The sequence below is a fragment of the Leucoraja erinacea genome, chromosome 10 (assembly GCF_028641065.1).
Source record: "Leucoraja erinacea ecotype New England chromosome 10, Leri_hhj_1, whole genome shotgun sequence".
NCBI lineage: Eukaryota > Metazoa > Chordata > Chondrichthyes > Rajiformes > Rajidae > Leucoraja > Leucoraja erinaceus.
In genome coordinates, this window is record NC_073386.1 from 16,759,511 (window position 1) to 16,824,667 (window position 65,157).

Consider the following 65,157-nt stretch of genomic DNA (forward strand, 5'->3'; position numbering starts at 1 on the left):
GTTATCTCTGCATTTTTTTTCCTCTGCAGATCTGCAGATCCTGACTGACTTGCTGAGCATTTCTGATATTATCTGTTCTGACATCAGAATTTGAACATTTGCAATTTTCTTATCTGCTTCTCAAGAAGCCGAATGAATTGCTGACAGATCACTGCAGTGCCTTCAGCTTTATTCAGGGGGAGCTGGAGAGCCAGTTGTGCTGGTCCAGACCCTAAAAATAAAGTGTTTGGTCTCCCCTATCTTGAACTCTTTTCTTTTAAACATACAAACTGGGAACAAGAACACTCATCTCCTCAAGCTCTCTGCACCATTTTATAACCATGCCTCGATCTGATTGTAAGTTATGTGTCTGTTGTGTCTTTGTGGGCAGCACAGTTGTGCAACAGTAGAGTTACTGACTTACAGCGCCAGAGACCCGGGTTCGATCCTGACTGCGAGTGCTGTCTGTGCGGAGTTTGTATGTTCTCCCTGTGACCGCGTGATCTGATTTGCTCCAGATGCTCTGGTTTCCTCACACACTCCAAAGACGTGCAGATTAGTAGGTTAACTGGCTTTTGTAAAATTGTAAAATGGACCCTAGTGTGCAGGATAGTGTCAGTGGACAGGGATCGCCAGCCCGCATGGACTCGGTGGGCTGAAGGGCCTGTTTTCTTGCTCTACCTCTAAAATTTAAAGTCTGAAGTAAAATCTACACCCTCCATTCTCAACCACCCATGGTTAGATTTCATTCTTGCTTATCAAAAATATAACTACCTCTGCATCAACAACATACATGAACTCTACTTCGACCATTCTTCGACAAAGAGTTCCAAAGACTGACAACCCACTAATGCATCTTGAAAAAACAATTTATTCCCTCTTAAATAGATGGCTTCTTATTTTCAAGCTGCTATTTCAAATCTGAACTTGGTATCTTCTCCATATTCCTTGTCAAGACCCCTCAGAATCATTAATACCTCAATCAAGTCAGGGGCGGCACGGTGGCGCTGCGGTGGAGTTGCTGCCTTACAGCACCATCAGCAACAGAGACCCTGGATCAATCTCGACTACATGTGCTGCCTGTAGGAACTCTGCAGATCAGATAGCATCTTAGAGAGAAATGGAAAGAAATTGGTTTTGCGTCGGGATAAAGGGTCTTGATGCAAAACATTATCTGTCCACTACTTTCCACAGATGCTGCCTGACACGTTGAGTTCCTCCAGCAGATTATGTTTTGCTCAAGATTCCAGCATCTGCAGCCTCTTGTATCTCCATTAATTCACTAAACCTTGCCTGAACTAGTTCAAACTCATTAATATTGTTTATTAAACACGAAAACCCAAACTATACACTGTATTCAAGATATAGTTTTACCAATGCTTCGTATAAATTTAATTCAGTTTATTGTCATGCTTACCAAGGTATAGTAAAAAGCATTTTGTAGTGAGTGAACTAGTCATCGGAAAGACTATACATGATTACAATTGAGCCATCCACGGTGTGTACAGATTCATGATGAAGGGAATAACATGTAGTGCGAGATAGAGTCCAGTAAAGTCCAATTAAAGATAGTCCGAGTGTCTCCAGTGAGTCTCAGGACTGCTCTATATTTTTTGGTAGAATGGTTCAGTTGCCTGATAACAACTGAGGCATAACCTACCTGCTTTTGTATTCAACACAATGTCCTCCCCAACATTATGTACGACCGATTTATGGACCATCCCAAAGATAAATATATTTGAGAGACCAACAGGATGGATGAACTTGTTGGCTATTGTGAGGCTGCAGGTATCTTCTGCCGGGTGGGAGCGGGGCATTTCCATGTGTCGACTCTCCCCATCATCCTCCCACCCCAAGCCACAGCAGCCATGGAGCGGGTTGAGCTAAGCAGAGCTCACTCTCACTCACCGAGTTAGTGAGGAGCTCCTCCCACGTCTGTTCACAGCTGTTTCTGTAATCCTTTCTCACAAACAGTCTTTGTTCACTTCCAACTTATGAACGGTTCAGGAATGGAACTCATGTCATGACCTGAGGATCTACACAATGATTGGTAGGGCTCTGGGTAGTGTTGAGGAGCAGAGGGATCTAGGAGTGCAGGAATATTTTGTTCCTTGAAAGTGATGTTGCAGGTATAGGGTGATCAAATGGTGGACTGGGTCCACCGAGCTGCGGGACAGAACGCCACAGGAGATCCTTCTTCCCTGTGGCTAGCAAACTGTAGAACTCCTCCCCCTTCTGTCGTGGGTAGACTGACTCCCCTCCCCCAAATCTTTGCACATCCCCAATTCTATCCACTCGTCACTTTAATTTCACGTTTCATGTATTTTGTGTTTTTATGACTGTTGGCAGATCAATTTCCTCCTGGAATAAATAAAGTCCTATCGTATCGCATCGTATCGTATTGTATTGTAAAAAGACATTTGGCACTTTGGTCTGCATCAGTCTGAGTATTGAGTATAGATGTTGGAGGGGAGGGCGGTCATGTTGCAGTTGGTGAGGCCACATTTGGAGTATCGTGTTCAGTTTTGGGTACCATGTGATAGGAAAGATGGTGTCAAGCTGGAAAAGGGTGCAGAGAGATTTACGAGGATGTTGCCAGGACTCAAGGGCCTGAGCTATAGGGAGCGGTTGAGCAGGTTAGGACTTTATTCCTTGCCCTGCTGCAATAAATTACAAGAAGACATGATTAAATTTACAGAACAGGCAAATTATTGCCAAGTGGAGCTCAACAAAATAAATGCATGGTAGTTCAGTTTGGGAAAAGTAATTTGGAAGTCAATTATTAATTGAGCAGAGGAAGAAATGCATTTTGGAGTACATCAACACCAATCACAGATTGAACAAGGCCATAAAGAAAGCAAGCCAAACACAAAGGTGTCCTTTTGGATAGAGTTAGAAAAGAAGAAAGATCTGTTAAACCAGTACTCCTCACAGTTCTGTTTTCCATAATGCAACAAGAATATAGAGGCAATAAAAAAGGTCCAAGAAAGATGTATTTCAATGATACAAGTGTAGCAGCAGATTATTATATCGTTCAAGAGATCACTCCGTTACCTCTCTCACTACTCTGGAGAGCACATGGCTTTAGGAGTTTGTCGTTTCGATACGCATGCAAGCTTCTCCACGTCCTTCAGCTCAAAGCTTCTCAAAAGATAAATCTTCATTACACAGTCTTTTGATTAATAGTTTCTTTATTGTTGAAGAAAAACAGTAAGATATTCATCCGACTGGTTTCTTTGCTCGCACATTTTAAACTTTGTCAAACTTCAGTTTATCGTTTAGAAACATTAGAAAACTTCCCATGGTCAAAAGATTATACCCTCCGCCACTGTCCTCCGAACTAAACTAACTGCCAATCAGCTTCTGCGCAAGAAGCCCAGCAGCAAACATGCAACTGTTTACGTAATAAATCCCACCCACATAATTACGGACAGATTAAAATTTAAAGACAAATACCATAATTAATGACACACAAAATAAAGCCAAATGGCCACTACATACCGGCCCCTAATTGTTCCAAGTATATAACGAGGCAATTACTAATAAACATAAAATAAGCAGCCATGAAGGCTTAACATATAACAAAAACAAAAGATAGCATGGGTTATATATCCGCATTCAGCGACTCTTCCAATTTCAAAAAGCAAGCATAACGTGGTTATTGGTCTTATTAAAACATTGTTTTTAGTTTGAAGTCGTACGGTGCGCACCAAACCCTTAATATCAGGCATGATACCCAGTATACAGTCCAAAACACAAAAGTCCAAAGTTTTGATAGCATGAAACTTCATCCTCCATGTCCGATCAACTCATGGATGGGTTCTAACAGTAATGTTGAAGTGTGAAAACCCTTCGAGAGAATAACAGGATTTTTAGCAATAACGTTCGCCGTTAGGTTTGATTTAATTTCCGGAGTAGAGATTTCAAATCCCAGCTCCAGCTTTGGCCATTCTCTGTCTGGCTTACAGAGAGACTCTAGTTCATTGATCCAACTCTTATCACTTAAAAAGCGGTCTATTGTCAGGTCTCTAGCAGCTTCACCTGCAGGATTTTCTTTTATGTTAACATATTTCAATTGTGCAACATTTGTGGCTCCCAATGCTCTTTCCATTGGCAAATTGTCTCTGTCCAAATCCAACTCTCTGGTTTCTTTGACAACATACAATAGACAATAGACAATAGACAATAGGTGCAGGAGTAGGCCAATCGGCCCTTCGAGCCAGCACCGCCATTCAATGTGATCATGGCTGATCATCCCCAATTGGCTTTATCATCCGGTGGAATGATTTCCAATGCAGCACGATTGTTGCTGATCCTCTTGGAAAGCGTGAATCCCCCCTTATTGCAGAGGGAAGTCAGATGTTTTACCATTTGAGTTGCTTCCTGCTCAGTAGACATGGATTTTAAGCATTCATCCATGTAGAAATTTTCAAAGTGATTATTACTTCATGAAATTTAGTACACTTCCCAAATGTGCTTTTCAAATCCTGGGTGTGTTGCTCCGCCTTACGATGATTATTTGGCAGACTAATACTTTCTTGTTTAAAAGGTAAGTCCAGACAATAGTGTCCGTCAATCTTTACTGAGTAGTTCAAAATATCCATGACCTTCTCTGGACGTTTCTTCAGATTCCTTATTAAAATTTTATTGAAGTCATGATTGTATTGCTTCATCACCAGCTTTTCTAAGTTACGATTTGATTAACAGGGTAGTTCTTCTGGCTCCCACTTTCGTTGTTCCAATCCAATCCAATCCAACTTTATTTGTTAAGCACTTTAAAACAGCCAATGTTGGCCAAAGTGCTGTACAGAAGAATAAACAAGACATCATAAACAGACACCATAACAGCTCACATGAGGCGCAAAAATTACATATGAAATACAACAATAAATTAAAAGACATAAAACATGAGTCAAAATAATAGCCACGGAATAAAAGCAATCAAAAAATAAGAAATTAAATCAAGTAAATAAATAAAGTCGACATCTTACTGGGTATCAAAGGCCACGGAGAAGAGATGGGTTTTAAGAAGTGATTTAAAAACAGACAGAGGAGAGGCCTGTTTAATGTGGAGAGGCAGATCGTTCCATAATTTGGGTGCCGACACAGCAAAGGTTCCTTCTCAAGGAGCTATAGATAACCCATCCAAGTCGGGTTTTCGCAGCATACGGTCCATCACAATGGCTCCTCACAATCTGTATAGGACGCAATGCCTTCAAAACATTCATTCTGATAAGTAGGTCAACACTAGAATTTATTTGAGTTATTTTGACATCATTCAGGTAAGGCCATTGTTTCAAGTCTTCACATCTGGGTATATTTTGACGACCAACAGGCATGGTTTCATGTGTAAACACTTCAGATATTGGTATAAAATTATCTTCATCCAGACTGGATATCTCCGTACTTGTAATGTTATGACTCATGCTCTCTTTATCTTCATTCATGGTACACAATCGAATCTTAGTCTCTTCTCCTGTGATGTTCAGCTTTCTCGTCAGGCTTTCTGTACAAAAGGTAGTCGGACTTCCATGATCCAAAAATGCATATGTTTGCAACACTGTATTGGTCTTGCTATTCCTTACCTGTACTGGTAAGATAGAAAAGATACAGGCTTCAACCCTGGCCCCAATATGAGCAGTTATTTGAGGCAAGGTGACAGCATCACTAGTAGCTGGCTTCTCCTTCTGTTCTGTTTGCTCTGGCTCCTTCTCCTCTATTTGCTCTGATAGCTTTTCTTCTATTTGTTCCAGTTCCTCGTCTTCTATTTGCTCCGGTGGCTTCTTTACAGTGTGAAGTGCTTCAGGATGATATTGCTTGCACTTATAACAAATTATAGGACTCCTACAGTCTCTCACCATGTGTCCTTTTTTCAAACATCCAAAACAGATTCCCTTCTCTTTCAAGAAATCCATCTTTTCTTTATATTCTTTCTTCTTGCATCTATCTTATGGTGTGACCAACTTCATCACATAACAAACAAAATCCTATTTGCTTGATAGTAGACACACCCCCTTTCATTCCATCTATTGTTTCCACAGGTATCATAGTGGTAGCAAAACTGCTTCTCTTAGGTCCTGATCTTTCTTCAGTTTTGGTAAAGGTAGAACCTTTGTTAGTTGCAATTGGTTTATGATCTTCAATAGTCCCGTGGTGTGGCTCTAACATGTACCGTACTTGCTTGTCCAAGAAATCCACCAGGTCTGGTAGCTTGACTACTCGCTTCTCTCATCCAATATTCCACCTGCTTCATCTCTCCATTTTTCTCTCAGTCTTCTGGGCAACTTACTAGTGATGACTCTAGTATTACTTGCAAAATTCATTTCCTCCATGTGGCTGAGATTTTTAATCGAGCTGCAAAAACCTCTAAGAAATATTGCTTAGATGCCTCCCCATGCCTCAATGCCTCCCCATCTTCTGGCTTGATATCTTTCCAAGCATGGGCCTTCTCCATGTATGCAATAGCAATCCCCTGTTCATTACCAAAATGTTCTTTAAGTAACCTTCTTGCCACTTTATAGTCTTGGCTGTCAGGTTCATTTTGACAACTTTCTACAAGTACCTTAACACTTCCGCTTGTGTACTTCACCAGAAATCGCAAGCGCTCCTTTTCATCAATAATTTTAGTTTCTAATACTTCTTCTAATGCCCTTATAAAAGCTTCATACTGCAGAGGTTCTCCGTCATACATAGGAATTTCTACTGGTGGTAGAATGAGAGAGGGATTTTGTCGAGCTATGAATTCAGCTTGACCATTTACCAATGCCAATAATCCATCCTGATAACCTTGGCTTGGCGCCAACGGAAAATAGACAGTCGTACTGGTAAGCTCATACTGGCTTGTTCAAGCCTCTTTCTCAAGCTTCGGAAAAGCGTAGTCCGCTGTTGCTTTGTCCCGAGCATCTCCATTGGCCGCATAAGTAGTTTGTTTCGGTCTAGCACCCATTTGCTGAGATGAAGTTTTACCCATCTTCCTCTCCTGTGGGTGTTCAAAGCCGTGAAATCCAGTGGTCCTCGATTGTGGAATTGATCCAACTGCTGACTCACTTGGATCAGTTTTTCCTCTCAAACCAGAGTTCATCGTCTTCGATGCTTTAGAGCTGCATCTTGAATTTCCTTTATTTTTTGTCATTCAGACCTTACGGTCTGAACGAAATTTCGTGCCTGCAGTCATACATACAATGATACAATAATGAACAACAATAAACACAAATTAACATCCACCACAGTGAGTCCTCCAAACACCTCCTCACTGTGGTGGAGGCAAAAATCTTAGGGCTGCAGTCTCTTCCCTCTTCTCCCTCTGCGCTGAGGCAATTCCCCACCGGGCGATGGTATAAACAGTCCCGCAGCTCACCGAACCCCGAGAACGGGCCGGTTCAAACACTGCGGCCCGGGGTGGTCGAAGCCGCCGCACCTCCAGTCCAGCACACGCAGCCGCCGGCCCGCGGCTGAACCCAGGACTCTGGACACCGCCGCCAGAACGTCGCCCCAGCCACCGGAGCACCGTCCCAGCCCCCGGACCGGATCGCCCTCACGTGAGTACCGTTCCACCCTCAGGCTGGGCCACTCCGACGGGAGTGCCATTCCTCCCTCGGGCTGGGCCACTCCGACGGGAGTGCCGTTCCTCCCTCGGGCTGGGCCACTCCGTCGGGAGTGCCGTTCCTCCCTCGGGCTGGGCCACTCCAGCGGGAGTGCAGTTCCTCCCTCGGGCTGGGCCACTCCAGCGGGAGTGCCGTTCCTCCCTCAGGCTGGGCCACTCCGACGGGAGTGCCGTTCCTCCTTCGGGCTGGGCCACTCCGACGGGAGTGCCGTTGGGCTGGGCCACTCCAGCCCCTCACCATGCCGCTCTCACGGGAGCACCGTTCCATCCCGGGCTGGGCCGGGAGCGAGCCCAGGACGAGTCCTGTCAGCTGCCTCCAGAGTCCCGAGGTCGCCGGCTCCGCTAGGCCTCAGCGTAGACGGAGGCAAAGAAGGGGGATACGACAAAAAGGTCGTATTCCCCCGAAGGGAGTGACAGCAGCCCCCGTTTCACCCCCCACCCCCCTCCCCACATAAACACAGCCTAAAAACCAAAAACATAACTAGACAAAAACGAAAAAAAACAATACAAAAAAGTAAAAACCAACGGACTGCAGGCGAGCCGCTGCTGCCAGGGCAGCGCCGCCACTTCCGGGAAACCCTCACTTTCCAATATCTCCTTCTTTGATTTGACCACCGCCATCTCTGTGTCTAGCTCCAGCTGTTCTTTTCGTCGCCTCATCTGTTCCTTCATCTGTTCCTCTTGTCGTGTCATCTCTTCCTTTTGTCGCATCATCTCTTCCTTTTATCGGGTTTACTTTCATCGGTTCTTCTTCTTGCTCAATCTAATGTTTCTTCTTCAAGGCATCCACTTCTATTGAGAGAGCAGCTAGATCAGCTTCAACTCCCAATCGAGCAGAAGCCCTTGACGCCGACTGGCTATAGAACCAGATTTATGCCCTGATCATCGTGTAGATACGTTCAAGATACTATCTCGTGGTGTAATCTCATCTTCCATTCCAGCAACTTGTTGCATCGCACTTCCAGCTGTTGAGCGCGCAAGTTGTGGTATAATTTCAGATAACCACTTCTCTGCCTCATCCATGTAATCATTAAATAATTTCACCTTTACTGTATACCACTGGGTGTGTCTTTCGCGTTCTTTCAGAGATGGCTCTGAGTCCATCAGTGCATTTTGTTTCTTTTGAACCTCCTGGTAGAGGTTAAGTAGTTGGCTCATATTAGATTCCACTTTGATTGCATTCTTATCTGATTCCATTAGTTTCTTCTGTTTCTCAATTAATTTGGTAACCTGTTTCATTAACTTGTTTCTCTCTTTTTCGGTTTCTTTCAGGTAGGCAGCTTGGGTATTATCTGCATCTTCTCAATACTTTTGCCTGGCTCTGCCACCTTGTGGTTCCTCTGACGCACTTATTTCTTTATCTTCGTTCCATGGATTTAAAACAGGTCTTGAAAAATTGCCAAATCTTGAAATTGAACGAACAAGGACTTCTTCAATTTACTTTAGTCTTGTTGATAAACATCGGGGGGCTGTATAGAAAACAATTTCCCAAGAACAATTACAAATTGGATTTTCAGACAACATCCCTTAACATCTACGAACTTAATAATGACGTTAGTTCAAAAGGAATGTGTGTTATCTTGTCTTCAAAACAACTCAAGGTCGGACATCTAGATTTCTCCAGACAGTAGAAAAACAAGTTGTTGGCTTTCTTCCAAGCTAGCAGAACTAGCATTCATTTCACCTTACAGAAGCCATTCAAAATCAAAGCTTTTCAGCTTCAAAATTCAAAAGTATAATAGTCGCTTTCTACTCATGGTTCCGTGATAATGTCTTCAATCTTCAAATAAGTCGTGTTGCTGTCGATGAACCTCAAAGCCAATACCTGGCTGAGATATATTGTCTTTAGTTCTTCTTCTGGAACCGGTCTTCTAGCCAAAACCTCTATTGAGATTCTAGCCAAAACCTCTATCGAGATTCTAGCCAACTCTTCTGTCCCTCCTCTTTAGAACCTGGCACACCTACTGTTAGAGGTTCCCTTCAACTCGATGTAGCTCACGCCTCCTATCAGAGGAAGCTTTTTGACTCTTATGCAGCGGCAGATTATTATATTGCTCAAGAGATCGCTCCGTTATCATTCTAGCCACTCTAGAGAGCACATGGCTTTAGGAGTATGTTGTTTCGATACGCATGCAAGCTTCTCCACGTTTTTCAGCTCAAAGCTTCTCAAAAGATAAATCTTCATAACACAGTCTTTTGATTAATAGTTTATTCATTGTTGAAGAAAAAACAGTAAGATATTCATCCGACCGGCTTCCTTGCTCGTACATTTAAACTTCGTCAAACTTCAGCTTATTGCTTAGAAATGGTAGAAAACTTCCCATGGTCAAAAAGTTAGACCCTCCGCCACGGTCCTCCGAACTAAACTAACTGCCAAACAGCTTCTGCGCAAGAAGCCCAGCAGCAAACACACCATTGATTACGCAATAAATCCCACCCACATAATCATGGACACATTAAAATTTAAAGACAAATGCCATAATTAATGACACACTAAATAAAGCCAAATGGCCACTACACAAAGCATGCGAGATCAAACTTATCAGGAAAGGATTAACTGACTGTGTCTTTTCTTGAGAAAAGGCTGGGCTAGTAGTTGCCTTTGAAATAATGAAACACATTGATAGGGTGGATACAGAAAGGATAAAGCTGAGAATAAAGGAAAATCACCAAGAAATCCAGAGAGAATTCAGCAGAAGACACTTTATGCACAAAAGATGGTGGACAATTTGGGAATGGTTGAAGTGAATAATGCAGATTCATTAGGGTAGCTAGACCAGGTAGGAAGAGCAAAACATTATGTCGATAAATTTAGAAGATGCAAGTCAGGATACAGCTTGAATAGAATGTAAATGTTGGCATGTACTTTTTGTGCCAAATAGCTTACTTTTATGTCCTATATTCTATAGAATCCCATGTACAGTATATTGCTCTAATGTATTTGGTACTCATTCAAATATGATTTTTCTATGTGGAAATAATGTTCTAAAGCAAAAGATAAAAAGTTATAAAGAATATAAAATATACCAAGAACAAATTTCAAGACATTATTATCAATTTTAACATGTTATCAAGTTTATATTAATTCAGACAATCCAGATAATATACAAAAAGTAAGGTGACCAACTCTCCTGTGAGGCTGCAAATGACCAGAATGTGTATATGTTTGGGACATTAACTAGTGTGTATCCATTACTAAAACATCCTGCTGCTAACATGTTCATTCATGACTTGGAAGAGTCTGAGCTTAGCATGACTGTACCATTGGTTGATGGCACTTCTTGTATCTCCGAGTAAAACTGAGAGAGAGATGAGTAATGTGTAAGAAAGAACTGCAGATGCTGGTTTTAAACTAGAGATAGACACAAAAAGCTGGAGTAACTCAGTGGTCCAGGCAGCATCTCTGGAGAGTTGGAATGGGTGACGTTTTGGGTCGAGACCCTTCTTCACTGAAATGTCACCTATTCCTTCCCTCCAGAGATACTGCCAGCTGAGATACTCCAGCTTTTTGTGTCTATCTTCAGTGAGATGAGTAACATGCATGATTTTAAATTAAATTGAGGTCTTGAACAATTAGCCCTACAATGAAATACCTGATTCTGATGAAGCCTCTTCAAAATGCAACATTAAGTTTCTATCTCCACATGTACTGTCTGACCTGCTGAGTGTTTCCATAATTATTTGTTTTGTTTCGGATTTCCAGCATCTGGAATTTTTTCGTTTGATTTTCATTTTCTTATAACAATGAAGAAACCTGAAAAGAATGAAACCATAATTTTAATAATTAGATATCATGGTGCTTTTTGGAGATTTTAAATTGAAATCAAATCAATTCTTTTGACTCAAGGATAAATAACTTGACAGGCAGCATTCAGAAAACAGTGCATAATTCAGGGCACCCCCTCCAACATGACATTGATGTTTTGTATATGCCCTTGAGGAGAACAGCACTGTTGATTCCAAGAGAAGAAACTGTTCTGGAGAGAAACAAATAAGCAAACCTTGTTCTATATGATGAGAGAATGGGTTGACTGGACTTGTATTCACTGGAATTTAGAAGGATGAGAGGGGATCTTATAGAAACATATAGAATTCTTAAGTGATTGGACAGGGAAGATGCAGGAAAAATGGTTCCCATGTTGGGGGAGTCCAGAACCAGGGGTTAGTTTAAGAATAAAGGGTTGGCCAATTAGGACTGAGATGAGGAAAAAACTTTTCACCCAGAGAGTTGTTAATCTGTGGAATTATCTGACATAGAAGACAGTAAAGGCCAATTCACTGGATGTTTTCCAGAGAGAGTTAGATATAGCTCTTAGGGCTAATGGACTCAAGGAATATGGGGATAAAGCAGGAACGTTGGTTCTAATTTTGGATGATCAGCCATGATCATATTGAATGGCGGTGCTGGCTCGAAGGGCCGGATGGCCTACTCTTGCACCTATTTTCTATGTTTCTATGTTACTATAAACAAAAGAAAGTTAAGAGAGAGACAATTCAGGTATTTTAAACCACCAACAGTTACAGCTACTGCAAACCGAACCACCGCGTTTAACTGCGAGCTTAACTTGAGAAATACAAGAACAAGATTAAGAAACCTCAAACAAGTCTTTCCCCACCCCCGCCACCCCTCTCTATCCCCCATCACAGGGTGACAGGTATGTGGAACAAATGACCAGCAAAAGCATTTAATCCGTACACTGCTGGGGAGATTCCAATCGCCCTGAGCCAGCCCATTTTTTTAAGCTTTCACGTGAAGCATTGCAATAAAAGAAATTCAGGCATTTACTTTCATCAGGTTTCAGGCACCTTTGTTATCGGCACATTAATCCCTTACAATAAAAACACACGAATAAGACTGGAGATAATTTAGTGGGAGTGAGCAACTTCTATTGAAAACTTACCTTTGATCTTCTTACATAGATGGACAAATTATCAACTAAAAAGAGACCCACAGTACTGCTCCATTCAGTTAATGGTGGTGAGTGCCTCCCCTAAAGGTGATTGTGGTCACCTCAAATGTGCCTGAGAACTTATTAAGCTGGTTGTTGTATTGAAATCAAGTTAATGAATGGCGACACATTAGTGGTGGACCACACACAAATTAAATATGGAATCACTTTTTCACAGAGAGCCCAATCGAAATCTGGAAATGTCACTATTTTCCAAAATAAATGTTTGGTTTCTGAGATTAACAGACTTTAGTTTGGAGGGGTCGTGAGTGGTATGTGGCTAAATAAAGGTTTAAATGAGTTACTACGCAGTTCAGCAAGAATCCAAGTAAAAATGGTACAGTAACCTTGAGTTAATAAGCAAAATCATCCTGGATTTTAATATGAAGGCTGTTCAGTCAACCTGAAGACAACACAGTTGCTGAACACCAGGGATCCTTATGAAGTAACTCCTAACAACCACCGTCACTGAAAATATCTCCCATAGAGACTGGTAAACATTTGCATGGACGATTCTTGATGTCAGTGAGTACCATTGATTCACTGGAAGTCTTGAGGCATATTTACATTTTAAAAATAACTTGTGCATTTAGGGTGGAAAGACATCTTTATGAACAGGTTATTATCTGGTGGTCTTGTGGAGTTGTAATGGATTTGAAGCCACTTACCAAGGGTCAGTAGAAGCGATGAACTCAACCATGACCTCATCAATGGAGCTGCAATGGAGATGGTCGATAACTTCAAGTTCATATCAGCAGCAACCTCACCCTTATTCCATTCACACTTATTCCATGTGGTGATCAAGAAAGCACAACAGTGTAAAACAAAGAACTGCAGCTGCTGGTTAATACACAAAAGGACACAGAGTGCTGGAGAAAGGCAGCAACTCTTACGAACATGGGTATACAATGTTTCAGATCTATACCCTTCTTCAGACTGATTGTAGGGGTGTGGGGTGGGGGGTTGAGCTGGAAAAGGGGAGAGGCAGAGCAAGGCGTGGCACGGAATAGGTTGACTTGGCCAGCAAGGTTTTTTTAGACTTTGGAGGTACAGCGTAAGAACAGGCCCTTCGGCCCACCGTGTCCGTGTCGACCTGCAATCCTCGTACACTCACACTATCCGGCACCCTAGGGCCAATTTACAATTTTACCCCAGCCAATTAACGTACAAACCTGTACGTCTTTGGATTGTGTGAGGAAACCTGGAGCACCCGGAGAAAACCCGCATGGTCGCAGGGAGATATTGCAAACCCTGTACAACCAACACCCGTAATCAGGATAGAACCAACCACCCCTCCCCTCCCGAGTCTCTGGTGCTGTAAGGCAGCAACTCTACCACTCCGCGCTGTGCCTTTGAAAGTCAGATGGTTGAAAGAAAGGCCAGAGATAAGAACAGCAGTGATGCCACTCTGACCCCTATCACAGGCTGATAGGCAAATCTTCATCAGCATTGGTAACACTTTCTTTATTACCACTGTACATAGAATACACAAGAGAATTCACCCTACGGCGAGTGTCGGTGTGATCACTGGTGAGCCTGGTGTCATCCCTGACGCCACAGCATATTTTACCTCTAAGTTTTCACAGTTGAGATGAAACATCTATGACTTGAAACATTGTCCGTTTATCTCTTTGCCTATGCTGAGTGACCTACTAAATAGTTAGCTCTTAGGGCTAATGGAGTCAAGGAATATGGGCAAAAAGCCGGAGCAATGTACTGATTTTGGATGATCAGCCATGATCATATTGAAGCTGGTTCGAAGGGCTGAATGGCCTACTCCTGCACCTATTTTCCAAGCTTCTATTTCCAACATTCTCTATTCATATTTCCGATTACCAGAATCTGAAGTAATTTATTTTGGAACTCCAAACTAATTTTGTTCACCCAAAATTAAATACATTTGAGGATTGGGGAGATGGGTTCCTATATCTTCAATAAATAAGATGGCATATAAATTCAAATAGGAGCAGATGTAGGCCATCTGGCCCTTCCAGATCGCTCCACCGTTTGGTAAACATAGCTGATTCAATCTCATCCTTAACAACATTAAAAAGCTCCCCCTCCCCAGAATCAATATCTCTATAATACTAAAACTCTTCATCTTGTTTGTGACTGTGTGTGTGTGTGTCTCAATCTGGTTAATTTTCCGCTATTTTCTTCCAAACGCTAGGCCACAGCTTCCCCATTTTCATAAATCCTACTCACATTGTTCTCGTCGTCGCAATAAACATCTTCCCGTCGCATTCCCATCTATATTTCCGGACTTTTAAAAATTGTTTAAAGTTTTAAAAACAGACCAAAAACCAAAAACTCACCCATTTCGGAAAAAAAAACCGAGTGACACGCAAGGCAGGACGGGACACTCTGGGAGGGAGCGGCAGTCCAGCGCTCGTGTGGCGGCGGCTTCGTCAGACTTTTAAACATTTCTTTAGGCGTCTGCTCTCTGCCCGGGAGAGGTCAGCTTGCCAGACTACAAAGGCATGCTTTTTAAAAATTCTTTAGGCAGTCTGAAGAAGGGTTCTCAGTCTGAAGAAGGGTTCCAACCCTAAGCGTCACCTATTCCTTTTCTCCAGAGATGCTGCCTGACCCGATGAGTTACTCGAGAAGATAGGCACAAAATGCTGGAGTAACTCAATGGGACAGGCAACTTCGCTGGAGCGAGGGAATGGATGACGTTTCGGGATGAGACCCTTCTTTTCAGTTAAGGAAGGGACTTATAATATCATGTTTGATAGAGAAACGGTGCCTATCGGAGATAACGCTGAGAAGATCATCGAATGTGGCCTGCACCCAAGGATATTTTAAAAGCAGCAATAAACATTCTGCTGGAAGAACAGAGCAGTCTGGGCAGCATCTGTGGAGGGAAACAAATTGTCGACGAAAGAAATGTTTTTGCATCGGTGGGTATTATAAGTCCCTTCCCTCACTTTTGGCAATGCTTTTTCTAATATCATTGGGATGCTTTAAGCTTCTTCTACCACAAACAACATATCTGATTAGAATGCTTGTCATTTTCCTATTCACCTTTATTAATTCTCCAGTCTGGAAGTGGCCTAGGTTTTATTCTTCTCTTTCTTTCTATGTCTAGAGTTTATGAAAGACTTATTTGCAATTAATTACAGGGAAATGGCAAATATAGAATCCTAATTCTAATAATTAGATTATTCAGTTGCTGCTCTTCCATGAGAGATATTTTCAGAAGATTGATTGATTCCTGATTTATTTAGATCACAAATAATGGGTTTTACTCAATTTGGGACTATGTGGTAATGGGCAACTTCATTTCCACTAAAGCATCGCAATGAACTGAATTGAACAAAATGGAAATTAACCTTCAGTCCATTTAATCACAGGGCTCCCCAGGAGTTCATTCTAAATACATGACACCTCTATCATCATTACTCTCTGGGATTAAACCCAGGCCAAAGATAAACATCTTCACAAGTGTTTAAACGTGAACACACTCCAGACTATATATTTAACTGCTCCTGTCGAAAAACATCTGATCAGCCACCCTTACAAATTAGGATTGGTTTAAGATGTTGAAGGAAGGTGGCTAGCGCCCCCTTGTGTCCAGCACGAGCTCACAATGAGGAGACACAAGAAACATCAAATGCTGGAATCTGGAGCAAAACTCATAGTGCTGGAAGAACTCAATGGGTCAGGTTGCATCTGTGGAGGAAACGGACAGGTGACGTTTTGGGTCGAGACGCCTTTGTTATCATGTTTATCTGGACTCTTCTGAAGATCGCACCTGATCGCTGATCCAAACTTAGAGCCTTACTGCACAACCATTGTCTCTCGCTTTTCCCCTCACCGTCCTCACCTCCCTTCCTCACAGACATTTGCAACAATGGACTCACAAAGGGTAGTGGGTGTATGGAACGAGCTGCCAGAGGTAGTTGAGGCAGGGTCTATCACAACGTTCAAGAAACAATTAGACAATAAAAGGCTATCTATCTATATCTATATCTATCTATCAGGTACAGTACATGGATAGGACCGGTTTAGAGTGATATGGAGCAAATACAGACAGGTGGGACTAGTGTGGCTGGAACATGCTTGCAAGTTAGGCTGAAGGGCCTGTTTCCACGCTGTATGACTCAAACAGGTACACTGTATTGTTATATGGTTAGAAACAGGTTCACTGCTTCTTTGACTATCTAGCTTACCCAACATGCCATAACAGACCAGAGTTTGGTCTTTATGCTCAGGAAGTTTTAAGAGTAATAATGATAACTAACCATGCCAACAAAAATGTGCTCTGGGCTGTTTGTTGTTACTTCCTTTCCTGGCAGCTTAGTGTGGTCGGCAAGAACAGCATAATATCTGACTGCACTCGGGAAGATGGTGGTGAGCCACCTTTTTGTACCACTGCAGTCCTTTTTTTGTTTTTTTTTTTGTTTATTTTATTAGAAGTTAATACAGCACAAAACAGTACAGTGGAACCTAATTTTAGGTGCCAACTATGTAATACCGTAATCCATTCTATGTACAACCTCTAGTTTTATGTTATAAGAAGGAAGTAAGCAGGACAAGAAAAACAAAACAATAGAAAGGGGAAAAAGTGGAAAAACGTGAAGTGTGTATATAAAAAATAAAAAAAGGAAGAGAGAAAGTGGAAAGTAGAAATAGAAGAGAAGGCCCCTTAAAAGAGAATTTTTCAAATCTGTATTCGGAGATGTAGATCTGTCCGCGTCATGAACTGAAATCAGCAATCCTTACGGTACCGCCGCATCACATGATTCCAAAAAGTCGATGAAAGGAGACCAACTCCTTAAGAATTGGTCATATTTATCTATTAGTCGGAGTCTCATTTCTTCAAGGCGTGCTATGTCCATCATATTCCCACTGCAGTCCTTCTGTTGAACATACTCCCAAAGTGCTGTTGGGTGGGGAGATCCTGGATTCAGCCAACGTGGCGATGAAGCATTGGCATTATATTTTCACAATAACAAAGTGTAACAGATTAGGGCAATTTAACAGATTAGGGCAATTCACAGCAAGATTGAATGACAATTCAAGTGCTGATTTTTGATTCTGGTGGGGAATGGAACATGGCTAATGGAAAAAGATTCTTCAGATCTTCTGCATTAAACTGGACTCATGTGGAAATCCCATTGTAGACGTTATTTTAACAGTGTAACAATGATGGTCGCCAATAACCTTTCTGTCAATATTACCACACATTTTGGGACAATCATTTTTTTTTTAATCACACAAAAAAACAGATTAATAATTTTTCTTTTAACTAATCCACAAGTGACATTTCCTTGCGCTTAATAGGGCTTTAGAACAATACCGCTTCCTTTTCTAAAAAAAACACTTGCAGATTTCACTCTCCTATCCCAAAATAAGGACTGAAAAGCATTCAAGGATCTGAACTGCTGAAAAAAAATAGTAAATGCCAAATTAAATTAGACTTCATTCCTTGAAAACTGAAAAACAGTGAGGCAAAAAATCTCTCCTGCCTGTTGGAACGGTGACGGGAGGGAACACATGTACAAAATGTTATTGATACCAGGACTCATCAACAATCAGCTCCTTTGTCAAGATAGACTTGATTTGATTTGAATTTATGGTATCAGACTCATCAGCGGACTTGCAATTTGCCAACCGTCAGTCTTCCCATCACTTAGTTTGTAATTGTTAATACAGAATTCATGCAATCTGTTTGTATCAACACTAGCTAAGGGAAGGTAATGGAGAAGATAGACATAAAATGCTGGAGTAACTCAATGGGTCAGGCAGCATCTCTGGAGAAAAGGCTCTTTTTTTATTCTTTAGGCATCTAGCTGCAGCTCACCAGTTGCTTTAAAAGGACACCCTGTTTTATTCTGAATAGAATAGTTTCTTTATTGTCATTGTAACATGAACCATGTACAACGAAATTTAAAAATGTCAGCCAGTCATTGCACCATTCAAACATTTCTAAAAGCTAACGATACATACAAGATAAAATATTAAAAGATAAACAACTAAAATAAATATCACGAAAATAGCACGCATAAACACCCAACCCTCCATCCTTCTGTCGATTTCACAGTGTACCACATTCCCTAAGTATGTCTCGCCCCTGCGTTCCTTGGCGGCTACATTTAGTGCTTTTATAGCAGTGGGGTAAAAACTGTTTTTTAGTCTGTTCGTCCTTGTCCTTGTAGATCTGTACCGTCTGCCTGACGGCAACAGTTCAAACAGGGAGTGTCCGGGGTGGGAAATGTCCTTTATGATACTCTGGGATTTTTTGGTGCAGCGGGAACTGTGTAAGTCCTCCAAGGTAAGGAGAGGGCAGCCGACAATCCTCTGGGCGTTGTCAATGGCCCTCTGGAGCGCTTTCCTCTGAGCCGCTGTGCAGCTGGTGTACCACACGCATACACAGTATGTTAGTATGCTCTCAATGGAGCTTCTCTATCTTTAAGTCTGAAGAAGGGTCTCGACCCAAAAACGCCATCACTTCCTTTTTTCCACAGATGCTGCCGAGGCCCGCTGAATTATATCGGCATTTTGTGTCTATCTTCGGTTTAAACAAGTTCCTTCCCACATGACGGATAATATGGAACGGGTAATGACTGAGTCCCCAAGTATGATGAACCAGGTATCATTAGAAAATAAATATCATTCAATGCAGAAATTATTCACTCACGATTAAAGTGAAGTACCTTGTTTATTATATGGATAATATTCCAAGGATGTTCCTGCTTAGATGGGGATGCTCCAAAATAAAACAGGGATGAAGCGTGGCCCATATTCGATCGCTTTCATGTCTGACCTTTCACTTCTAACTGCAACTATATAATAATGAAATAATAAATTACAATCGTGCTAAACCTTCACTGTCTGCCATGAGCGTGGGGATGAATGCTTACTATCTTTTAATATGAAATTAGAAGTGCATCGTCAAACTATTTATCCTTAAGAGAGAAAGGAATAAGAAAAGGCATTGGACATATCAAGTCTATTCCTTCCATTCAATATATACCTTTCTTTTCATGGTCTCAATTTACTTTTCCAAGGTAATGCTTGCTATAAGTGCTCCACAAATGTATTTCGGAAAGGCTCGAAAATGTGTCCATTTCTTTTTTCGCCTCACTATTTCCAGCTCTGAAATTATCACCACCTTTCTTCATTATCTGACCACTTCCTTACTTTGGGGATTGATGCAGGACAAGAGAATGTTATTGTTTAAATTACCATAAGTTGTTTTTTTTTATTTCTTTCCCCCTAAAGTACAGGTTAAAATGATAAGGAGAACGCTGGTGTTAAATGCATATAATATGAAAAAAAAAATCAAGAATATTTACACATTTCAATCCAGCCATCTCAGCGTAGTAAAAACCCAAATAGTTTCATGTGTCATTAATTCTTCAGAGGTCCATACCACAGTCTATTACTATAATAGGTACAGTAATCATTCACATACATTAATATAATTATATTCACTGAGCCACAGCAGACCGTACCAAGGCTAGGTTACACATTTTATATTGTATGTTTTATCAAGTGCTGACAAAGTGGGAATCTACTCATAAGGAATGAATGGTGTCACTGACATTTCTCCTAATTCTCTGACCATGACTATCATGTCAGAAAGGTATCCAGTTCCTTTTTCAATTCACTGATTAGGTTGACGCCAGGTCCTAACTAAAATAAAATGTTACAGTTACTTCTGCAATCAATCATGTCGGCAAAATTGTTTTCCCCCTAGCATAGTCTGGGTCTTAGGTGCATAAAAAAATAGAAGCAAGAATATGACACTTTTTAAGATTGATAAGTTCTTGATTTGTTACGGCATCAAAGGTTACAGGGAGAAGGCGGGAGAATTGGGTTGAGAGGGGAAAGTAGATCAGCCATGATCAGATGGCAGAGCAGATATGATGGGACGAATGATCTAATTCTGCTCCTCCATCTTATGGACTTATGGATACTCAACCCCTCAACCCTACCCGACCATCCTGGCCGATCTGCTTCTGGCTTCACTTACTTTTCTGTGCCAATTCCACATAGTCCTCCATGTCCTGATCTTTCAAAAATGTATCGACTGATAATTACACTCAGCGCTGAAAGAAACATGAAGGGTGGTGAAGTTGTGAGATTGCTCTGTATTTGGAAAGAAAAGGTGAATTATTTTGGGGCAGCATCTAAAGCCCCTGTCCCACTTAGGAAACCTGAACGGAAACCTTTGGAGACTTTGCGCCCCACCCAAGGTTTCCGTGCGATTCCCGGAGGTTGCAGGTGGTTGCAGGTAGTGGAAGCAGGTAGGGAGACTGACAAAAACCTCCGGGAACTGCACGGAAACCTTGGGTGGGGCGCAAAGTCTCCAGAGGTTTCCGTTCAGGTTTTCTAAGTGGGACAGGGGCATAAGAAACAATTGCTGTGACTTCCCAAGGGCTGAGGCTTTCCTGTGAAACACTGCAGTTCCTTGTATAACTCCTATTAATTTCCCTATATAAATGTGAGAACCAATCAGGCTCCTGCAAGCCACCCTGAGCCCACAAGTCTCAAAGTTCCCAAGACTCCACCTCGTTGCCATTGTGACACTAGAGTTGGGAAGAGTGGCTGCTTCCAGCACTTTTCAAGCAGTTCCACGGGTTTCAGGATGGAGAGAAAATGGGATTAGGAGGCAGAGATCAGCCATGATTGAATGACGGAGTAGACTTGATGGGCCGAATGGCCTAATTCTACTCCTATAACGTAAACGTGTGAAAAAATAAATAAATAACATTTCAGATTTGGGACCCTTCATCAAACCTGAAACATTAACTGTTTCTCTTTCAATCAGTGCTGCCTGACCTGAATCAATGCTGATCAGCATTGTCTGATTTTATGTCCCATCACTTACTTTCTTCCTTTACACCTCTCCATTCTCCCAACTCTAGGATGGGCCAACTATCTTTTCCCCTATTCCCCTCCGATTCCACAGTCATTAGCGTGATACCTTCACAAGCTATCATTGTCGAGCAACCTACCTCAATGCCCCAGACTCGGCTGCTGATCAGCTCCTTGATACCAGTTCCTCACTTCCATCTGAATTCCCTCCAACTCCAGAACATTAACCAGATGCCATATTCATGCTCAGCAAGGAACGTTGGTTTAAGCTTAGTTTGGAGACACAGCATGGAAACATGTCCTCCCGCCCACCTAACCCATGCTGATCATCGATCACCCATTCACATAGTTCTATGTTATCCTGCTTTCTCATCCATTCGGGGCAGTGTAAAGAGGCTAATTAACCTACAGACCTGCGTATCTTTGGGAAGTTGGAGGGAACCAGGGCACTCAAAAGAAACCAATGCAGTTACTGGGAGAACTTGCAAATTCCATGGGGTCAACAGGAGAATCAAACCCAGTTTTTGCAAACTTTAATCCATGTGGTCAACAACACATTTCAGATATCTTCAATACATAAAATACTAAATAAACATACACTACACACAGCTGCACGCGACAGGCTGCCGTCTCACCGGCGCCATTTTCTTGACTGTGTAAGTCAAGACTGTGTAAGACTGAATGTGAGGCAGCAACTCCTGTAAAGTGTGTTCAATACTGATGGAAGGCCATGTCTTAGGCGCAGCTGGAGTGTGTAGCAGTGGCTGCACAACTAAAATGGCCACATGCACTATTCCTAATGTTCCTGTGATGTACTGTGCACCAATATAATCTGGGTCTGATCATTTACACCTTTTAAATTTAAATTAATTAATTTAAAAGCAGTTCTTTGTTTCTTGGTATTTTCTGGTGATAATTCAGTGTTTTGTTTATTCGTGTAATGAAAATGTAGTATTCTGTTTAATTTTGAATGGCTTTTGAATGTTTGTGAATTTAAGTGGTGAGTTTGCATTGCTGAGTGTTCATCACTCTTTGACTCATCACCAGGGTGTTCAGGGAGCTGCAGCAAGGTGGCGCCCTCAAGAGGATTTCTGTGGCATCACTGAACACAACACCAAAATTAATTGTGTAGGGAGGAACTGGAGATGCTGGTTTAAACCGAAGACAGATATAGACAGTACCTAGCACAAATGAATGGAAGAAATGCAGAATGCAACGATAATCAAGGAAATGTGGAGTCCACAATGGTCCATTGTTGGCTGTGGGATAGGTGTTAACGAGTTAATACAGCGGAACTCAACGGGATGACTGTAAAACTAGTCGGACGACTAGGGTGGAGGAGAGACACAGAGATAGAGAGGGGGGATGCAATAGTTACTTGAAGTTAGAAAAATCAGTAGTTATACCGCTGAGTTTTAATTTAGGTTTAATCTCACTCTGATAATGGAGGAGGCCCTGGACAGAGAGGTCAGTATGGGAATGAGAAGGAGAGTTAATGGGTTTGGTAACTGGGAGCTCAATTCATTACCCATCAGTTTATTCCTATTGAAATTCAATCGAGTTATTCCTATTGAAATTCAATGGAGTTTAACCCTAAAATATCAATCAGAATGCTTTTGGAAAATCTCCAATGATTGTTTGTGAAATTTAATTTTCAGTGATAGAGGTATTATTATGTTTAGTTTAGTTTTGTTTTGTTTTTGTTTATTTTATTTCAGTTTATTGTTGCGTGTTCCGAGACACCATGAAAAGCTTTTTTGTTGCACGCTATCCAGTCAGTGGAAAGACTATACAAGATTATAATGAAGCTGCCCAGTGTACTGATACAGGATAATGGGAATAGAAAATAGGTGCAGGAGTAGGCCATTCGGCCCTTCGATATGATCATGGCTGATCATCCAACTCAGTTCAGTGCAAGATAAAGTCCAATTAAAGATAGTCTGAGGATCTTCAATGAGGTAGATGGTAGGTCAGAACTGCTCTCTACTTGGTGAAAGGATGGTGCAGTTGCCTGATAACAGCTGGGAAGAAACTGCTCCTGAATATGGAGGCATGCGTTCTCAAACTTCTTTCCTTCTGGCCTGAATGGAGAGGGACGAAAAGAGTGACCAGGTTGAGACTCATCCTTGATTATGCTGGTGGTCTTGCCAAGGGAGCGTGAAGTGTAGATATTGTCAATGGAAGAGAGGTCGGTTTGCATGATGATCTGCGCTGCGTCCACAACTCTCTGAAATTTCTTGTGGTCTTGAATGGAGTTGTTCCCAAGCCATGCTGCGATGCATCTCGAGAAAATGCTGTCTATGAAGTTGGTGAGTTGTTGGGGACATGCTGAACTTCCTAAGCCTTCTAAGGAAATAGAGGGGTTAGTAAGCTTACTTGGCCATAGCTTCACTATGGCTCGTCTAGGATGTTGCTAGTGATATTTACTAGCATTTCTTCCCTGTCTTCTAATCGTAAACATTAACTGTTTCGTTTTCCAAAGATGCTCCCTTACCTCCTGACTAATTCCAGCTTTTTCTGTTTTCATTTAAATTTTTGCAGCATTTTGAATTAAATTTAATCATTTTCTGTTGGGTTTATAATGGGTGTGTAGCAACTTTCTGCCCTGAATGTGGATTTCATTGCTGAGTTTAACAGTGAAGTAAAAGAGCTTGCAGAGAGAGGGTGCCAGGGACATCAAAGTTATTGAATCGTGCATTTTCATTGTCGGATGTTGCCAGCCATTTTATTTCCCAATATCTGTGAGGGCTGATTAGTTTGTTGGTTGTTTCATAAGTTTTGGGGTGACTAAAGAGACCAGAGTGGAAAATGCCAAATCTCTTAGATGGGCCAGGGGGAACCTACTATACTTGTGTATGGCTATTTCTGAGGTGGTGTGTACCTTCCACTATGTAAGCAGGGTCTGGGTACTCCCATTGCATAGACTCAAGATTTGTGATATCATACCATATGCTCCTCCGCTTTCATGGCCCAGGCTAAGAGTAAGAAGGGATATTGACATTATTTTTTCATCTATGAAAGGAAGTAGACCATTTGGCCCATTGAGTCTACTCCACCATTCCATCATGGCTGATCTATCTTTCCCTCTCAGCTCCATTCTCCTGCCTTCTCCCTTTTACACTCGACATCCCAAGAGGCTTTGAGCACATCCTTGCATCTTTTCTTCAGCCTGCTTATTAATCTCTTCCCCTGACAGAGCTCAAAAGAATGTGTCTGTTTTTCTGGTATCAAACATGCAAATACCACTGCATGTCCACTCAGGCTGACTGAGTGTACTGGGGATCTTGTACTGGGGATCTTGCCCTGGGAGAACACTCTGATTTGGTTCACATCCATCTACTAAATTGATGTGATATTGCAGAGGCACCACTAGTAGGATCTTTCCTCTTATAAGACCAAAGTTAGTTTGGAAGCAAGGTACAGGGGTTCCCAGGTTACGGAAGATGTGGCTAATGGAAATCCGACCACGCAAATTTAATGAAGTCACTCTACACACGAGGCCCTCACACGAGCCTCCTCGATACCCCGCAGCTCTGCCCTTGCTCCCCCTCCCCCGAGTCACAACAGGAACAGAGTCCCCCTGGTCCTTACCTTTCACCCCATCAGAATTCGCATACATCCCATAATCCTCCGACATTTTTGCCACCTCCAGCGGGATCCCACCACGAGTCACATCTTCCCATCTCCACCCCTTTCCGCCTTCCGCAGAGACTGTTCCCTCCGAAACTCCGTGGTTAAATCCCTTCCCTCTGCAACCGCAGGAGATGCAACACCTGTCACTATACCTCCTGCCTCGATTGTCCAGGGGCCCGAACAGTCCTTTCAGGTTAGGCAGAGGTTGACTTGCACCTTCTCCAACCTCATGTACTGTATCCATTGTTCAAGATGTGGACTCTTATACATCGGCGAGACCAAAACGTAGACTGGGCGATCGTTTCGCTGAACACCTTGGTTCAGTTTGCCTGGACCTACCTGATCTCCCCATTGCAATACATTTTAATTCCCCTTCCCACACTGACCTTTCTGTCCTAGGCCTCCTCCATTCTCAAAAAGTGAGGCTAATCATAAATTGGAGAAACAGCATCTCATATTTTGCTTGGGCAGCTTACAATCCATTGGTATGAATATTGATTTATGTAACTTCAAGTAACCCCTGCACTATCTCCATCCCTCCCCCACCCAAGACACACCAGGTTCCCGGTCTCACATAGCAAACAGCTAACAATGGCCTGTTTCCTTTCTCATCATTACATTTTTTGCATACAGGATATCTTTCATCCATTTGTTCTATATATCTCTACATCAGATGAAAGTAAGCATGCAGGTACAGCAGGCAGTTAAGAAAGCAAATTACATGTTGGCCTTTATAACAAGAGGAGTTGAGTATTGGAGCAAAGAGGTCCTTCTGCAGTTGTACATGGCCCTAGTGAGACCACACCTGGAGTATTGTGTGCAATTTTGGTCCCTTAATTTGAGGAAGGACATTCTCGCTATTGAGGGAATGCAGCGTAGGTTCACAAGATTAATTCCCGGGATGGCGGGACTGTCATATGCTGAGCGGCTGGGCTTGTATACTCTGGAGTTTAGAAGGATGACAGGATATCTTATTGAAACATATATGATTATTAAGGGTTTGGACAAGCTAGAGGCAGGAAACATGTTCCCGACATAGGGGAAGTCCAGAACCAGAGGCCACAGTTTAAGAATAAGGGGTAAGCCATTTAGAATGGTGACGAGGAAACACTTTTTCTCACAGAGGGTTGTGACTCTGTGGAATTCTGTGGCTCAGAGGGCGGTGGAGGCCGGTTCTCTGGATACTTTCAAGAGAGAGCTAGATATGGCTCTTAAAGATAGCAGAGTCAGGGGATATGGGGAGAAGGCAGGAACAGGGTACTGATTGGGGATGATCAGCCATGATCATATTGAATGGCAGTGCTGGCTCGAAGGGCCGAATGGCCTACTCCTGCACCTATTGTCTATTATCACTTTCTAGATCTATCGTTTCCTTTCCCCCTGACTAATCTAAAGAAGAGCCTCAAAACATCACCCATTTCTTTTCTCCAGAGATGCTGCCTGTCCCACTGAATTTCTCCAGCATTTTGTGTTTATCTCAAGGCAAAAGCATTGTGCATATGAATTATGTCATTACATCACTTACAATATTCTATAACATTTGAGGGAGAAAAATTAATAAAAAATCACACTTGGAAGTGTCTGGTCCAAATCCCTGATGGAAAGCCTTTCAACAGGGATGATCTTGGCACTAAACAACGCATAAACACAGTTTACATGCAATTTGACGTCCAATATCTCGGCTTTAACATTACAGTAGCTTTTGAGACCCATACTATGGAACGGTACATTAATACAAGTTGGCATCAAATAAGCATGAAGACCATAAACAGGGATTTAAAGATGAGGTGATTGTTGTAGAAGTTAATCCCAGGGTCTAAAGTCACAACACTGAATTTAACAGTGACACCATGGTAAATCGCATATCACTGTACCTTAATTGGTACATGTGACAATAAAAGACCTTTGAAACCTTTGATATATATACTTTGCATTGCTACATGTTGTCAGTTACTATCATCCTCCAATAAAATTTGCAAGTGAAAATTCTGTGCTTATAATTTTATTTCCTGATCCCAAAGACCATAGTTCTAAACCTAAAGCTTTTGATGCAATAGTGTTCAAAGTGGAGACTATCTTCACTCTTTTAAGGACTGATTAGAAAAAAGGCAGCAACCAGAGGTAAAGCCAATTGTTTTATTTGATGAAGGCAAACATTACAATAAAGTTTCTCCAGACTTGTTGGAAAGAAAATGTTAGACGGAGCAAAACAGGATTAATGATCAATAATAATTTACCTTAAGCAAATAAATTAAAAACATAATGCAGGTTGTGTACATTATCAATCAAAAAGGAGGAAGGGGAGAGGAAATAATGCCCATTTTATGTCAACTATAGAATAACCAATTATTGCAGCAAACTTCATTAAAATGATATAATCAAATATCCTTATGAACCGTAAACAAATGTCCATCATTTTGAAAACATGCCAGATGTTACACAGATGCTCAGGATGACTTTGTGCCACAAATATCATTTCTTGCTGTAGGATTCGAACCTTCGTTGACTGTGAAGGAGCACCAATAATTTCCAGTTTCAGAAATGTGTGTGACCTAGGGAGCATCTTTGGGAGATGATTCTCCCATGCATCCGATGCCTTTATCCATCTTGAGGTTTAATGGTTACAAGTTGTGGCAGTGCATCTTGTAAATGTTTCATGCCCGTAGCCATGTTACAAAGAAGAGCGAGATGCGAGTTGAGATGGTGTTTTGTCCTGGGTGGTGTCAAGCTGCATCTCATCCAGGCAAATAAAGATTATTCCATTGGAGATGGTGGATAAACTTTTGATGAACTCAGGTAGAGATTCAGTCACCAAGGTAAGCTCAATCCCTGACCTGTTCTTCAGCTGCCGTCTGCGTGTATTTGGTGCAGTTAGGTTGCAGCAAGTTGCGGCAAATGATTTGCCAATTGTATTACTGTTAATTCTTTCATGAAGTAACAGAGAAGAACATTTGTCGCGAAGATAGACACAAAATGTTGGAATAACTCAGCGGGACAGGCAGCATCTCCTGCAAGAAGGAATGGGTGACATTCCCGGTTGAGACCCTTCTTCAATCTCAACCCGAAGCGTCACTCTTTCCTTCACTCCAGAGATGCTGCCTGCCTCGTCGAGTTATTCCAGCATTTTGTGTCTATCTTCGGTTTAAAGCAGCATCTGCAGTTCCATCCAGGATATTTGTACAGCAAGTTGTGGTTGTACAACAAACTATTGGTCTCCTGCTGCTGAATTTATATTCTGGATTAATTTCCATGGATCATAACATCATCAAAATGTAAGCTGGTAACATAACTACCGTGCTGCATAACCACCAATGCTAATAAGATCATAGCTTACAATAGGGATGGGGCATTGAACATTTGTTGTTGCCAATTGAAAGATAAAGTGCAACTAGAAAAGGCAAACAATGTCTGACATTATTGTTTCTTAAAGCTTGCTTGCTTATTACACTACACTTGTCTGCAATATTTTTCTTCATATGTCCAACCTTATCGTTTGATGGACCACCTGATGGACTTTCTAAACTGTTAATAAACAAAAGATAGACACAAATTGCTGGAGTAACCCAGCAGTAATTCAGGCAGCATCTCTGGAGAGAAGGAATGGGTGGTGTTTCGGGTCGAGACCCTTCTAGCATGGTTTACTGTGGAAAAATGTATCCAGGAGGAAGAACAGAGATATTTATGTACCTGTCCTGATAATACTGCCATTTTCCAGGTTCTTAATCCAAATTATTCATCAGGTAGCTCAATTATGTGCCATAGGATAGCAAAAATAGTTGCTAAATTCTGAGACAAGCACCATCTGTATGGAAAACCCACCTGACAACACCGACTTAAAAGGACATTCCACTCTAATGTAGTTAAATGGCCCTGTTCTTTTGGGTAACTCTTTCCACCTCTTTCATAAAACGTAGGCAAAGTTCATCCTGCCAAGGTAACGCCACACATTGCACAGCTATTGGGAGACCAATCGCATCAGACACATTCTGAAACAGGAGGAAAAAAAAAACAAATGGCAAAATAAGCTCTTGCGCAAATGTGATGGCAAATGTTAAAATTTGTTATTAGGTTTCATTGGTTACATTGTCAATGCATTACAATCACTAGCTCAGATACGGCCCTTCCCCACAGATTAGAGCAGAGTTTAAATATAGATCAGCATGTCGTGTCACCGCTGGAGAGAATAGCTTCCAGCCAACGGAAGACAAATTCAACTCCCATATCCTTGGAGAGTTCATACTCAGGTTTTGCTGATGGGCCAGTCTATAGAAGGAGGCTCAGTGGTGTGGCCAATGCAGTTTACAGGGAAGTCTGCATTTAATGCTGAGGATTATTGCAAAGTACAGCACCAGCCTGATGCTGGACAATACATAGAGCAGTCCTCCTCCTTTCCTGTGTGAAAGAAGTGACAACTCATTTCCGATACCTGAGGACCCAGATCTGACGTGGTGTTTGATCAGTGTATCGCAGTGCATGCAGTGTCCATGCAATGTCTCCATGCCACAATGGAAATTCACTCCGTTGCCACCATGGACTAGCGTGATCATGTGATCAGGCACTAAGAGATAATGAGGGAAAAGTACAAGAAATGTCCAGGATTGCTCCACTGCAAGCTAATATAGATTTGAAGACCCGAATGGCCTCTTTTGTGCCATGGTAATTCAACGATTTTATGATCCATTACAAGGCTGGATCTGGATTTCATTTCAATTGCGAGCCATCTCGTCACAGATGGCAGTTTTCAAGTAACCACCCTTTACTTAAGCCTTGGTCTCTAAAATGGTGTTAACCACTAAACCACTAGCCCTCTGTTACATAAAAATAAGTGCTCATGACTCCTGACAGAAGCCAGCAGAATCAAATTTCAAAAGCAAAGTATGGATTTGCTACTGTATTGTGCATCGAACACATGTGGCACCCCAGCATTTCTAAAGATGCATTACTTCCTTGATCCTAAACATTTGAACACGTTCGTGGATAGGGTAGCTATAGAGGGATATGGGCCAAGCACGGGCAGGCGGGACTAATGTAGATGGAGCACATTGTTCGCCGTGGGCAAGTTGGGGGCCGAAGGGCCTATTTCCACGCTGTATGATTCTATGACTCCATGACTCTAATCCGGAGTGCCATTCTGGGTATGTGCGCAGCCTGATTCTTGCAGTAACTGAAGTCACAGCCTTCTAACTCAGGTGCACGTGTGTTGATGCTAATGTCCTAGCACAAGAGAGGACAAGTGACAGCCAAAGTGGTTTCCCTATTAAAATGCACATGCGGACGTACAAAAAGATGTATTGTGCTGACTCCCTGCCAACTGGGCTACAGGTCGGAAGAGAGAAGGAAGCAGATGCTTCAGGATGAATAACACTTGCACTGTGCAACAGCACAGACCCAAAGACCAAGTGGCTAAGACCAAACACATCTTTAATTCCCCCACTCTGTAGCAGACAGCACCTAAAATGTCAGCACCTGGGGGTCCTATTTCACTCCTAGAAACAAACAAAAGTTTTGTTTGAGCCTCACTGAGGTTCTCCAGGACAAGGGGTCACAGCTTAAGGATAAGGGGGAAATCCTTTAAAACCGAGATGAGAAGAACTTTTTTCACACAGAGAGTGGTGAATCTCTGGAACTCTCTGCCACAGAGGGTAGTTGAGGCCAGTTCATTGGCTATATTTAAGAGGGAGTTAGATGTGGCCCTTGTGCTAAGGGGATCAGGGGGTATGGAGAGAAGGCAGGTACGGGATACTGAGTTGGATGATCAGCCATGATCATATTGAATGGCGGTGCAGGCTCGAAGGGCCGAATGGCCTACTCCTGCACCTAATTTCTATGTTTCTATGTAAATATTGTATTGTAAATTAAAAACAGTTGTAATTAAAAACTAGCACCAGAGATTTCAAACCATAATATTAAAATCATGCTCTTTGAAAATTATGTTATAAATGAGTAGCATGTGATTTCCAAATAGTAAGGAGAGGATAAAAATAAACGTGAACGAGCTGATTCGAGCACTCAATTGATCTCACATCCTTAATGGTATTGAAATCAATCTTTCCACGCAAAAATGTCTGCATTTTTCAATTAGATGCGCCTACCTTTTTGAAAGTCTTCTCCCAAAAATCATTGTAGTAACCTACATAGTCCTTCAGCTCGTCTTCGTCCTTCTCAATCACTTTACCAACTGGCACTACACCAGCTGGGAAATTTAACAAGTTAAAAATCAGCTTGTAACTGGCGGTAACTGTAAAGGAAAAGCAGGCTTTCTTAAATCCGCAAAAAAACGTGGTATTAAGTATCAGTACTGATTGCAATATTTTTTAATATTGTAACATTTACGAGGAAATACGAGAGGACAAGGACTGTAATGAGGATCAGTCCTCCAGCGCACTGCCATGGTGGACCAAGACCATCAGGGTTACTGGTCCCATGTTGACTGGTTAGCAGAACAGGTTTGCATTTGAATAGTACTGCGAAACCGCGGTCACAGTGCATGATCTACCTCAGATCTATAGTGCCCTATCATTCATTTCTGATTTGACCATTCAATTGCAAATATCTTCCGCAGTCAAAGGAATGATTCAAAATTTCTAGGTAAAAAGCCTGGAAGGTAGAGATTGTGGGCAAATTGGGAAAACAACAGCTTGGGGCAATGAGGAAGTCAACAGAAGACTAGCAAGAGGCAGTGTTTAGGCAGCAATGGAGTTGCCATTTGGTTCATTATCAGAATTCAATCTAATATGTAAAATGGAGAAGTTATTAACTTTAACAAATTGAAAATAACATCAAACTTTACCAAGGAATGCTATTTGTTTCTTCGCGCATGTAACTAAAACATTATTACTACGATGCATGGTTAAAATAAAACAGATTTTCATGGGAAAGCCTGCAGGAATATTACAGATTGTCAGTCAAGTCCAGGCTGCCAAACCAACTGCATTTCAATTTCCATATCTGTTTACACTATTATATCGGAAATAATCTACATCCACAAAACTGTACATCACCACAACAGGCCATGAACTGTGGGGAGCACTCTATCCACTGCATCATGTGCTATTTTTAATGAATGAAATAACTGTATGGTAAATCACTTGAAATGGTAAGCTCTTTCCACAAATGCTGCCTGACCTGTTCAGTGTTCTTAGCTTTCTCTTTTTTTCTGTCCATGTGAAACTCAGTTTTTGTTGGGTAAACTTTGGCATTCAGTGTCACTTGAGCACCATGTTTAAAAGAAACCCAAGGTTTCCACTACCAATGAAAGTCAAGAAATCTTTGATGGAACCAAAGGGCGGCACGGTGGCGCAGCGGTAGAGTTATTGCCTTGCAGCGCCAAAGACCTGGGTTCGATCCTGACCATGGGTGCTATCTGTATGGAGTTAGTACATTCTCCCCGTGACGGCGTGGGTTTTCCGCAGGTCCTCCCACATTCCAAAGACGTACAGATTTGTGGGGTTAATTGGTTTCTGGAAATTGTAAATTGTCACTAGTGTGTAGGATACTGCTAGTGTACGGGGTGATCACAGGTCTGCGTGGGCTCGGTGGGCCAAAGGGCCTGTTTCCACATTGTATCTCTAGATCCTAAAGTCTAAATAGGAAGTGGGTAGAGATCAGTACCAAGTGGGATATCTCACAATGGTTAAATGAGACAATGACATGCAATATGAAATTACAGTGACACATTTCATAATTGAGAGTTTACCCTACGTTTTGCCTACCTGTTAGCTTTCCAGCAATTCCAGCAAGGAAAGCAGGACCCAGTGCTGGGCAGAGCAGGACATCAAGGTTCTGGCTTTTCCACAGGCTGATGTACTCCTCACAGTAAGCCTAAGCAAAATACATATACTCAATTTCTTTACTGGTGACAGGGTTAGTGTTGCTGGTGCTTTATGCTTCCGCATGCAGTCAAAATGGTTGACTGTTCAATCCTCTCTGAAATGACCTGGAAAATTTCTCAGTTGCTAAAACCAACACACTAATACAAAATAAGAACATTACTAGTCCTGTAAAGTCCAGACAGGGTTAAAAAAAATAAAAAAATTCCCTTGACAACATAAATGAGCAAATGGGCTATTACGATTAAGTAATTCATTATTACTGCAACCTACTTTTCAAACCATTCAATTCAGTTAATTTAAATTCCCCCATTCACCAATGACATGTATTGAACCGGAATCTCATGTCCATTACTTCAGTTCTCTGGCTTATTATGGAGCGGGATAACCATGTTAATCACACCACAGAACAGATTATATTTACAGAACCACATGTAGTGGTGTGCATGTAGTGGTGTGCATCGCTACATCAAGTCGCCGAGCTTTGTGAGTTTCTTACTGTTTTTGATTTTTTTTTAACACAATGGAATGGAGATTGGCCTCTTTCCAAAAGATTCAATAATTATCTCACCTCTCTAGCGGTATGTTGCTTCCATAGATCACTTATGGATCTGTAAGGACATAAATGGAAAACCTTAGCCACTGTAGAAAAATAAGTGGCTTAGATTAACTGCATTCATTTCAATTTTGAAACAGTCCAACAGCACAAACATGTGAACAAAATTGAACTTCAAATTTTAAATGAGGCGAACCAACAATTTTCCACATTATAACTCAATAGCTCTTGTAACTAAATGTTTTGGATATCCACAGTGCCGTTAGTAAAAATCTCTTTAAAATTAGACAGAAGAACTAATAATCTGCTAGCGGAGGCTACCTGTATTATCAGACAAGGAGAACCCAGACCAGTACTCCATGATGTATCCAAAAATGGATCAGTTCCTTGGACACACAGATTCTGACCTGCATAATAAAGGGCTGCAAATCATTTAAAGCGGAATTGCTGTCCCAACTGCCACCCTGATAACTTCTGAGTATGGTTCGTCACCTCATCTTGGAAAACCCTGATGCACTTTATAGAAACATAGAAACATAGAAATTAGGTGCAGGAGTAGGCCATTCGGCCCTTCGAGCCTGCACCGCCATTCAATATGATCATGGCTGATCATCCAACTCAGTATCCCGTACCTGCCTTCTCTTCATACCCCCTGATCCCCTTTGCCACAAGGGCCACATCTAACTCCCTCTTAAATATAGCCAATGAACTGGCCTCAACTACCCTCTGTGGCAGAGATTTCCAGAGATTCACCACTCTCTGTGTGAAAAAAGTTCTTCTCATCTCGGTTTTAAAGGATTTCCCCCTTATCCTCAAGCTGTGACCCCTTGTCCTGGACTTCCCCAACATCGGGAACAACCTTCCTGCATCTAGCCTGTCCAACCCCTTTATGGAAATCCAACACTTTCACGTTGACAAAAGCCAAAATGTCATTCATCCATATTTTGTTTGCATACCATTTAAACATCCAGCCATTTAGCTTTTCTCCTGGTCCATCAATAAACTCTACAATCTATCACTCTTGGTTGATTAAGGAATATGCATTTTTAGAGTTCCATCCACTCTGTTTGTTCTGCCCCAGAAACAGTGAGAATGTCATTCATTTAACTGTCCTTGCTTATAAACATGCCCCTATTTCCCCAATGCCCAGACAACCAATTTATTTTCTGATTCTTTTCCCGCCAAAGAGACGATCCCTCTTGAGGGCAGTGCAGCTCGCCCCTGAAGTTTAGAACACTGCGAGTTAATACTGTACTACAGCATCAGCTTGCAGGAAGATGGTGTTTACCAGTTTAATTATTGATTATTAATTATTATTCTTTTTAAAAAGCACATTCTAAACATATTCAGGAGGAAATAAATCAAAGTAGTAAATGACTTGCCCTACTCCACAAAGGCACCTGAGGATATCTGCCATTCTTGGATTCTAAAACAGGGAAGGGAAAGGAAAATAGCAGGAAAGATTATTTTTCGAAAAGTAACAACAGGAATTAAGCATGGTAACTGGCAGTACCTATTCACACAAACATCACTACCAACTAATATTTGTTAGGCAGACTGGCATCGAGATACAAGTCAGGCAGCATCTCTGGAGAACATGGATAGGTGATGTTTCAGGTCAGGATCCTTCTCCAGACTGATGGCCTTGAGTTGACCAGGTAGAGGCCACATTCAGATCCAGACAATATTATTTTATTGTCTTATGTATCAGACTGCAATTAAATTCCGTCTTCCCATGAAGCTTGTAGGGTGAACAGTGTACGGTAATGATAGATACAACAAATGCACCAACAAACACAAAATTGCAGAATGGTGCAAAGATTGTTATGAAATCTGAAGTAATGCAAAGAAAAAAACTAAAGTGCATTGTCGGAATAACTGAATGAGATCGAACTAAGAGTGAGAGTACAGGGAGGCACTTCGGGGAAGGGGTTGTGGAAGAGGTGCTTGGTTCAGGAGTCAGATAGCCGTGGGGAAGAAGCTGCTCTTAAAGTCTTGTTGCACGGACTTTTGAGTTTCTATATCTTCTCCCGGAAGGTCAGAGAGAGGAAAGGTAATGGCCGAGGTGGCAGGCATTCTTGATGATACTTCCAGCTTCCTGACCCAACTCAGTGTGAAGGTGGATTGGATGGAAGGAAGTAATGAGGTGGACTATATTCACCACTCACTTCAGGTTCAGGAGTTATCATCCATTTTATATCGACCGATAAGCTGGCAAAGAAAGAATTTTATGCAAATACAATGCAATCATTTTTAATGTTCCCAAAAATGTGATCTCAATTGTTCTTTTTTAAATGCCGGAGGGGATTTGTATTTACATTTTGTGTCAGGCTTTATTTTATATCTAAAAAACCTATTCGTATATTTGAATGGCTTTTAACTTACAAAAGGCTTCATGAGGAAGTACAAGATCTTTTTTAGTATTACAGGAATCCTGTGTACATAAAAGAGGTCTTTCAGGCGAGGATCAATGATGTCTCCTTTTCTAGAATATGCAAAAAAAATAATAGTTAGCTGCATTCTTCTGTTTATGAGGGCAGTAAACACATCCAATGTTAAAAACAGAAATCCTAGTTTTGTTGACGTCAGATATTTGAAGCTCTAGTTTTGTTCGCAACATCAGATATTTCAAACAATGTACAAGCAAAAGCAGCCTCAAGTAAAAACAAGCAATTTAATTCTGAAAGTTAAATATAACTAGTTTCTCTTGAGTTATTTAGTTTTAGTTTAGGGATACAGCGCGGAAACAGACCCTTCAGCCCACGTGTCCATACCGACCAGCGATCCTACACACCCTATACACAATAAGGACAATTTACACCTATACCAAGCCAATTTACCTACACTCCTGTATGTCTTTGCAGTGTGGGAGGAAACCGAAGATCTCGGAGAAATGTTATAGAAAAGACGTTGAGGGCATGAACTATCAGGAGAGGTTGAGCAGGCTAGGACTTTATTCCTAGGAGCGTTAGGAAGGTGAGAGGTCATCTTACAGAGGTGTACAAGGTCATGAGAGGAATAGATTGGGTAATACACAGTCTTTTACCCAAAGAATTGGAAGCAAGATCCAGACGACATATGATTAAGGTAAGGGGAGGGGAAGATTTAACAAGAACCCGAGGGGCAACTTTTTTTACACAAAGGGTGGTAGGTATATGGAACGAGCTTCCGGAGGAGGCAGTTGAGGCAGGTACAACACAGTATTTAAAGGGCACATAACAGATACATGGATAAGATAGGTTTAAAGGGATATAGGCAGGTGGGACTAGTGTAGATGGGGCACGTTGGTTGGCGTGGGCAAGTTGCCCCGAAGGGCCTACAGTATTTCTATGCTGCATGACTCTATTCATAATTTGCCACCTAATCCCTGTATGTTTTTTTCAAGTCTACACTGCACCAATGATTTATAAAACCCCAACAATGTGTTCAGGTGGCCAAACACAGGTGGCAGTGGATGCTGACAGGTAAGCGGAGCTCTGACATCCAACTGGTCTCAGATGAATATATCTTGGGAGGTAAAAACAAACAGCTGGAGAAACTCACTAGATCAGGCAGCATCCGTGAAAGCAGAAGAATGGTTTAAGATTTTTAGGTCAAGACCCTACAATAGGTCTGAGAAAAGATACCTCCTATAAAGAGCTTCCTTCCTTACTTACTTAGTTCTTAAGGATACAGCATGAAAGAAGACCCTTCGACCCACCGAGTCCACAATGGTCACCCATTTACACTAGTTCTATGTTAGTTCACCTTTTCATCTGCTCCTTGCACACGAGAGGGCAATTTATAGAAGACAATTGACCTACAATCCCTCACGTCTTTGGAAACACCTAAAAGCTGCTTGGAGCTCAACCTGTGAGGAGGCCCTAGGGAGAAGGACCCAAAAGCACAAAGAGTGGATAACTCCAGAAACCCTCAACACAATCCAACAGAGGAGAAAGCTAAAGGAGATAGTGAACAACTCAAGAACAGGAGCTGAAAAGGCATTAGCCCAAAAGTAGTACAACAGATGCAACAAAAAAGTGCGAAAGAACATCAGGAGGGACAAGAGATGTTGCCTGTCCTGCTGAGTTATCCCAGCATTATGAGTCTACCTTCCATATTTAACTCTCTTTAGACATGGTGACTATGAAGGGACAACAGTACATTTCCAATCCTAAATTGTGGAATGTTACATATTTATAATAAATGAACAGGTAGTTTAGCAACAACTCAAATTATGCCAAAACTAACACCTTATTTTAATAATAATAATAATAATAATAATAATAATAATAATAATAATAATATTTTATTGCCATTGCACATATGTGCAACGAGATTTGGTATGCAGCTTCCATCCGGTCATAACTTAAACAACTAATAAAATTGAGATTTAGATACCCCGAGAACATTTATCAAGGACAGTAGGGTGCTCTGAATTCATAGCTACTTGGAATGTTAATGGAAAAATACAATCTAGATTAGCAGCAAAATCAAATTTCTTAAAATTTAGAGTACTACTAACCACGTTAATATATTTAAAATGGCAAAAAACATAATGAATTGTCTGAAAACCATTCACTAAAATTAGGCTTACATTCTTTCTAGGATTGTATTGGCTTGATCCGCTGAAATGCCCTTTAAACCAAGTTCGTTCATTGCATATGATATTTTCAAAGGAGCAAAAGGAATCAGCTGGAGAGAAAAAATAAATCAAAAATTTAGTGTGTGGTCAATCGAACTCGAGAGTAATAGAGTCAAGAGTCAACAATGTTTTATTATCATATGTCCCAAACAGAACAATGACATTCTTACTTGCAGCAGAATATGTGAACACAGTACTCTGTAAACAACATAATAAACGAAAAAAAGTTCACACTTTTCACAAAAAGTTCACAAAAGTACACATACACACACACATATATAAGACAGCCAAACGAATAATAATAGTGTAAAAAGACAAATGGCCCCAAATCAATGTGGCAATGTGACAAGGGGGGGGAAAAAAGAAAAAAAAAAAAATTTGTTCGGCATGGACTTGTAGGGCCGAGAGGGCCTGTTTCCGTGCTGTAATTGTTATATGGTTATATGGTTATATAGCGTTTATTTAATAATCCAATCCATTGGGGTGCAAGTCCACTCACCAGCCCAAATTATTCAATAAAAGTCCATCAATTGGGAATTCTTGAAATGAGCTCCATAGTCTCTTGGGAAGTAAACTCCATTATTAGAGACATATTTATTAAGTGAACTAATTGTACATAAACAATTAGTCCTAACCTGACATGTACAATAAAAGGACTCTTATTTGATCTGCAAGGCAGTTCTTAAAGAAATCTGAATCGCACTTGTACACCGATCCTGCTTCACTCTCAGTCAGACAGGAGGCAATCATGAGTTTTCCCTCATTGCTGTTGCTACAACTCTTTTTCCCATCCCAAGCTGTGTTATGAAATGCTATAACTATACAGCTTGAAGCAAATACAAAGAAACAATGCAACACATTTCAAAATACAAGACTGATATTCTTGGCTCTTGAAAGCATTTACCCTTTACTCAGATCAAAAAGATACTAGTTCAGTTTAGTTTAGTTTAGTTTAGTTTAGTTCAGTTTAGTTTAGTTTAGAGAAATAGGCCCTCTGACCCACTGAGGCCACCAATCACCCATTCGCACTAGATCTATGTTATCACACTTTGTCATCCACTCCGATATACACTAGAGGCAAATTTTACAAAGGCAAATTAATCTTTGGGGTTTGAGAGGAAACCAGAGCATCCAAGGAAAATCAACGCAGTCACAGGAAGAATGTGCAAACTCCACATAGAAGCTTCTGAGGTCAGGGTCGATCCTAGGTCTCTGGTGCTGTGAGGCAGTGGCTCTACTAACTGTGCCACCCTCATGGGAGGTTTCCTTCAAGAACCAAATCTCATGAGGTAGAATTGTCTTTGATTGATTTTTAAACCATTAGGTAAACGATTGTGCTTAGAGTGTTTCTCTCCACCATAAGCCTGTACACCCACCTTGTGGCCGGCTTGCTCCAGCAGCTGTTTGGTTTCCATCACTGCTCGCTTCATACTGGCTGAGGGGAGCCAGTACCCATCACTCTCATAATAGCCTATCCTCAGCGGCTTAGAGCTGGAATACACCTGCAGAGCAACAAACAGGATAAGATTGAAATTCATATGATGAGTGGAATTACCCCGGGATGGGCAGGGTTTTAAAAATCCCCTTGTGAAATAACTTTTGCTGGAATAGGAATCAAGAAATGCGAATCCCGAGGAAGGCATTGATAGCGAGAAAATTAGGAAACGGCAGCTGGCCGTTTCAAAGTTAACATTTTAGATCAGTTTCGCTGCAGTTTAATAATGTACAATATTTATCAGCTTTCGCCCCAAACTTGCCTCTTGGGTTAACAGCCCACAGGTTATGTGTAATCATTTCTGTTGATGTAAATTAAACTGCAGCCAACTGGCTCCTGGATTAACCTCCAGGCAATTGCACAGTTGCATTTCACTGCAGCTGATGACACATCACCTCATCCCCAAATGTTCATCAATTCTTGGTTAGCCACCCAACATAATAAAACAGGAAATGTCCTCCTCCTGCTCCAACTTCACCCCGTGTACTGCGGTTATGCTGGCTTAAAATCTTGTCTTAAAACTGGCTTCTCTCCAGTCTTGTCTTAAAACTAGCTTCTCTCCAGTCTTGTCTTAAAACTGACACTGCAAGTTACTGAGCAACATTCCACCTGCTGTTAAATGCCTAGCTGACTGATACATGCCTCATGGATGGCTGTATGGCAAAAACAAATTTCAGACTTGCTCTGAAAATAAAGAAATATCATATCGTATCGTATAATTATCTAACCCATTTCCACAAAGCACCTAAACTCAAAGGCGGGTGTGTGAAAACAGTCTAATAGACAAATTTACCTTACTGCTGATAGAAGATACAAATGCTAAAGGGTATTTTGGTCCACGTGTCAGTGTAAGTTTGGGCAGAAATAAGAATCAATTTGATTTCTAAATGTTTTCCATAAATCTTTCCTCTCCCGAATCAATTTTTAATGACCCTGAGTTTGTACATCATTGCGAACATATGTAGGTGACTCAAAAGCTTTTCTCTAGGTGACCAATGAGGTTGGTTACAGCAAGGCAAATCCAATTTGCAAAACTTTCTGACTCTTAAAAGAATTGACCATAAACTGCTGGGATGATTTTGACAGTCAGCAAGACAAGAGCAAAAAACAGCTGGAAATCCGACATAAAATGCCAGAAACACTCAACAAATCATCTGTCTAAATAAAAAGTTAACATTTCAGGTCAATGGCTTTTCATCAGATTGAGGAAAGTTAGCTTAAAATTGCAGAGAAGGGGGAAGAATTGGGGAGACCAAAGAGATGATCTAGCCATTCAATCACAGACATTGTGATCTCCAGTTCACTTGAAAATTTAGGGATTGAAGAATTTATTTTCAGTGAATCACAACTGCAAAATAGAGCTGGAACTCAACGCAAATTCATTGTCCAGCCAATTGGTTGATGTAGATGCAAACTCCTTTCAGCTCTGAAATCCAACAAAATCAATGTAATGAAAATCCTTTTTGCCCCCTTTCACACATCATCACCCTTTACAAATACGCTTCCTGCATTCATTGACAAAAAAATCGAAAGGAGGTTGGGTTTGTATCCAATCAATTCCTTTTAACTGCACTTACATGACAGCACTAAACAATCTGTACTTGGCTCCAGTTGATAAACACACTCACTATAATTTAGAGATAGAACGCGGAAACAGGCCCTTCGGCCCACCGACTCCACGCCGACCAGCAATCCCTGTACACTACACTATCCTACACACTAAAGGCAATTTGCAATCTTTACTGAAGCCACTTAACCTACAAACCTGTATGTGTTTGGAGTGTCGGAGCACCCGGGGTAAACCCACGCAGTCACGGGGAGAACATACAAACTCCGTACAGACAGCACCCGTAGTCAGGACCGAACCTGGGTCTCTGGCGCTGTAAGACAACAGCTCTAACGCAATGCCACTGTGCTGCCCCTCTGGATGCACAAGGAAGTCCAAGAGTGAGAAACAATTGGAGATACACCACAAAGCACTTTGGCTAAGTGTGTGAAGAAAATGTAATATGCGAGGAAAATTTAAAAGGAAAGTTTAAATTGCAAAAAAAAATTGGAGTGGAAACATATATACGGTATTAAGAAAGCATTCTTGACTTTCTACGCAGGAAAGCTGGAAGCAATGGAGCACAGTAGTTATGTTACTGGATTCGAATCAAGACAGAAGCTTGGTCTGTTTAGTTTGAATCCCATCATTTAAAAAAAGTAATGAGAAGTACTAGTCTAAGCTCCAAATAAATATCACCAAGTGCATAATGTTCCTGTTTGGGACCACAAATGCCTTGTATCCAAGTTTGATTTTATGGAATAAATGGCAGAAGACATTTCAAATATGGTACTTCTCAAGGTAAACAACTTTATATAATTACTGAGGATGAAGAGACTTTGGAAATCAAATAGGAGAAAAAAGACAACCGCACTTTACCTCATCATTGAAGGGAATTGGTGGCACTGTGGGATCCAAACGAAATAAGTCTTCACATAACAAGGCTTTCATGCAAAAGGCCAAGCTGTCCACATCTCTGGCCAGTGGGCCAATGCCTGCTGTGACTAGGAGAAATAAAGATTGCTTCACTCAAAACATCTCCTGCAAATGTTGCATATAGGTGGACCTAAACTGTAGGGCCAGCTAATCATTCCCTGGAGCAGATTGTAAAACTGCATAGGATAAGTGTTTTAGAACAAGTTCTGTCATTCAACTTCTAAGAAGAACAACCTCCTCCACTTTTCTCTGTGAGCCAACACTCCCCTCCCACTCCATTCCCGTATAGTGTACATGTCTTCCATGGCCCTGCCGCTCCCCGTGTCTCTCCAAAGATGCCCATTCAGCTTATTGTGTCTGAGCTGCCTCCATACTAAGCAAATTCCAAACCCAGTGTCCATTCCTGCCCCAGGCCTTGTACCGATCCCAAAATATGTTCACTGGTCTGCTTTTACCAATAGCCTTGAATCCCAGACTAATTCAATTTTACGTCTGTGCTAACCTTGCCCTTATACTTTTTTTAAAAGCATTTTGGCAATTGTGTGCTTTGGGGCGGGGGGGGGGGGGGGGGGGGGGGGGGGGGGGGGGGGGGGGGGGGGGGGGGGGTTACTCGAGAGGTTTTGAAGCCACTGAGGCTTATGTAGATGATTATAGAAATGGCATTGCAAGTGTGCATGTGGTAGAAGTCAACAGTCCCAATGTTAAGTAGCATCAATATTTTAAATCAACAGTATAACGGCCAATTGGGAAGATTACATTCTTTTGGAAACTGTGTGTGTTTGCATATTTGTGTGTTTACAGGTTTGCATGTTTGTGTGTGTTTGTTGCTGGGCAAGTGGGAATTGCAATGTCATGCTCAAATCATTGATCATACTCATTCTTATGGCTGTATGGCAACCCAGACTTTACTGTACCAATTCGTGCAGTGACAATAAATGTAAACTTGAACTTGAACTTAAATTAGTATTCTTGCTTAGGGGAAAAAAATTGCTGATACTCACTTGCTTTCTGTCCAGGCACTGATGCTCTGAATCCAATAGTGCTGTATAACATATTGACCAAAATGTTATCAAAATAACCACATTCTGCTTCACAATTACAGTCTTCCTTTCAGTTGGATTGTAACAAGTTGCAAATTAATTTCAAAGCAAATGTGTTTTGTAAAAATCTTATATTATCCGAAATAGTAAATCTAAATAATCATTAGCAGATATCTGCATTCCACTGAGTGAAGAAAACTCCATAAATCTCATGTATATAAGTAACAATTTGGCCAGCTGCATTGCAAGAATGCTGTGTTTGAAAAATAATCTGTAAAATGTATAAAGTTCCCATTCTTACACATTGGAAAAACAATTCCTACATTACCACCTCAGATTTCTTTTTTTAAATGATAGATCTGAAGACAACACTTCTTTTAAAACAGTGAATGCAGCAAATATAAAAACAGGCAAGCAAATTTTAAAAATAGGTCACAAATTGCTGAAGTAACTCAGGGGGTCAGGCAGCATCTCTAGAACATGAATAGGTGACATTTCGGGTCAGGACCTGTCTGATCATTTGCGTCCCTTTTTGTAAGCCAGCATCTGCAGCTCCTTGCTTCTACTTTCTAAATTAAAATAGAGCCTCTCTCCACCTATAGCCACATAGAATAGATGGAAAGAAGCGCAAAAGACCATGCATTGCCATTCCAATACATTCCACACTAGACTGATGACTGTGCGATCTTACACTCGTAAAAAGTACCATGTGTATAGCGGTACTTCCTATTGGGGAGAAAAATATCATGCAGTATCAACTCATACTGTTCTTGCACTTCTCGGTATTTGCCTGCAGATCAGAACAGATAATTCATAAGTTCATAAGATAGAGCTGAACACTGGCATTAAGTCAAGGAACAAAATAGCAGATAACTGCATTTCACTGAGTGAAGAAAACTCCATAAACTCCAGATTCGAAGGGATAAAAATGCGTAGCAAACTTCTTATTCACCATTACTTTTATCAGAGTAACATAATGGCTGAAGTTAAATAACTATGCCCCCACTTGTAATAGAGAACCGTCACAGCATGTCTTCTTAATCCATTTTAAGTTCTATGTTGTTTTACCTTAGTCGTTTGCCAGTTGCTTTGAATCCACAGATTCCACAGAATGAAGCTGGTACCCGGATGCTGCCGCCAATATCACTTCCAATGCCAAGGATGGAACCGCCTGCTGCAATCAGGGATGCCTCACCACCAGATGACCCTCCGGATGTCCGCTTGGTGTTGTGTGGGTTGACTGTCTGCCCAAAAATGGGATTACTGCACTCATAGCTTTGAGAAAGAACAAATCATTATCACAAGGTGTTCGATATTTGCCTGAACTTGCCCCACTTTGCTCTTTTATATCAATCCTCCACAAATGGTCCTTGCTAGGTTGCACTAAAGTTATTTAATGAACAGAAGCAGAAAGAGGACAGACAGAGAATGGGGTGGCACAGTGGCACAGCGGTAGAGTTGCTGCCTTAAGAGTCTGTCCCACTTGGGCGTTATTTGGGCGTCATTTACGCAACATCATTTACGCGTCACGACGCACGCGCGCATGGTGTGCATTACATGCGCATGGCGCGTGGTGAGACGTGGTAGCGTAGCCAGTAACGTGCGGTAGCGTGCGGCGCCCCAGGATTTTGGGATTCTCAAAATCCTCGCGTACCACTTGCGTGACGCGCAAATGACGCCCAAGTGTGACAGGCCCTTTACAGCACCAGAGACCCAGGTTCGATCCTGACTACGGGTGCTGTCTGTACGGAGTTTGTATGTTCTCTCCGTGGCCGCGTGGGTTTTCTCGCACACTCCAAAGACATACAGGTTAAAAGGTTAATTGGCTTCGGTAAAATATTGTAAATTGAGCCTAGTGTGTGTAGGATAGTACTAGTGTACAGGGATCGCTGGTCAGCGCAGACTCAATAGGCTTTGCCAGGAGTGGTGGTGGAAGCAAATATGATAGCGGCTTTTAAGAAGCTTTCAGATAGGCACATGGAAGTGCAGGAAATAGGGGATATGGATCATGTACAGGCAGATGAGATCAGTTTAACTGGGCATGATGTTCAGCACAACAACTGTGGGCCAAAGGGCCTATTCCTGCGCTGTACTGTTCTATGTTAAGATAGGTCTGAATAGGAATCATTACTCCATTGGATCCTATTATCCAGAATATTCCATCCAAGTATTCAGCTGTATGAATATATATAATCAGGTGAACTGAGAGAGAAAAAATATTAATGCAGTTCATTCAGAGCATCCTTTGAATTACATCAAAAACAATTGTTAAAATACCTTCATCTATTAGCCATCATCTATTAGATGTAGCTCAGCAGTAAACTTATTACCTTAGCAAGGACTGAGGGACATTAGTTTTCACAAAAGGAATAGCTCCTTGTTTCTTCAGCACTTGGACGATGACACTGTCTTTAGTAGCCGGTTGGTTCAAAAATGTTCTAAGTCCACAAGTTGAATCATGGCCCTGTGTTTAAACAAAAAAAACATATTTTCCTATTGTACTTGCACCACAGTAGAAAACGGAAGTTTGTAGGTGAGAAGGGATGTGAAGCTGCCGAGGATAATCTCAGTCAACGAGAGAAGATAAAAATTAAAACTACAGGGACTCGGCACATCATGCAATCAAAAGGAAAAATCTCTGCAATGCTGTCCCCAAAAATCCGCAAGAAACCTTTCTACATTTTCTATAATTAAAAGAAGAAAATGCCCAAAAAAATGATGTTTACCAGGTTGGACAGAATTTGTGTCGGGTGAAAGAGAGGCAACTTTTTAGATAATTTACCTGAAATGTGAACTTTGTTTCGCTTTTCAAATATTGCAACTAGCAATCACTATTTGTGGCCCCAGACCTATCACTGTATTACTTATATACAATGTCTGAATGCTCTTCAATGTGGCAACATCATGTCCACAAGAATTATGCAACATCATGTCCACAAGAATTATGCAACTGGAAGTGGCGGCGCTGTGAAACGGCTGCGGCTCGCCTGCAGTCTGTCTGTTTTTACTTTTTTTGTGTTGTTTTTTTTTGTCTTGTTCAGTTAAACTTTTGGTTATTAGGTTGTGTTATGTGTGGGGGGGGGGGGGGCTGAAACAGGGCTTTCTGTCTCTCCCTACGGGGGAATGCGACTTTCTTGTTGTATCCCCCTTCTCTTCCCCCGTCTGAGCTGAGGCCTAATGGCGGAGCTGGCGGCCTCCAACCTGCGACCGACCTCGAGGCTCCGGAGGTAGAGCCAGCCAGGACTTACCAACGCGAGGCTGGCCGTCTTCGAGCTGTGGCGGCGTTCGGGGCAGTGGCACGACTCGGCGCTCCGGTGAGGGCGGATGGCGCGGGGCTGAGACACTCCTGTGAGGGCGGCCCGGCTCCCGGCTGGAAGGCGCTCCCGTGAGGGCGGCCCGGCTCTCGGCTGGAAGGCGCTCCCGTGTGGGCAGCCCGGTGCGGGGCTGGAAGGCGCTCCCGTGTGGGCGGCCCGGTGCAGAGCGGAGACGGTGCTCCGGTGGCTGAGGCGGCGTTCTGGCGGCGGCGACCTGAATCCGGGGCTCGGCCGCGGGCCAGTGGACGACATCGTCGGGAGCTCGCAGGTCACAGGCTGGTGCCTGTTTTCCGGAGCTCCCGTGGCAACAGCTGCGTCCGCTGGACTGGAGGGCGGCAGCTTCGACCACCCCCGGGCCGCGGAGCTTGAACCGCGGGACTGACTTACCATCGCCCGGTGGGGTATCGTCTCAGCGCAGAGGGAGAAGAGGAGGGAAGAGACAGTAACCCTAAGACTTTTTGCCTCCATCACAGTGAGGAGGTGCTTGGTGAACTCACTGTGGTGGATGTTAATTTGTGTTTATTGTGTGTTGTTTATTATTACATGTATGGCTGCAGGCAGCGACATTTCGTTCAGACCGAAAGGTCTGAATGACAAATAAAGGATTCAATTCAATTCAATTCAGTTATGAATTAGTGGTAGAGGCAAGCTAATTTCCCCATAAGAAACAAATGCCTAATTTCAATAGCCATCGATATTTCACTGCTCTACATACTGTACACTTGCTTTAATTCTTTAATTTAATCAAATATTCACCCTAACACTATCCACAATTAAACTAACAGAATATATATTTATATATAATCCAGTCGGTAATAAACACAAAATATGTTGTTATTATTACTATGAAAATTGCTTTAAAAATGTATGGTGAGACTTTGCTTACAGACCATCTGTAACCCAGGCAACCTGGTTAGGCACAACTGTTGGAATATAGGTTATAAAACAATGCTTGCCTCAATCCATTGCGCAACCTGTATATTGCATTTTGAGCTTTGCTGTGTTCTCACAGTGCACAGAGCATGGTCACTTCATTTAATTGACGTTTTGGTAGATGATCACCAATTTCTCCAAGCCTCACAGTCATGCAAGTATTTTTCACAAACATATCCTTTTGCTGGCAGTATGCAGCTACACATTTTGAAGGCTACTAGATACATTCAAATGAGTATTAAAAAAAACCTCCATGAACTTGCAGCCATTAACTTTTCTATATATGATATGCCAGTTTTAATTTTTCAAATTTCCCTATTTTCAAGGAAGGTTTGGTTATATTGTAAAATAGCAATGTATATCCTTTACTCCACGTGAGTGAGACTCAAAATAGGAAACTACAGGCCATATTTAACATTTACAATTACACATTTAACATGGAGAAGATGCTTGAATTATTATTAAAGAAAATAGGACATTTAAAAATATTCTAAATAATCAGGAATATCAATGTGGTTTGTGAAAGATATGTTAAGGTATTGAGCAAACTTCTGGTGAATGAAATAGAACATAGGAAAATGTAAACCTATCCACGCGGGCAGGAACAATAATCCAATAATGTGTTGTGAGATATTACAGAAATACAGAGGGGCCACAGAATAGTGTACAATTCTCAAAAGACTAGCACACATGTCCAGCAAGCAATTTATTGCTGGAGAAATAGAAATATAGAAAATAGGTGCAGGAGGAGGCCATTCGGCCCTTCGAGCCAGCACCGCCATTCATTGTGATCATGGTTGTTCATCCACAATCAGTAACCCGTGCCTGCCTTCTCCCCATACCCCGTGATTTCACTAGCCCCAAGAGCTCTATATAACTATCTTTTAAATTCATCTAGTGAATTGGCCTCCACTGCCTTCTGTGGCAGAGAATTCCACAAATTCACAACTCTCTGGGTGAATTTTATTTTCTCATCTCAGTTTTAAATGGCCTCCCCTTTATTCTTAGACTGTGGCCCCTGATTCTGGACTCCCCCGATATTAGGAACATTTTTCAAGCACCTAGCTTGTCCAGTCCTTTTATAATTTTATATGTTTCTGTAAGATACCCTCTCATCCTTCTAAATTCAAGTGAATACAAGCCAGTCTTTCCAATCTTTCATCATATGACAGTGCCGCCATCCCGGGGATTAACCTCGTGAACTAACGCTGCACTCCCTCAATAGCAAGTATGTCCTTCCTCAAATTAGGAGACCAAAACTGCACACAATACTCCAGATGTGGTCTCACCAGGGCACTATACAACTGCAGAAGGAACTCTTTGCTTCTATACTCAAATCCTCTCGTTATGAAGGCCAACGTGCCATTAGCTTTCGTCGCTGCCTTCTGTACCTTCATGTTTAATTTCAGTGACTGGCGTACAAGGACACCCAGGTCTCGTTGCACTTCCCTTTTTCCTAATTGACACCATTGAGATAATAATATGCCTCCTTGTTCTAGCTGCCAAAGTGGATAACCTCACATTTATCCACATTATACTGCATCTGCCATGCATCTGCCCACTCACTCAACTGTCCAAATCACCCTGCAACCCCCTAGCATCCTCTTCGCAATTCACACTGCTACCCAGCTTTGTATCTGCAAATTTGCTAACGTTACTTTTAATTTCATCATCTAAATCATTATTATATATTGTAAATAGTTGCGGCCCCAGCACCGAGCCTTGCGGCACTGCACTCGCCACTGCCTGCCATTCTGATAGGGACCCGTTTATTCCTACTCTTTGTTTCCTGTCCGCCGACCAATTCTCTATCCATGTCAATACCCTACCCCCAATACCATGTGCTCTAATTTTGCCCACAAATCTCCTGTGTGGGACTTTATCAAAGGCTTCCTGTAAGTCCAGATACACTACATCCACTGGCTCTCCTTCATCCATTTCACTTGTCACGTCCTCAAAAAATTCCAGAAGATTAGTCAACCATGATTTCCCCTTCATAAATCCATGCTCACTCGGACCAATCCTTTTGCTGTTATCCAAATGCGCCATTATTACTTCTTTAATAATTGACTCCAGCATTTTCCCCACCGCCGATGTCAGGCTAACTGCTCTATAATTCCCTGTTTTCTCTCTCTCGCTCCTTTCTTGAAAAATGGGATAACATTAGCTACCCTCCAAGGTCTTCTTACCTTTAAAATTCCTCAATTCTATCCACAGCGACTGTACAACCTCAGTCCCTATGTCATCCCTCGCAAGGGACTGAATTTCATCCCTCACCAACAGAGCTACCCCACCTTCTCTGCCCTTCGGCCCAACTTGCCCATAGCTAAACCAACATGTCCCATCTACACTAGTCCCACCTGCCTGTGTTTGGCCCATATCCTTCTAAACCTATTCTATCCATCCACCTGTCTAAATATTTCTTAGACGTTGCAGTAGTGCCTGCCTCAACTACTGCCTCCAGCAGCTTGTTCCATATGCCCACCACCTGTTGTGTAAAAAGGTTACCCCTCAGGTTCCTATTAAATCCTCCTTCCCTCAATTTAAGTACAAGTCCACTGGTTCTCGATCCCCCTACCCTGGGCAGGAGACGCTCAAACCCGATTTATCCCTCGTGATTTTGTACACCTCTATAAAATCACCCCTCATGACCTACCAACCTTTGTACTCAATGACATAGTTCCAGAAGAATCGAGCTTGGGCAACTGTGTACGGCAAAGATCATTGAACCAGGGGGAAAAAAAGTATACGCCAGATACGGCCTACAGTTACTACAACTAACCTAATTTCTTGAGGAATATTGTGGGTGAATACTTAAGAAAGACGTTAGGAGGGAAAAAGGACATCCTGAAATATCCTTTGCAGGCAAGATTTTTTTAACAATCCTAAACCATTCATATAATTAGCTATCCTTCAATCTGTTGGAAATAATGTTTGAAAATGATCACCAATGCATCGACTATTTCTAGACCATTTCCTTTAGGACTCTGGAATGCAGACTATCAAGCCCATCAGTCTCTGGGAGGCTAAATCCTCCATAGTGAGGACAGACACAAAGAATTTGTTCAATTGATGTGCCAATCCCCACTTTTTCTCTATTATAAAAGTTTCCCTGAATCTGACTAAGAGACTGAAATAGGTCTTCATTAATCTTTTTCTCTTTGGTAATCTAAAGAAGCGTTTTTTAACTCTCTATTCATGTCACTTGCAAGTTAAATCTCATTTTCCATTCTCCCTCCCCCTCCCCCATCACCTTTCATTTTAAGGCTAGGTGTTTAATTGTTACATTCTAAACTACTTAATACAATGTATGGTGTTTCCCTTCATTGTGTCTAATGTACAGGGATAAAAACAAATATAAAGGCCACATTACTCTCAGCATGACATGCAAGTGAGGTGAAAGATAAGAGAATAGTGTGGCTGGTCAGATAATGCAGAAGGAAAAGCTTTACATTCATAGAGCTGAGTGACCTGTTTCGGGGAAGGCGGGACCCATGTCAACTGATATTGAAGAGCCATGAGCTACAGACTTAATGCAGAAGATGGGTTTAGACCGGATAACTACACAGGCAATGGACTCAATGGAAGATAGACACAAAATGCTGGAGTAACTAAGTGGGACAAGCAGCATCTCTGGAGAGAAGAATGGGTGACGTTTCGGCTCGACACCCTTCTTCAGACTCGATTTGTCATAAATTTACTGTGATTCATTCGCCAACATTATCTTATCATTCTTGCAGTAAACATTCGTTGTCAGGTATCTCTGCTCGCTGGTGAATATATACCTTGCAGTCAATGTTGTCCTTAATGCTGATGGGGATCCCATAAAGAAGTCCCTTCTTTTCCTCCTTGAAACTCTGAAGTTGGTTTTGACAATCAGGAAGAAAATCCGTGAGGCAGTTCAGCTCTTTGTTTACTTCCAAGGCCTTAATAGAAGAAATGTAGAAATCTAGTGAAGAACTTACTAGAACATAGGGGTTTTTTTTAAATATAAGCAAAACGATTAGATTTTATCATGAGATTCAAACTTTGAAATAAACAGTTTTCAAGGATTACAAAAGGTTCTATGGAGCGGTTGTTGGCACTGGGCTTATATTCGCTGGAGTTTAGAAGAATGAGGCGGGAACCTCATTGAAATGTACAGAATAGTGAATTGGATGGAGTGCATGTGGAGAGGATGGTTCCACTAGCGGAAGAGTCTAGGACTAAAGGTCATAGCCTCAGAATCAAAGGCCGTTCTTCTGAGGAGTAATTTCTTTAGGCAGAGGGTAGTGAATCTGTGGAATTCTTTGCCACAGAAGGCTGTGGTGGCAAAGTTAGTGGATATATTGAAGGTAGAGATAGATAGATTCATAGAAACATAGAAATCAGGTGCAGGAGTAGGCCATTCGGCCCTTCGAGCCTGCACCGCTATTCAATATGATCATGGCTGATCATCAACTCAGTATCCCGTACCTGCCTTCTCTCCATACCCTCTGATCCCCTTGGCCACAAGGGCCACATCTAACTCCCTCTTAAATATAGCCAATGAACTTGCCTCAACTACCCTCTGTGGCAGAGAGTTCCAGAGATTCACCACTCTCTGTGTGAAAAAAGTTCTCCTCATCTCGTTTTTAAAGGATTTCCCCCTTATCCTTAAGCTGTGACCCCTTGTCCTGGACTTCCCCAACATCGGGAACAATCTTCCTGCATCTAGCCTGTCGAACCCCTTAAGAATTTTGTAAGTTTCTATAAGATCCCCTCTCAATCTCCTAAATTCTAGAGAGTATAAACCAAATCTATCCTGTCTTTCTTCATAAGACAGTCCTGACATCCCAGGAATCAGTCTGGTGAACCTTCTCTGCACTCCCTCTATGGCAATAATGTCCTTCCTCAGATTTGATCCTTCCACATTCTTGATTAGCACAGGTGTCAAAGGTTATGGAGAGAAGGCAGGAGAATGGGGTTAGGAGGGAGAGATAGATCAGCCATGATTGAATGGCGGAGTAGACTTGAGGGGCCGAATAGCCTAATTCTACACCTTTCTCTTATGATCTTATGACTATATCACAGTAGTAAGATCAATGGCTACAATTCTCAATGAAGCAACATTGTATGTAGGATTTGTAAATCTGTTACCTTATCAAAAATAACTTGAATAAAGCGACCCTCCCAATTGTACCTGGGATTTTCAACAATTAACCTACACTGCAAAATAACCTTCTACACAGCACGTAGGTGGGTGGGTGAAAGATTGTGCACTTTATCTTATAATCATATTCATTCCCTCCACCAGAGGAAAGCAACCAGTATCCCCACCATGATCCCACCACTCTCTTTCAAGCACAACACAACCTTACCTCATACCTTATTCATGTAGGCATGCAGTACACTATCAGGAGTGAGAAATCCACTCTGCAACTTTTCATGAAGTTCATGAAGTGACAGGGACAGAATCGATTCACTGTCTCCAGACCGCTTCTGAAAAAAAGAGGAACTTTTGGTTACTTTTTAAAGAAAAACATCAAAAAACAACGAGATTGGAGATTCTAAAAAAACTTTCTTGGATAGTGCACTAGGATCTGAACTGTAATGTACAGCTCGGTACAACGGATAGGTATTTGGAAAGGGAGTGAGTTGGCACGTGTAATGGAAGATGCATTGTGTATTTGGCGTTAAACTGCAAAAAATATTCAGACTGATGTCAGGGGAGTGGGCGGGAAAGAGATAGAATGTAGTGGGAGACAGTAACGCTGGTGGGAGAACTGGAGAGGGGTGCGGATGGAGAGAGAGGGAAAGCAAGGGCTATTTGAAGTTAGAGAAGTCAATGTTCATACCACTGGCGTGTAAGGTAATATAATATGAGGTGCTGTTCCTCCAATTTGCGCTGGGCCTCATTCAGACAATGGAGGATGCCCACGACAGAAAGATCAGATTGGGAATGGAAGAGGGAGTTGAGTAACCAGGAGATCAGGTAGATTAAGGCGGACTGCGCGTTTAGTGAAACAATCGCCATGCCTGCGCTTGGTCTCGCCGATGTAACGGAGTTGACACCTGGAAAAGCAGGATTACAGTAGATGAGGTTAGAGGAGGTGCAAGTTCACTGCAAAGGCTGTCAAGGTCCTTGGATGGAGTCGAGGGGGGAGGTAAAGGGATAGGTGTTGCATCTCCTGCGGTTGCATGGGAAAGTACCTGGGGAGGGGGTGGTTTGGGTGGGGATGGGGTGGTTTGGGTGGGAAGGGACGAGTTGACCAGGGAGTTGCGGAGGGAACGGTCTTGGCGGAAAGCAGAAAGGGGTGGAGATGGGAGGATGTGGCCAGTACTGGGATCCCGTTGGAGGTGGCGAAAATGTTGGAGGATCATATGCTGTATGCGACGGCTGATGGAGTGGAAGGCGAGGACAAGCGGGACTCTGTCCTTGTTACGAATGGAGGGAGGGGACGCAAGAGCGAAGCTGCGGGATATCGGGGAGAACCTAGTGAGAGCCTCATCTATAATGGAAGATGAGAACCCCCTTTTCCTAAACAATGAGGACATCTCTGATTTCCTACACATTGTTCAAATAGTGCCAGGATACTGAGGGTTCAGTTCATTTCACTTTTGTTTATTGTCGCATATACAAAGTACAGTAAAGAGCTTTTGTTGCGTGCTAACTAGGCAGCAGAAAGACAATACATGATTGCAATCAATCCATTTACAGTGTATAGATAAATGATAAGGGAATAACGTTTAGTGCAAGGTAAAGCTAGCAAAGTCTGATCAAGGATAGTCCGAGGATCATCAAAGAGGTAGATAGTGGCTCAGCACTGCTCTCTGGTTGTGGTAAGATGATTCAGTTGCCTGATTATAGCTGGGAAGAAACTGTCCCTGAATCGGGCGGTGTGCGTTTTCACACTTCTTTACCTTTTGCCTGATGGGAGAGGGGAGAGGAGGGAGTGGCCAGGGTGCGATTCGGCCAGGGGCTGTAGAAAGCATCTTGTTTGGCAACATCACAAACTGGTTTGGGAACAGCTCTGCACAGGACAGGAATCTCTGCAGAGAGTAGCAAAGATCCTATAGCAGAGCAAAATGGGTACCTCAAGATGGGTACGCTCATGGGCGGATTCATGGGCGATTTTATGACTCATTTTAGCAACCTGCCTCCGCCATCTTGTTCTGCCATCTTGCTCAGCCATCTCGCTTCCGGCCAAAGATTGGATCCGCAGCGGGGAGGGGAGAGGGAGTGCGCGGCCCGGGGCAGCGGGAGAGGGAGTGCGCGGCCCGGGGCAGCGGGAGAGGGATGCACGGCCCGGGGCAGCGGGAGAGGGAGTGTGGGGCCCGGGGCAGCGGGAGAGGGAGTGTGGGCCTAGTGTGTGTGAAGTTGCGGGGAGGTTTACAATGTTTCTTATTTAATGTCCCTTGTCTAGTCTGAAATAAAGTTCATTATTGGATCACAAGAAATATAATTGTGTGTGTTATATGATTATATACATTTATATAATTTTCATGTATGTGTGTTTATAAACATTTTATTCTTTAACAAGAATTAACAGAATTATGAACTATCAGAATTATGAATCTAACCCTATATCACACACAAAAAGTTCCCCCGCAATGTCAATTACCCTGCGAGTCGGGTTGGTTCCGGTTACTACAAAATCAACTCAAACACTGCTTGTGAGCCATTTAAAAAGAAATGATTTAAAAAACATTAAAAAAGACAATTACCAGAGTCAAATTTTATTCTTGACAAGAAGTATGAACTGACAGATTTATGAATCTAACCCACACAAACTGTTCCCCCGCAACATTGATTACACTGCGAGTCGGGTCGGATCAGGTAGGCTCAGGTTGCTAAAATGGGCGTGGAAAAATGCCCAGGATCCCCTCCATAGCGCACTACACGTCAGCCCATTGCATTTAGCAGGAGTAGCCTATCTTGCTCTGCTATAAGATCTTTGGAGAGTAGTGTGTTCGGCCGAATGCACTATGGGAACTACACTCACCTCCCTGCAGGACCTATACACCAGGAGGTGCAGATCCAGAGCCAGCAACATTATGGGGGACACCTACCACCCCAGCCATGGACTGTTCCAGCTGCTACGGTCAGGCAAACGCCTCCGCTGGCATGCTGTGAAAACAGAGAGGATGAGACGGAGTTTCTTCTCACGGCCATCAGGACTGTAAACTGTTATCTCACCAGGGACTAATTTACTGCAGTAATTTACTGTTGTGTTGTATCTTTTGTAAAAATATATTTTCTAACATGTGGCCCTTGTGGCTAATGATTTCAGGGGTTATGGAGAGAAGGCAGATACAGGATACTGAGTTGGATGATCAGCCATGATCATATTGAATGGCGCTGCAGGCTCAAAGGGCCGAATGGCCTACTCCTGCACCTATTTTCTATGTTTCTATGTAACATGTAAATACTGATTCGGTTCTATTCTGTTCTGTAGTTTTTTGCACAATCTGCAGGCATTGCCACTTTCATTTCACTGGATATCTTGTATGTGTATGTGACAAATAAAGTTGACTTGACTAAGTCACGGCCCGAATTGTCACCTATCCATGTTCTCCAGAGATGTTGCCTGACCCGCTAAGTTACTCCTGCACTTATTGTCTTTTTTGTGGAAACCATTATTTGCAGTACCCTTGTTTCGATTAAAAGTGACACGTGGCAGGAATGTTGTTAATTGGTAAATTTAGTCAGCTGAGTATTTGTACACATTTTTCACTACTTCTGCAATTCACTAGCTTAAGTAAAATGAAGTTACATTAATTACAATTTGGGGTGGAATAAAATCCTTAGCGTATGTAGTATTCTTTAATTAAGGGGAGTATCCGAGAAGCATAATTTAAGGGTAATTTACGACAGGAGAGCATGGACGTGGACTGTTCATCCTTTATAACATGGGAAGTAATGGATAGTCCAGTGTCCACAGTGGCCATAAATGCAGGAACTATATCCAACTGCAGCCGGTAGCTAGCACTCTATGGAGAGGAAACTACAGGTGGATTCAATGTGTGGCATATGTGATGCTGAGATTGTACATGGATAATATGTATAGTGAGATGGTGACACTGCAGGTAAAGGCCATGCAAGCAGGAAGGAAAATAATTTGTGACTGCCTGGCAGATAGAGGAAGGCAAGCGGTGCAAGAATCCTCTCTGGTCATCCCACCTCTCCTACAAATGTATTGCTTTGGATACTATTGAAATGACTCGTACAACCTTACTCTGAGAGGCCAGGTTTGTGGCACCACGCAGAAGGAGAGGAAAAAGGAAGGCTATGGAGATACAGGATTCCATGGCAAGAGGAACAGAGACGCATTTCTATCACTAGACACATGTGTCCACGATGCTATCTTGCATCCTTGGCACTAGAGTCACACATGCCATAGAATGGCTGTAGAAAATGCTGAAAGTGGACCCCAAAAAGCCAATGCTCTTGGTACATATTGGTACCAGCAACACGTAAAACGAAAATCACAAGTTCTTGTGTGATGAATTCAAGGAGATAGACTGAAAAACCAGGGGCCACAGTTTAAGAATAAGGAGTAAGCCATTTAGAACGGAGACGAGGAAACACTTTTTCTCACAGAGAGTGGCGAGTCTGTGGAATTCTCTGCCTCTGGAGGCAGGTTCTCTGGATGCTTTCAAGAGAGAGAGCTAGATAGGGCAGGGAAGCCTACTCCTGCACCTATTGTCTATTGTCTATAAAAGCAGAATGCCAGCTCCGGTAGTGAGGATGGTTACAGAGCTGGTCGAGGAGGCAGAGGAGTGACTATGCGATTGCTTTTAATTGGAAGACTGCTAATGTTCAGGCACTCGGCAATGTACCTGAACTGATATATCGTGTTTGTTTAGCTTAGTTTAGAGATACATTGCAGAAGCAGGCCCTTCGTCCCACCGAGTCCGTGCCGACCAGCAGCCCCCGCATACTAACACTATCCTACTCTCACTAGGGACAATCTACAACTTTACCAAACCCAATTAACGTACAAAAAGTACATCTTTGGAATGAGGGAGTAAACCTGAGCACCCGGAGAAAACCCATCCAGGTCACAGGGAGAATTTACAAACTCCGTACAGACAGCAGCTGTAGTCTGGATGGAACCCGGGCCTCTGGCACTGTAAGGCAGCAGCCCCACTGTTGTGCCTCAGTGTCGACCCACTTCATAAGTTACCGACTTAATGAAATATGTGGAGTGTGTTCCTAGCAAGACCATCTGTGTCTCTAAGAAGGGTGTTGACCCTAGACGTCACACATTTCTTCTCTCCAGAGATGCTGCCTGTCCCGCTGAGTTACTCCAGCAGTTTGCATCTATTTCCGAAGTAAACCAGCCTCTGCAGTTCCTTCCTACACAAAACCATCTGAGTGGTCCCTATCCAGAAGCTCTTGGATGAACTAGGACAGAAATGAAAGGTAGACACAAAATGCTGGAGTAACTGAGCGGGACAGGCAGGATCTCTGGAGAGAAGGAATGGGACAAAATAGGGCAGAAATGACCTGAAATGATCTGCTTCAATTTGCCTATCGCCATGATAGATCAACAGCAGACACTATCTCACTGGCTCTCCACTCTGCTCTGGACCCTCTGGACATGAGGGTCACATACACAGGCTGCTGTTCAGTGACTACAGTTATTATACCTCCCAAACCTATCACCAAGCTCCAAGACCTGGGCCTCTATCACCCTTTTTGACTACAATCTTGACTTCCTCAATGGCAGACCTCAAATATCTCCTCCTCACTGACCATCAATGCAAGTGCACCTCAAGGCTGCGTGCTTAGCCCCCTGCGCTACTCTCTTTACGCCTAAGACGGTGCGGCCAAGCACAGCTCCAATGCCATTTATAAACTAGCTGACACCACTGTGGTTGACGCAATGACGGGTGCTAATGGGTTAGCACACAGGAGAGAGATAGAACTCCTGGTTGAGTGGTGTCGCAAGAACGACCTCTCGCTCAATGTCAAGAGACCAAAGAACGAATCATTAACTCAAAAAGGGATGGTTTGGAGACCACGTGCCAGTTTACATTTGCGGGTTGGTGGTAGCAAGAGTTGGCAGCTGCAAATACCTGGGATTAACAGACAGATGTTTGCATAACATTCAAAACAAAACTTTTTATTGAACCTTGGTACATGTGACAATAATAAACCTAAACCTAAACGTGAGTAAATCCTATCTCAAAGAATCTTCTCAACTAGTTTCCTGAACAATTGACAATGGGCTCACCAGTCTGCAAATTCCAAGATTATCACTACTCTCCTCCTTAAATAAAGGAACAATATTGACTACTCTCCAGCGCCCCCACCCGAGGCCTCACCTGTAGCTAGAGTGGATACCAAGATCTTTGTCAAGGCCCCTGCGCTCTCTATTCTCAGGATAGTCTGGATAGATCCCATCAAACCCTGGGGATGTATCTACCTTAATAGAATCTTATAGAAACTTACAAAATTCTTAAGGGGTTGAACAGGCTAGATGCAGGAAGATTGTTCCCGATGTTAGGGAAGTCCAGGACAAGGGGTCACAGCTTAAGGATAAGGGGGAAATCCTTTAAAACCGAGATGAGAAGAACTTTTTTCACACAGAGAGTGGTGAATCTCTGGAACTCTCTGCCACAGAGGGTAGTTGAGGCCAGTTCATTGGCTATATTTAAGAGGGAGTTAGATGTGGCCCTTGTGGCTAAGGGATCAGGGGGTATGGAGAGAAGGCAGGTACGGGATACTGAGTTGGATGATCAGCCATGATCATATTGAATGGCGGTGCAGGCTCGAAGGGCCGAATGGCCTACTCCTGCACCTAATTTCTATGTTTCTATGTTTCTATGTTAATGCTTTGCAAGAAACACCTCTTGATCTTAAATTGCCCTTGGATATTGTTATACCCAACACTTATCTCATTAGTTAGATCCGAGATTACACCAAAACTATGGTCTGAACAACACTCCGAAAATCATAAGCTTCTTAATAATCCAGGCATGGTGATATTGATCGGACCTAGTAATTTCAAACTGTGTAGGAAAGAACTGCAGATGCTGGATTTGGCAAGTATGTTTTTCAACATACGAGGAATTTCATTTGCCAAGTGAGTCATACAAATAAAAAGCAACAGAACACCCAAAACACATTTGAAACATGAACACAAATGATAGACACAAAATGCTGGAGTAACTCAGCGGGACGGGCAGACAGACAGGGAATGGGTGACATTTCGGGTCGAGACCCTTCTTCAAACTCACTCCAGTCTGAAGAAGAGTCTCGACCCGAAACGTCACCCATTCCTTCTCTCCAGAGATGCTGCCTGGCCCGCTGAGTTACTCCAGTTTTTTGTGTCTGTCTCCGGTTTAAAGCAGCAATCTGCAGTTCCTCTCTGCACAATGAAGCAGCCTAACTCTGGGTCATCCCGTGTGACAGCCGCAGGGCTAACCCAGGGCCGCAATGGTGAGTAGATCTCAAGGGGAAAAATGGAGGTGCTGTGGACTCGGGGAAGAGTCATCCAGCACGGTAATGGACCTTTCACCAAAGATGCAGCATCTGTACCAGTCCCACTTGCCCGCGTTTGGCGCATGTCCCTCCAAACTTATCCCCGCTGCCATTTTTGTTCAGTGACTGGATGCTGATAACTGGAGTTTGCCACCTGTCCCATTGCAAACCCAACACTCTACGCGTTGAATCTCGCCGCCCACTCATTCCCCCCGGTTGTTCCAACACTTACTGACTCCTCTAACTGGGACACCGCCCTCTCCATCTCTCCCAGGGCTGTCTCCCTGCATGATCGCGCTTTCCTGAAGTCCGCCAGGCACCTCCTTCTCTCCAGCCATCTCAGCGTCAGCAGCAACGCGGCCGCGGTACACACTGACCCAACGATCGCCTCGTAAAGCCAGGGCATCTGGAAAAACTCATCCCGCATCCAAGCCATTGCAAGCGTACGCTCCCTCTGGCTAAACACTGGCGTCAATGCCCGCTCAACTCACGCCCTTCAGCAGTGCTGACACACAACTCCCAGCGCGGCTGAGCCCAAAACCTGGAGTGGATACCCACGACAATTGGATTGGATTGCAATGTGAATCAGATTCAGATTCAGATTCAGATTCAGATTCAATTTAATTGTCATTGTCAGTGTACAGTACAGAGACAACGAAATGCATTTAGCATCTCCCTTGAAGAGCGACATAGCAAACGATTTGAATAAAAAAAAATAAGTGTGGGGGGGGGTGGTGATTGGCAGTCACCGAGGTACGTTGTTGAGTAGAGTGACAGCCGCCGGAAAGAAGCTGTTCCTCGACCTGCTGGTTCGGCAACGGAGAGACCTGTAGCTCCTCCCGGATGGTAGGAGGGTAAACAGTCCATGGTTGGGGTGAGAGCAGTCCTTGGCGATGCTGAGCGCCCTCCGCAGACAGCGCTTGCTTTGGACAGACTCAATGGAGGGGAGCGTGGAACCGGTGATGCGTTGGGCAATTTTCACCACCCTCTGCAATGCCTTCCGGTCGGAGACAGAGCAGTTGCCATACCATACTGTGATGCAGTTGGTAAGGATGCTCTCGATGGTGCAGCGGTAGAAGTTCACCAGGATCTGAGGAGACAGATGGACCTTCTTCAGTCTCCTCAGGAAGAAGAGACGCTGATGAGCCTTCTTGATCAGAGTAGAGGTATTGTGGGTCCAAGAGAGGTCATCGGAGATGTTGACTCCCAGGAACCTGAAGCTAGAAACACGTTCCACCTCCGTCCCGTTAATGTGGATGGGGGTGTGCGTGCCGCCTCTGGACTTCCTGAAGTCTACAATGAGCTCCTTGGTCTTCTTGGAGTTAAGGGCCAGGTTGTTGTCAGCGCACCATGCTGCTAAGTGCTGGACCTCCTCAAGAATCAAGAGTGTTTTATTGTCATATATCCCAGACAGAACAATGAAATTCTTACTTGCAGCAGCACAACAAAACATGGAAACATAGTACTCTATAAACAATATAATAAGCGTGAATAATGTGTGCGTATATAATAATAATAATAATAATAATAATATTTATTTATATAGCACTTTTCAACAAAACCAGTATTTGAACCAAAGTGCTTTACAGAGATTGATTAAATTAATTGAACAGATCAATGCAATAAATCCATACAAATCAAAAAAAGAGAAAAAAGAGAAAAAGAAAAAAGACACAGAAACAGTACACTATAGAAATCAACATGAAACGTCCCCCCACAGCAGAATTCACTGTGAGGGAAGGCACCAAAAATATGTTTGAAGAAGATAGACACAAAATGCTGGAGTAACTCAGCGGGCCAGGCAGCATCTCTGGAGAGAAGAAATGGGTGATGTTTCGGGTCGAGACCCTTCTTCAAACTGTCGACCAGAAACATCACTCATTCCTTCCCTCCAGAGATGCTGCCTGCCCCGCTGTGTTACTCCAGCTTTTGTGTCTATTTTATACATACATACATAAAAACAAACAAACAATAATAGTGCAAATAGACAATCATCTTAGTATATTTTGGACAGTCAGATAAAGGGTATTGACCCTAAACCTCACCCATTCCTTTTCCCCAGAGATGCTGTCAATTATATGTATATTGCACATAACATTTTATAAGGGTATGCAAAAAGTTTTATTAAACTAAAACACGACTTTCTGACATACTCAATGCCTTGGCTGATGAAGGCTAACATACAAAATGCCTTTTTTTACTGTTCTATGTTGCTACTTTCAAGGAGCTATGGACTTGGACAATGTACATTATTTGGTGATCCATGTATCCATTAGCTTGCCACCCTTATCCTTCATCCTTGCTGGAATATGCCAGTCCTGAACTTTGATCAGCTGGCAAAAAACAAACGACTCTCTTGTCAGATGTGAATTTACCAAATACCAACTGATCTCAATTTACTCTCCCTGGCTCCTCCCTAATCATGGTATAATCAGCCTTACCTTAATTTAGCACCTCCATCCATCAGACGTATCCATATTGATATCTATCTCAAAACTTATGGAGTTGTGATCATTGTTCCCAAAAAGCTCTACCACTGAAACATTTGTCACCTGGCTAGCCTCATTTCCCAATACAATGTCCATTATGGTCCCTCCTCAAGTTGACACTGTGACAGAAAACCCACTTGAATGCACCTAACAAATCTGTCCCATCTAAGCCTTTTGTACTGAATAATTAGAGAGTTATTATTATAATTAAACTCTCTAATCAATATTAGAGAGTTTAAAGTCTCACACTACTGCAACCCTAATGCTTTTGCATATTTCCGCAATCTGTCCACATATCTGTTCCTCTATCTCCCGCTGGCTATTAGGTCCATTAGACTGAACCTTTCTGATGTTTGTGCTCTACCCATATTGCCTCTGTAGATTATCCTTCCAGTAGGTCCTATCCGAGGGCCACTGTGACATTCTCCCTGATTAGTAAAGCATAGAAACATAGAAACATAGAAATTAGGTGCAGGAGTAGGCCATTCGGCCCTTCGAGCCTGCACCGCCATTCAATATGATCATGGCTGATCATCCAACTCAGTATCCCGTACCTGCCTTCTCTCCATACCCCCTGATCCCCTTAGCCACAAGGGCCACATCTAACTCCCTCTTAAATATAGCCAATGAAGTGGCCTCAACTACCCTCTGTGGCAGAGAGTTCCAGAGATTCACCACTCTCTGTGTGAAAAAAGTTCTTCTTATCTCAGTTTTAAAGGATTTCCCCTTTATCCTTAAGCTGTGACCCCTTGTCCTGGACTTCCCTAACATCGGGAACAATCTTCCTGCATCTAGCCTGTCCAACCCCTTAAGAATTTTGTAAGTTTCTATAAGATCCCCTCTCAATCTTCTAAATTCTAGAGAGTATAAACCAAGTCTATCCAGTCTTTCTTCATAAGACAGTCCTGACATCCCAGGAATCAGTCTGGTGAACCGTCTCTGCACTCCCTCTATGGCAATAATGTCCTTCCTCAGATTTGGAGACCAAAACTGTACGCAATACTCCAGGTGTGGTCTCACCAAGACCCTGTACAACTGCAGTAGAACCTCTCTGCTCCTATACTCAAATCCTTTTGCAATGAAAGCTAACATACCATTCGCTTTCTTTACTGCCTGCTGCACCTGCATGCCTACCTTCAATGACTGGTGTACCATGACACCCAGGTCTCGCTGCATCTCCCCCTTTCCCAATCGGCCACCATTTAGATAATAGTCTGCTTTCCTGTTTTTGCCACCAAAATGGATAACCTCACATTTATCCACATTATACTGCATCTGCCAAACATTTGCCCACTCACCCAGCCTATCCAAGTCACCCTGCAGTCTCCTAGCATCCTCCTCACAGCTAACACTGCCCCCCAGCTTAGTGTCATCCGCAAACTTGGAGATATTGCCTTCAATTCCCTCATCCAGATCATTAATATATATTGTAAATAGCTGGGGTCCCAGTACTGAGCCTTGGGGTACCCCACTAGTCACTGCCTGCCATTGTGAAAAGGACCCGTTTACTCCTACTCTTTGCTTCCTGTTTGCCAGCCAGTTCTCTATCCACATCAATACTGAACCCCCAATGCCTTGTGCTTTAAGTTTGTATACTAATCTCTTATGTGGGACCTTGTCGAAAGCCTTCTGGAAGTCCAGATACACCACATCCACTGGTTCTCCCCTATCCACGCTACTAGTTACATCCTCGAAAAATTCTATAAGATTCGTCAGACATGATTTACCTTTCGTAAATCCATGCTGACTTTGTCCAATGATTTCACCACTTTCCAAATGTGCTGCTATCCCATCTTTAATAACTGACTCTAGCAGTTTCCCCACTACCGATGTTAGACTAACTGGTCTGTAATCCCCCATTTCTCTCTCCCTCCCTCCCTTCTTAAAAAGTGGGGTTACGTTTGCTACCCGCCAATCTTCAGTAACTACTCCAGAATCTAAAGAGTTTTGAAAGATTATTACTAATGCATCCACTATTTCTGGAGCTACTTCCTTAAGTACTCTGGGATGCAGCCTATCTGGCCCTGGGGATTTATCGGCCTTTAATCCATTCAATTTACCCAACACCACTTCCCGGCTAACCTGGATTTCACTCAATTCCTCCAACTCCTTTGACCCGCGGTCCCCTGCTATTTCCGGCAAATTATTTATGTCTTCCTTAGTGAAGACGGAACCAAAGTAGTTATTCAATTGGTCCGCCATATCCTTGTTCCCCATGATCAACTCCCCTGTTTCTGACTGCAAGGGACCTACATTTGTTTTAACTAATCTCTTTCTTTTCACATATCTATAAAAACTTTTGCAGTCAGTTTTTATGTTCCCTGCCAGTTTTCTTCCATCTCTTCCACCTATTTTACCTCCCTTTCTATCTTGTTTGAAACATTGAAACCCAAGAACATTAAGCTGCCAGTCCTGTCGTTCTTGCAACCAAATCTATGCAATCCTTGATTGGACCCTTGATAGAACTACTTATACCATCTTCTTAAGGCAGTGCATCATGTAGATGCTTTCATTGAAAGGGAGGGCTGTGCACATGGTGGCCGAGTCCAACACTCTCTGCAGCCTCTTGCATTTCTGCATGTTGGAATTGCCCTACCTGGTCATGATGCTACCAGTCAGCATACTTTCTATAGTACTTTGAGAAAAAACTCTTGAGTTTTTGTTGACCACCAAATCTCTTCAAACTTCTAAAAAAAACAAGGGCACTGCTGAACCATCTTGGTGAATGTATTTATGTGCCAGTACCAGGACTGATCATATTAACTGACATGTTAATTGATCATATTAGCTGATATGTTAACCAGCAGGAATTTGAAGCAGCTCTCTCTGCACCCACCCACCAATAAAAAAACTTGGTCTTGATATAACATTTCTACATCAGTGAGGCTAAATGCAGACCAAAGTGACTGCTTTGCAGAATACTCGTGTTTAACTGCTATGGCCATTTGCATTTC

At 42.4% G+C, this 65,157-nt stretch overlaps 1 protein-coding gene across 1 annotated transcript; it reads right to left on the reverse strand.

Annotated features, from left to right (window-relative positions):
* Positions 1 to 27,115: 27,115 nt before the first annotated feature.
* On the reverse strand, positions 27,116 to 60,239 carry LOC129700827 (vitamin D3 hydroxylase-associated protein). Its single transcript, XM_055641559.1, has 15 exons — positions 59,947 to 60,239; positions 52,610 to 52,723; positions 51,049 to 51,189; positions 45,347 to 45,480; positions 44,085 to 44,291; positions 42,978 to 43,018; positions 41,920 to 42,044; positions 39,376 to 39,501; positions 37,952 to 38,049; positions 35,761 to 35,860; positions 34,758 to 34,801; positions 33,391 to 33,430; positions 32,703 to 32,811; positions 31,083 to 31,228; positions 27,116 to 28,976 (listed from the first exon to the last, which is right to left on the reverse strand). The coding sequence occupies exons 1-15, from the start codon at positions 60,148 to 60,150 to the stop codon at positions 28,851 to 28,853; spliced, it is 1,755 nt and encodes a 584-aa protein (XP_055497534.1). The 5' UTR covers positions 60,151 to 60,239; the 3' UTR covers positions 27,116 to 28,850.
* Positions 60,240 to 65,157: the final 4,918 nt, after the last annotated feature.

Coding starts and splice junctions, on each gene's coding strand:
- LOC129700827 (XM_055641559.1), bottom strand. CDS start 60,150: ATGGCTTGGATGCGGGATGAGTTTTTCCAGATGCCCTGGCTTTACGAG. Junction 43,019..44,084: donor GCAACTGGCAAACGACTAAG/GTAAAACAACAT, acceptor TATGTTATACAG/CACTATTGGATTCAGAGCAT. Junction 38,050..39,375: donor TGGAGCAAGCCGGCCACAAG/GTGGGTGTACAG, acceptor TTTTCTCTCCAG/CTGATTCCTTTTGCTCCTTT.